Consider the following 69,341-nt stretch of genomic DNA (forward strand, 5'->3'; position numbering starts at 1 on the left):
TAAACCACTAATTTTAAGATTTATTAAAAATGATAGTCTAAAATATAATAAAATGTTATTTTGATATCTATACCTATGGATGTTTTTCAACCCTTTAGTTTCCTTGGTTTAAAAATAATAATTTAATCTAATGTTTTCATTTTTAAATTCAATCTTTTGATAAATTTTTAGAGTCAAATTATTTTGATAATTTATTAGGGTTGTGTTGTGAGATACCACATTGATTAGATAGAAGAACGAGTGTGAGCGACTATACTAGACCTCAAAGGTGGTGGACTGTGAGATCTCATGTCAGTTGGAGAAAATAACAAAGTCTAAACTTATTCATACTAGATACGTTTTAAAAACAGAAAAATATTAATTCTCACTCCCGAACTATTATAATTCAATTAAAAATAAATAAAAGAAGCAAAAATATTATTTTGGTATATTTAATAAAATATGTAATTAATTTTTATAAATATAACAAAAACATAAATAATTTGTTTTACACGAAAAAAAGAAAACTGTGATTCATAAAAAGAAAAATCAACGTAGTTTGGAGAGTTTGAGGTTCTAAGCACAGACCGTTGGTTTGAACGACAAGCTCTTCTTCTCCAAATCATATCCGATCAAGAAATTCGCCTGAGCTATATTCCCCCAAATCCCAACGTCGTTGATCTCCATCAACGACCTGAACATCAAGCAACTCACACCATCCGCCACCGTCATAAACATATTCTCCTTCGACAACTCCACGTCAGCGCCGCCGGCGAAATGGGCGGTAACGGTCGGAATATTCACGTCGTCGCCATCAGAAGAATAGCACAGAGCAAAAACGTTACCGGGATCCTTCACCCGCTTCGATCCAATGATCTTGGCCATCGACGAAACGACGCCGTCGTGTATCACCTTGGGAATGTAAGTCAATGTGGTCCCGGAGTCAACGATCATGTTGTCTGTTGCAAGAGAAATGTCGGCCGCGTGACGTTCGTTACCAACGGAAATGGCTTCCAGACTTATCTGATACATCATGCTGGGGTCCAGTGGGGTTGAAACGACACCAGGACCTGAAACGACGGCGTTTTCGCCGAAGTTGATTTTGCCCTTCCCTTGACTCGATACGGACGGTAAGCAATAGGAGAATTTCCAGCTCACGGCGCTTTTTTTTCTCATTTGAGTAACTATAGACAGGTCGCCGCCGCCGAGTCCGATGATACCGGAGGTATTGCCGAACCCGCCGCCGCTCTCGTGGCCACATCCAAACAGCATGTTGACAGACGTTGACCCAATGGTGATTGTATCAGTTCCAAACTCTCCCTTCGAGTAGGTATGATCTGCGTACGCGAAACTGTAATCGCAAGACCCTTGGTCCCCACAGAACCCGTCGTCCTTGACTGACTTACATGTATCGGACGTGCAAGGCACGTGACGGAAGGATGAGGATTTTTTGGGGTCAAAAATGGGTTCTGATTGGTGGTAACATTGCTTACATGGCATGCATTGAATCCACGCTGGATCGCTGACCGTATCAGCTATGGCCACGTAAGGCACCGGGGGGGTTCCAAGGGACACAGACATTACATACTCACCGCCGCCGGGGGAGATCGGAGCTTCGATGGAGTTGTCGGTGAGAGCGGCGGCGCGTTGGAAGAGGGCGTCGGCACGGGAGATAGAACGGCGGATGGCGTTATTTAGGCGGTCATAGTGATAGAGAGATTGGTTACGGATAGGTGAAAGTGGAGAATCGCGGTGGATGAGAGTGGTGGAGAAGCCACTGGCGCCGCCATAGACGGTGGTGAAGGCAACGGAGATGAGGAGGAGAGAGAAGAAGATAGATATGGCAGGCATGGATATAGAGATGAATATTTTAGTAACCATGGCCTCCCTTATTTATACGTAAAGGGATTTGGAGAGAGAGAGAGAGTTTGCATGGGAGTTTCATATGCATTAAACCAAACGGTTATAAAAAATAACAAATTAAAATAATTTAATTTTAAATACGTTGTATGCGTCTTGATTGAATTTTCATACTATTTTTCAAGGTCTATTTCTATAACAATCGTTACTATAATCATTATTATTAAACTATATAATATAAATTAAGAATAAAGTTTTATTAATAAGTAGGGTTTCTAAATTTTAGCCGATTATTTGGCCGTTTCATCTAAAATATAAAAGGCATGGGTTGAAATTTAGAACCCTATATAGAAATACATTAAATTTGCCAAAAGAAGAAAAAAAAATTACCATTTTTTCTACCCATTGATTTGACTTTTGAAAATATAAAATAAATTATTTTAAAGTATTTATAAATTTTGTAATTTGTAAAATAAAAATAATTCTAAACTAAAAAGTTTCAAAACTGTCATTGAATTTTAAAAAATTCTATTAATATATCAATGATGGTAATTTTTAAAATTAACATTAATCTTCAAACTTTTTATTGCTAATATATAGATAAAAACTGTCTTCATAGACCATTTTCTCCCGAATATTAAAGGTAAAAAAAATTTTAATTTTAATTTTTTTTATAGTTAAACGATATTAATATTATTTTTTAAAAATGGTACAGTTCCGTCCCTATATTAAGATATATATATATTTTTCTATTTTTTTTTAATTTAAATATTTTTTAAATATATTTTAAAATTTAACCATTAAGATATTATATCTTTGACTTTGGATGTGTCATATATAGAAACGAATCGATTCACAATTTCACAATCACATACAGAAATGTATTAAATTTGCTTGATTTTCTTTTAAATTGATTTTTAGTTTTTAGTTTTGGAAATTTGAGGTTTGTTTTCGCAAATTTTCTATAATTGAAAACAAAAATTTTTAAATTAATTTTTTAAAAATAATTTATTTACAATCATTTTCATTTTTTCTAAACAAACATTATTTTATTATTATTATTTTTTAAATGAACTTGTGAATTGAATTGACAGTTTAATACAAAGTTATATAATCATAAGGGGAGTGATGTCATGTCTCGACTATACTATGTTGACCCATGTTGATCGAGACAAATCTATTGTTAGAGATTAGTTGGCGAACCCGTGGGAGTCCTCACTCAATGACTCCATCAGCCGTATTATCAACTTTATTACGTTGCCTGATATTTATTAATCAATCAAATTCAAGCATTTATGCACAATTTCATTCATATTATCAACTTTTAACACGAGATGGGTAGAAACGACTTTTCGCCGTAAAACAACGGCCTTTTTGCTGAAGCTTATTTTGTCTGTAAGAAGAAGGTCGGCAAGCAATACGAGAACTGTCGTTTCGCGGCGGCGATTTTGCTCATTTGAGATACCAAAGAGAGAGCGGTGCCATTGAGTCTGATAATTCTTTAGGTATCTCCGCCGAAACTACCGTCATTCACCATGCCACATCCAATAACTGTCATGTTGAGTTTGAAGGATCCAATAGTAATTTTCTCAATTGCCAAGTCACCCGAGAATTCAACTCGACAACCCGAGAATTCGGACCAATCGAACCCGAATTATAAGGGTTGGATGATCTGTTCGGGTTGGTTTTGGTTCATTTTTCTGAACACGAACTTTCTCTATTCAATTTCGGGTTCATGGGACAAAATCCTTAAATAGACCAGAGTCAAATAAAAATATATAAAATATACTAAAATTTCTACATTAATGATGAGTTTGCGAGGGTGGTACAAACAAGTAGTGCACTACACGATTTGAATCCACACAAACCGTTGAGACAAATTCACTCCTGACTATAATTCAATTTAAAAAAATAAATAAATGAAGCAAACCATTATTTTGGTATATTTAGCAAAAGATGTGATTAATTTTTATAAATATAACAAAAACATCCATAATCTGTTTTAGACGAAAAGGACAAAAGTGCGGTTCATAAAAAGAAAAACAACGTAGTTGGAGGGTTTCATGTTCTAAGCACACACGGTTGGTTTGAACGACAAGCTCTTCTGCTCCAAATCATATCCGATCAAGAAATTCGCCTGAGCTATATTCCCCCAAATCCCAAACGGGTCGCTCTCCGTCATCGCTGTGAACATCAAGCAACTCACACCATCCGCCACCGTGATAAACATGTTCTCCTTCGGCAACTCCACGTCAGCGCCGCCGGCGAAATGGGCGGTAACGGACGGAATATTCACGTCGCCGCCATCTGGAGAATAGCACAGAGCAAAAAAGTTACCGGGATCGTTCACCCGCTTCGATCCAATGATCTTCGCCATCGACGAAACGACGCCGTCGTGCATATCCTTGGGAATGTAACTCAATGTGGTCCCGGAGTCTATAATCATGTTGTTTTCTGCGACAGCCTTTCCGACCGCGTGACGTTCGTTACCAACGGAAATTGCTTCCAGAGTTATCTGATACATTGTGCTGGGGCCCAGTGGAGTTGAAACGACACCAGAGCCGGAAACGACGGCGTTTTCGCCAAAGTTGATTTTGCCACTTCCTTGACTCGATACGGGCGGTAAGCAATAGGAGAATTTCCGGCTCACGGAGCTTTTTTTGCTCATTTGAGTAACTATAGACATATCGCCGCCGGCGAGTCCGATGACACCGGAGGTAGTGCCGAACCCGCCGCCGCTCTCGTGGCCACATCCAATCACCATGTTGACAGACGTTGACCCAATGGTGATCGTATCAGTTGCCAACTCACCCTTCGAGTAGGTTTGATCTCCGTACACGAAACTGTAATCGCAAGACTGCTGGTCCCCACATGTGGTGCCGCCGACTGACTTACACGTATCGGACGTGCAAGGCACGGGACTGAAGGATGAGGATTTTTTTGGGTCAAAAACGGGTTCTGATTGGGGGTAACATTTCTTACATGGCATGCATTGAGTCCACGCTGGATCGCTGCCAGTATCAGCTATGGCCACGTAAGGCACCGGGGGGGTCCCAAGGGACACAGACATTACATACTCACCGCCGCCGGGGGAGATCGGAGATTCGATGCTGTTGCCGGTGAGAGCGGCGGCGCGTTGGAAGAGGGCGTCGGCACGGGAGATAGAACGGTGGATGGCATTATTTAGGCGGTCGTAGTGAGAGAGAGATTGGTTGCGGATAGGTGAAAGCGGAGAATCGCGGTGGATAAGAGTGGTGGAGAAGCCAATGCCGCCGCCATAGACGGTGGTGAAGCCGACGGAGATGAGGAGGAGAGAGAAGAAGATTGAAATGGCAGCCATGGATATAGAGATGAATATTTTAGTAACAATGGCCTCCCTTATTTATACGTAAATGGATTTAGAGAGAGAGTTTGCATGGGAGTTTCATATGCATTAAACCAAACGGTTATAAAATAACAAATTAAAATAATTTAATTTTAAATACGTTATATGCTTTATGATAAAATTTTCATAAATAATTCTTATGAGAAAGACTATTTTTCAAGATAAAAATTGTTACTATAATAATAATTATTATTAAACTATATAATATAAATTAAGAATAAAGTTTTATTAATGAGTAGGGTTTCTAAATTTTAGCCAATTACTTGGCCGTTTCATCTAAATATAAAAGGTATGGAACTGAAAACGTTGAAATTTAAAACCCTATATAGAAATACATTAAATTTGCCAAAAGAAGAAAAAAAAAGAAAGTTACCATTTCTACCCATTGATTTGACTTTTGAAAATATCAAATAAAAGACTTTCCAATTTGAGCTTAATTTAATTAATTAAGATAGAATAAATTAATAAAGTTATTTATAAATTTTGTAATTTGTCCAAAAATAAATAAATAAATTTAAACTTTAAAAAATTCAATAATTTTTAAAATTTCTAAACAAAATTGAAAAATTAAATACACCTATTATCGGTGTATCTTAAATTTCAAAAAAGTTTTAAAATTGTCATTAAATTTTAGAAAGTTCTATTAATATATTAATGTTGGTAATTTTTAACAGATCATCTTCTTCAATTTCAAGGATACTAAGGGTAAAATAATTTTAATTTTTTTTAATTTTTTTAATTTTTAGATATAGTTGAACTATATTAATATTATTTTTGAGAATTTATAGATATTTTCTAAAAATGGAACAGTTTTCATCCAATATATTAAGTTATATATTTTTCTATTTAAAAAAAAATTAAATATTTATTAATAAACTTTTTTATTAAATTTTATTAATAAAAATGGTACACTACTGTAATTTTTTATTAATTTAACCATTAATATTTTCACTTTGGATGTGTCGTGTATAGAAACGAATCAATTCACAATCATATACAGAAATATATTAAATTTGCTTCATTTTCTTTGTTTCATATAAATTGATTTTTACTTTTTTATTTTGGAAATTTGAGATTTGTTTTCACAAATTTTCTATAATTGAAAACAAAAAATTTTAAATTAATTTTTTTAAAAAATAATTTATTTACAATCATTTTCATTTTTCTGAAGAAACATTAAAAAAAAATTTTTAAATGAAATTGTGAATTGAATTCATTGTTGAAAGTTCACTAGCGATCCTTTCACGGTTAATACACGTTGTATAATCGTAAGGGGAGTGATGTCATGTCTCGACCATGTTATGTTGACCTTTACTGATCGAGACAATTCATTATTAAAAGTTTAACACACGATATACAAACATAACGGGAGTGGTGTCATGTCTCGACCATACTATGTTGGCCTTTGCTGATCGAGACAAATCTATTGTTAGAGATTAGTTGGCGAACCCCTACGAATCCTCACTCGATAACTCCATCATTCATGTTATCAATTTTATTACGTCACATGATATTTCGATCATATTCGTCTTTAGCAATCAATACTAATTCATATCTAAAGTTTTTAAACGAGGTTTCCTTAATTTTTGCAAAAAATAACTTTCACTTTCTCAATATCTCCTAATTGGATCATAAAATCTTATTCAATATTAGTATGATTGAAATTGACCAAAAAATAGATTGAATAGATCGAATTGGACCTGAATGATTCAACTAGACCGAATTAGTCTAATCCACTCGAGTCGGGTTGGACAGGCCCAACTAAACTAGTCAAGTGCTTCCGACAAATCGAACCATCAATTTCTAAAATATTAATTGATGTGTAATAAAAAAAAAAAACTATAATAAAAATTTAAATACCAAAAATGTGTTAATTTAACCATTTTATTTATTGGATAGATACATTGAATTTGGGTTAAATATGGTAAGATTTTTATATCCATACTTGGCATGTATGCGTTAATTTAAAGATTCTCATTTCGAGATAAAATTTTATTTTAATAGGATAAATTATAAAACAATATTTATAAATTTGACTTTTATTTAAAAAATACTCGGGAAATAGAAATCTGTTAGAAATGTTATTATAATTTTTGTTTGGATTAAACACGACATTCATGCACATTAATTTTTCCTTCCATATTTATAAAAGGTAGAACATAATATTACAATTTTTTATTTATTTTTTAACGAATTTCAATATTTTTTTTTAATATATAATTTAACCGTTATTATTTAAATTTTTTAGTTCATAATTTTGTACTTTTGTGCACTTTTTTTTTTTTAAAAAGAAGTAAAAAACAAAAAAGAAAAGAAAAACAGCAAGAAACAAAATTAACAAGCTGGGATTAATAATTAATTAATAATAATTATACCCAAGAAATTAATATTAAAAACAAAATTTGTTGAGAAATAACTGTAATTAAAAGACAAGACAATGGAGAAACGACATGTCGTCTTTAAGCACAAACGTTGTATTTGAACGATAATCTCTTGCGCTCGAGATCGTATCCGACCAAAAAGTTCACCTGTGCTAAGTTTCCAAAAATGGCAAAGTTCGCCGACGGCACGAAAGCCAAACAAGCCACATTATCAGCCACCATTGCAAATGTATTCAACGGTAACAACTTCACGTCGGCACCGCCAGCAAAATGTGCCGTAATGACCGGAATATTCAAACGATCAACGCTGCATGCGGCGAAGCAGAGATCCAAAACTCCAGTCGGATCATTCACTCGCTTCGCTTTAACAACATGCGCCAATGTGGAAGCAACACCTTTGTACAAATTCGGGGGTAGAATCGTCAATGTCGTACCAGAATCGATAAGGATATTCCCTCGTTCTACGGCCGCTGACATGTTGTTCGCAGCCTTAAACCGCTTGTTTGCAACGGACATTGCTTCGAGAGTTACGTAATAGAAGGTATTGGGTTCTTTTAATACGAGAGGGGTAGAAATGACTTTTTGCCCTGAAACAATGGCTTTTTTGCCGAAACTTATTTTGCCTGTTACATTTTTGTCACTGAAGAATGTCGGCAAGCAATACGAGAACCGCCGTTTGACGGCGGCGATTTTTCTCATTTGAGAGATCAAAGAGAGAGGGCCGCCGCCGAGTCCGATAATTCCTGAGGTATCTCCGTTGAAAGTGCCGCCGTTCACATGGCCACATCCAATAACTGTCTTGTAGAGTTTGAAGGATCCAACAGTAATTTTCTCAGATGCTAGGTCGCCGTACGTAAAGGATTGGTCTCCGTAGCTATAACCGTAGCTGCAGGTTCGGTTGTCGGGTCCACAGCGATAGTCATCGAGAGAGCGGCAAGCATTGGAAGTGCAAGACACGTGGCGGTAGGAGAAGGATCGACGTGGATTAAAAATGGGAAATGATTGGTTGAAGCATTTGTGACATGGCATGCACTGGGTCCACGTCAGGTCGCTGCCGGTATCAGCGATGGCCATGATTTTGACCCGCGGGGTTCCGATGGAGATGGACATTAGGAACTCGCCGTCGTCGGGGATGATCCGGGAATGGATGCCAGTGGTGGAGACGGCGGAAGCGCGGTTGAGGAGGGTGTCGGAGCGGGAGAAGGAGCGGCGGAAGGCGTTGGTGAGTCGGTCATAGTGGGAGAGAGATGGGTTATAGAGAGGGGAGAGAAAAGAATCGCGGTGGAAGAGAGAGGTGGTGAAGCCATGGCCGCCGTCGCCAACGCCGCCATGAACGGTTGCTTGGGAGAAGGAAATGAGGAAGAAACAGAAGAAAATTGAAATGGCAGCCATGGATTCCAGTGGGAAAGGTTTAGAGGGATGGGAGTTTATTGAGTGCCCAAATTTCGTATTTTATATATGATAATTTAGAGAGAGAATATAAATAAATATTATGATTTTTTGACAGAGGAGAGAGAGAATTTGCATGAGATTATATGACGTGGATTTTCTTATATTTCCTTAAATTATAGAAAATATGTCTCTTTTTCATTGTCCATAAATAATAATAATAATAATAATAATAATAATAATAATAATAATGGACTCAAATGACACAATTAAATGGTGTAGATTTTCTTGATTTTTTTAAAATATTTTTTAGGTAAATAATAATTATAATAATAAAGTCCGATGGACCATAAATTATGGAAGACATGTTTAATATTTAAGTATAATTAATTCAATTTTTCTAAGATAAAATATTTATTAATGCAATTTTTACTCTAAGTTTGTATTTAAAACAACTTCCTATTTGGATTTTTGTTTTAAAAAAGAAAACTTTTTTTTGAAGTTTTGTACATTAATTCATGAAATTCAAGTTATCATAATTTGTTATAAAAAACAGAAAGCGGTCGAGATGTAATATGTATCATAATTCAATAAATAAGGTATTCACACATTTTTTTTAAAATAATTTAAAAATGATTCAAATAGGTAAAAATTCAGACACAGATCAGAAATAAGAGATAAGAGACAAAAATAAAGGCATTATTTTCTATGTTTGCATAACGAATTTATATGAAAAATTGCAATTTTTAATGCAAATCATAGGGTTGTTTTTCCCTTTTAGGATGGTTGAAATTTAAATTAATTGAGATTCTATACCTTTCTAAAATATATATATTTATTTATTTATGTATTTATTATTTCTATTATTTAGATAAATTTGAACTCAATTAATTAATCTTTTCGAAATAGGCAAAAGATTACTTTTTATAAATACGTCGTTTAATTCTTAATTAAATTGAGTCCGACATAATCTTCATTTTTTTCCTTGGAGATGTCACACCAACAAATTCATGTGAGATTTTTTTCATTTTTATTCGAATTTCAACATTATTATACTATAAATTAAGGAGAATTTTTATAAATGAGTTGGGTTTCTAAACTTTAACAAATTATTTGAAGGTAAAATTACTTTGTAACTAATACAAAATAATTAAAAGTCAAAATCTTTGAAATATAAATGGTAAGTGAAACTTAAAAGGTGACATGCATTACAGATAAGAAATTCATATATAGAAATATATTAAATTTATCAAAATTAAAAAAAAAAAAGAAAAAAGAAAAAAAAAAAGATGTCGCTTCTCCACCGACTATGAAAAAAACTCATGATTTAATTTTGTTTAAAAAAAATTAGATAATTAGTGATGATGCATGTATGCTATTTTTCAGGTGATACTTGACTTTGTATGATTCACGGTGATGATGTCTTAGTGTTGATTTCGTGGCTAAACGTATTAATATTTTATCTATGTTTTTTTATCAAAATCTATAAACTTTGAGACTTTGATATTTTTCATCATTCATCATTGACATTCAAAATTTCGACTATCAATAGGTTAATAGAAATAATATATATATCATACGATAATAAACAACCGACTTCATTTAAAATTCGTTAGAACTTGAAATCACTTAAAATCCTTCTTATAAAATATATATATAATATGATGAATAACAATCATTTACATTGAACACCAAACATTGCTGTACATAGTGAAATACATATGCCACCTAATGTCCATCAAGGCACTTGACAACGAAAAGTGACGTATATAATTTCAAGGTGCTACTTTCAACCTTCGGTAAGAAATGCAACGGATGATCCAGGAGAAAAGAATGACCAAAACCTTGTGGATTGGGCAAAGCCACAACTCGTAACTCTCACAGATCATCATGCATAATGTTAGATATGACCCACGATTGAAATATATTGAAACAAATAAATTATGTAGAAAGAACAAATTAAGGGAAGAGATCATTTGAAAGAAAGAATCTTAAACATTCAATTATCATGGTTATTGTGAATAGAACCTACATGTGACCGTATTTATACGGGAGAAAGTACTAGCAAATGTCCTAAACTTTCACGACAAGTTAGCCACGATTAACAATTTTTCTAAACTTACTTGAGTTAATAACTGCCAACAATTATCCTAAGATTGTTTCAAGTTAATAACTTCTTTTGCTAAGTCAAACTTATTAACACACAATGTCCTCTAGGCTTTTGTAGACGGATTTAAGGAAAGAGACAAGTCAAGCTTATTCACTCACACATAATCCGGCCTTGGCTTTGTGGGAAAACGAGAAAAGTGAATGACCAGTCTTGGCCTCCAATGCAGGGCACCAGCTTGAATCCTAAAGACAGACCCAGAATGGCAGCCATTGTTAATTCTGGCCACTAGTTCTGCCTCTGCCTCACCCAAAAAATGCCAGAAATGGGGACTCTGCTAAGGCCAAAATGGAGAACAGGGTGCGGAAATCTTCCGCAATCATCTCTGGCTACTGTGAGCCACAGATGATTTGTGTGTGCATCTATTTTGGCAAAAACCTGCCAAGGTTCTATGTGAATATATTTGTGAATCTTGAATGCTACAATATGTAAATGAAGAGTTTCTCCCCTTTGATGGGATTGTCCTCACCTTTCTAAGAGTCTAATAATAAATGTTAGAAGTTAAAACAAGACTCGGAATTGAACTCAAGAACAAACAGAACTATGAATGATGGATGAATCAGATCTACTAAAGCACAATTCCCAAGATTGTTTTGAAGAACAGAGTAGCAAAACATTCAGCTTATCAAAGCAACAACTTAGAGAGAAAAAATTTCAAGTTTCAAGGACAGATTACCAATAAGAATAATAAATACCTCTTTTCTTCAAGAAGAAGCCACAGCATGTGAACTGCATGGATCCGCATCAAATACTTGCAATACAAATTTCCCCAAAATCTGCCTCATTACAGTGCAGCTTTGTCTCCTACCCTTCTGGGGTTGACTTCCTAAGCTTCTCTTCCATATCACACTCAAAAGTCTCTGGCCGTAACCGCTCAAGTCCATTTCTAACAGATATTGCCCTCTTTAAGGTAGACTTAGGCTTTTACAAATGGTATTAGAGCCAAACACCGAACGTTGAACCACCAAGGAGGGTGAATGGTGTGGATTGTGAGACCTCACATTGGCTAACAGATATTGTCCCCTTTAACATTAGGCTTAGACTGTTACAAATGGTATTAGAGTCAGACACCAAAAGCTGAACCACCAAGGAGGGTGGATTGTGAGACCTCACATCGGCTAATAGATATTATCCTCTTTGATGGTAGGCTTAGTTGTTACAAATGGTATTAGAGCTAGACACCTAACGCTGGACCACCAAGGAGGGTGGATTGTGAGACCTCACATCGGTTAGAGTAGAGAACGAAACAATTGTTATAAGGATATCAAAATCTCTCCCTAATAGCTCTGTTTTAAAAACCTTAAAAAGAAGTTCAAGAGAAAAAATCCAATGAAGACACTATTTGCCACCCAATGAAGACACCGAAAGACTGCCGTTCAAGAAGTTCAAGAGAAAAAATTCAATGAAGACAGTATCTGCAACCTAATCAAGACAATATCAATAAGCAGTAGGCTTCACCAGACCAACGGCAACGGCCATATCAGGCCGTTTTTAACACCATTTGTTAATGAGGAGAGAGAGGCAGAGACGTATTGCGTTTCATGTGGTAGAGAGCAGCCTTGAACTGGAAGAAGCAAAAACGGTGGAAAATATTCAACCTTTTTCAATGGGAAAGGCCGCGAGAAGCGCACTTTGAGACCAAAATAAACCAAAAAAAAAAACTCACAAAACTCCTTTCCACTTTGCTTCAGTGCGTACCCAACTCCCCCACTTTCCCCTCCAAAACTTTTCTTCCAAAAACAATTTCCATGGAATTCAACCCCAAAAAAGACACTCCATCTTCTTCATTTCCCATATCCCTTTCTTCTTCTCCATCCCCAACAATGGCTTTCAACTCCAAATTCCAAAAGAAATCCACTGTTTCCCTCTCCCACTGCAATCTCTGTACCACCCTTTTCTTCATCGTTCTCTTCACAGTCCCCACTCTGTTTCTCCTCCACACTTCCACCATCTCTGTCTGCTCCCTTTCTACCTCCACCGCCCGCCTGAACTCATGGTTTGGAGACCTTCGCGATGCTCAATTTTCGTGGAATCGCCTAGCTTTCTCTGAAGATCTTCCCCCACCTGTTGCTCTCAAAATTGCTGTCTTCTCAAGAAAATGGCCGATCGGAACAACCCCAGGTGGAATGGAGCGCCATGCTTATACGCTTCACACGGCTCTGTCTCGCCGTGGCCATCGCGTTCATGTTTTCACCTCACCACTGCCCGATTATGGCGTTGTTCAAAACCTCTCGTCTGCAACTTCAGCGCCGTACATCCATTGGCACGACGGTGAACCAGGCCGGTGGCGCTACAACAAAGCTTGGGAGCAATACGAAGAAGAAAACCGCCGAGAACCGTTCGACGTTGTTCACACAGAAAGCGTTGCACTTCCTCACGGAGTAGCCAAAAAGCTCTCGAATCTCGCAGTTTCTTGGCATGGGATTGCCCTAGAGAGCTTGCAATCGGACTTATTCCAGGACCTAGCACGCCGGCCGAACGAGCCGATGTCGCCGGCCTTCAACATGAATATTCAAGGCGATGTCCCGAAGGTACTGAACGAGATTCGATTCTTCAAAAATTACGCTCACCACGTCGCGATTAGCGACAGTTGCGGAGAGATGCTCCGAGATGTGTACCAAATTCCAAGCAGAAGAGTCCATGTGATCGTCAATGGCGTCGACGAGGACGATTTCGGCGAGGATTTCAAATTAGGTCAAGAATTTAGGGCTCGAATCGGAATACCTGGAAACGCAAGTCTAGTCCTCGGAGTCGCCGGAAGATTAGTGAAAGACAAAGGCCATCCGCTACTTCACGAAGCTTTCTCCATCATCACAGAGCAGCATCCGAACATCTACCTGATCGTCGCCGGAGCAGGACCATGGGAACAGCGGTACAGGGATCTAGGTCCTCGAGTTCTGGTTTTAGGATCGATGAGTCCGTCAGAACTTAGGGCTTTCTACAATTCGATCGACATCTTCGTGAATCCAACGCTACGGCCACAGGGATTGGACCTGACTCTGATGGAGGCTATGGCAAGCGGGAAACCTGTAATGGCGTCAAGGTTTCCGAGCATAAAGGGCACCATTGTTGTTGATGATGAGTACGGATTCCTCTTCGCTCCAAATGTGGAATCATTGGTGGAGACGCTGGAAGTGGTAGCTAAAGAGGGTTCCGATCGGTTGAGGCGCCGGGGAAAGGCCTGCCGGCGATATGCGGCGTCCATGTTTACCGCTCGGAAGATGGCTCTGGCTTATGAGAGGCTATTTCTCTGCATCAGATATGAAGCTTTTTGTAATTATCCTTAAAAAGGGAAGGTTAATTTTGTTCAAATTTGAATGTTGGGATCAACCATTTCTTTTCATAAATTTGAAATTTTTACTCATTAAAAGTTAATAAAAAGTTGGTGCATAGAATTTCTAGCTCTGCCTCTAGTAACAAAAATTCTCACAATCATTGGCTTAGCGTGAGTGCAAAGTCCATAATGCCCAATTCCAGAGGAATTTTGAAGGTTCGTTTTCACAAACCAACTCCAAGGAGTGGGGGTATAAAGAGTAAAATGACAAATTCACCTCATTGGGATGAAGGAAATGGGTAGCATCTATTTTCAGCTATAAATACAAAACAAGCCCATCTTCACTTACCTTATTTGGAGAAGATATGGCTTGGCCACTGCATTTGTGAGAGAGGCTCAGACAATGAACTCCATGTTCTTCACGTAAGACCCTTCAACTCTCACCCCCATGATCTAATTTCTCCTGTTTGATGAATCTGTTTTTCTACAAGAACAAATAATTTTAAGAACATCAGAAATTTGTTTATCATTCATATTTTTCATCATGATCTTGTCCTTGATCTGCAACAAGAATTCTGCAGACCAAAACTAAGGAGAGCAATTGAACCAACTCAACTAGGTCCATTTGAAGTAGAAATCGAAAAATAATCCATTAGTTCGGCTTCGATAAATTTCATAGTGTCCAATAGGTTCAGTCGGGCAGTTAGTTCGATTACAGGGGGCAGTGAGATGTATACAAAAATACATAAGATATATCGGTATAGTACATTACCTTGTTTTACTGACTTCGTTGCATTGTTTGGCACCCCCATTGGGAGAAAGGGCTCCCTCTTCTTTCTCCAGATATGATGAGGGAGAGAGTTGAAACAGAAAGCAAGGAACTGAAGAGCAATGAGAGCAATTTGTATAACGGCCCAAGGCCATCGGTAGCCGATATTGTCCTCTTTGGGCTTTCACTTTCAAGCTTCACCTCAAGGTTTTTAAAAGCTAGGAATAGATTTTTACATGCTTATAAAGAATACTTTGTTTCCCTCCCCAACCGATATGGGATCTCACAATGTGTAGGGTGAGGTAGCCACATGGATGCTCGACAGACGAACCGGAGTTTATTATCCAAAAGGCCACGAGAAGGTCCTCGAGAGCATTCCTGATGGAGGTGGGGCTGCAGTTAACACCCAGGTCAATTGGTTTAGTGATGAGAACAGTTAAAAGGGATGTTTAACAAGGGCCTGTAGCTCCATCCAGACTACCTTATTGCTTCTGAATTCACAAAAGGCAAATAGAGCTAGGCCCTTTTAAAGTCAACAACAAGCACAGACAACTCAAGAACAAATGTGCAACCCATGCACCAAATCCAATCCTGTTCAAGTAAGGTGGTCGTATATGTTTTTCCTTCGAGCCAAAAAATTCTTTGTATGTGAGTGTCCGTGCCTACTTACACGCACCTTGACTAACCGGACCATATTACATTTAGTTGACAAAGAAATTGATCAAAAGATGGAGTAGATGAACTTACACGTTCATGCAGGTGAGAGCCATTTCTGCTTCCCATTCCAATCTCCATAGAAGCAGTTCTTATGAACAACTCTCAAATACGACATTTTCCCCTGCGAACAGCCACGTATATATTAAAGCCTGCAAAATTTACATCAACACAATAAATACTCAGTTAAAAGTTATGGAAAATCTAGATATAAACAAGAAAATTACATACGAGATCTAATATGTTAACCAATTTTCATCACTGGTTTTGGGTCGGAGATGCTATGACACTCTATCATTAAACAAACTGCCATCTTTTTCTATCGGTGAGGATCTCAACTGATCGCCTTATGTTATCGACGCACTATTTCAATAGGCAGCTAAGCATTTCCTGATCTGTTAAAAAACAATATCAAATTTTCAGAACATATGCTTCACCGGTAGCCGACGTATAAACTAATGACATTATATACAAAGTGGAAATAGAACACGCTATAAAACAAAGCCTACCAACCTGCAGACACTAAAGACGTCTCTTCCATTTTTGGCTATTTCGTTTGGACGAGAGAGGGCGGATAGCCTCCGATATTTCCGAATGAATAAAGAAAACGATACCGATGGATCTTGTCACAGATGAAATAAAAAACGATGATAGAACAGAGGTAGAAATTTCAGATCAGTTGAACGTGAAGCAATAATCACATTATCAACAGAATTTAATGAAGTAATGAGAAACCTCTGTAGAAATTTAATCAGTCTTGGCTAGCAATTGTAGGTCGATTCCAACCGTGTACGAGAGTAGTGTAAGTAATTTCGTCTAAAGATAATCGAGCCGTGGACATTTGATCACAGATTTTATAAGCTTCATCCATGTCCTTCCCCTTGTATAATCCATTAGTCAAGGTATTGTAAGTAACAACATCTGGGACGATTCCACTTTCTTTCATCTTGCTCAGAAGCTTATTAGCTTCTTCCATATTCCCTAATTTACAGTACCCGTCAATCATGACCGTGTACGTAAATTTATTAGGTCGTATGTTAAAAGAGATCATTTCAAGCAAAGTAGCTTCAGCAATATCCGTTCGCCCTAGCTTACAATAACCGCCAATTAACGCAGTATAACAAACAACATTCGTCAACAATCCCTCCCCTCTCATTTCATCGATAAGCTGTTTCGCTTCTTCAACACGGCCAACGTTGCACATACCGTGTATTAGAGATGAATACGTGGAACAAGTTGGAAACATTCCCTTACTTTTCATATCATCACGAACTTGCAAAGCTGCAGCAACATTTCCGCTATGACAGTTTGCTCTGATTAATATATTATAGACAATGGTATTTAGCTCCATTTTCTTAGTGACCAGCTCATTGAATAATTCTTCAACATCTTCCATTCTGTTAGCTTTACAATAACCATCCATCATTACCCCATAAGTGTAAACATTAGAAACCAATCCATTAGCTTTGAATTCATCCCAAAGCTTAATAGCACCATCCAATTTTCCTGCATTACACAGTCCATGCAATAGCAAATTGCAAGTGTAGATGTCTGGTTCAATGCCTAGCTTAGTCATCTCGTCTTTAAGTCTAAAGCATTCCTCGACTTTTCCCGCTTTGCAATAACCTAAAATGAGTGTATTGTATGTGATCCGATCCAATGGAAAACCCCTCTCCAACATCTCCTTGAGTATTCTCACAGCCTCTTGCAAATTACCAGCTCCACAAAGTCCATGTATTAGAGCGTTAGAGGTCGCTGTATTCGCTGGAGAGCCTTTCTCCAATAACCTAAACCAAAGCTCAGTTGCGTCTAAATGTTTACCATCCTTACAGAGTCCACATACCAATATGGTCAACAGATGATCACTAGGCCTGAAGTTCTTTGATAACATCACCATGGTAAATCGCAATGCAGAATCAAATCTCGACTTTGTACATAACCAGTGGATAACCGAATAACAAGTAACACGGTTTATAGATAGCCCTTGAGATAATATCTCCTCTAGAGAATTCTCCGCTCGCTCGATTTGATTACTCTTGCAAAACCCTATCATGAGAGAATATAAAGTAACTGAAGTATGAGTTATATTTTTGGATATCATCACATCTCTAATCTTAAGAGCTTCATTGATATTGCCCATTTTGCAGTATCCATCAATTAAAGTATTGTACACAACTGCATTCGGAACAAAACCCGTGTCTACCATTTCATTTAAAACGTGATTTGCTTCGTCAAATTTTTCGAGTTTTGTCAAACCATTAATAAGCACACTATAAGTTATAAGACTTGGCTTTACCCCTTCTATGATCATCTTCTCCTTGAGCTTGAAGGCATCATCTAATCTCCCATTCTGGCAAAAACCATGAATAATACTATTATAAGTAACAACATTAGGAGAAATACCTGACTTCTCCATTTTCAAGAATAACTCAATGGCATTTTCCATCTTCCCTCCCTTGCACAGAGCGTTTATTACATTCGTAAACAAGAAAACATCTGGACGAACACCACGGGACATCACTTCAAATACTTCACAACATTTTTCAAGTTCGTTAGCCTTCACCAAAGAGCTCAATAAAAAATTGCAAGTTTTCAATGACGGAAAAATTCCCTTCCGAGCAAACAAATAAAACGCATCAACAGCGCAACCAAATCCAAGATTCCTGAATTGTGTGCTGTATACATGTATCAACAAATCAAAAGCCTGTGTCCATTCAAACCGCCCAACAACTGAAGTTAATCCTAACAATGCATTAGCTATCTCAATGTGAAGCTTACTCAAATCGAAATTCAACACCGGGAGCTTCCCATCTATCAAACGAATCAGAAGCAATCTCGCAGGGGGTAAAAATTTGGAATTAATAAGCAAAAGAATCAATATACAATAAGAACGAGTGGTAAATCGAAATTTGAAAGAGTCAGAAGCAAAGTAGAAGAAGTTAAGACAAGTTTTGGGATTGGCTTTCAATCCAACGGAGAAGAACATCCGATCAAACTCAAGAGGAGACAAATGAGGGAACAGAGCTCTACATTTAGAAGAGTCCAGAGACGAATTAGAGAGAATAGAAGATACCGAATATAACAACTGATCCTGGAGCTGCCATGGCGGCTCCTGGTGGTGTTCTTTATGCGGTTGGGTCGATAACACACAAGCCAACCGGCGCGAGAAGGGAAACAACACAGGAACTGTCTTATTGATTTTAAATCTAGTCAAATGCATTGAAGAACAAAGGTTACAAATTAGAAGTTAACGAAGAATGGATTGAAAAGCTTAAATCAATCAAGAAAGTTGAACAGGATTGTTAAGGATGGAGGAAAAAGCTATGAGATCGGAGGCAGAGAGGGAGGAGAGGGCGGGCGGGCGGGGAAGAACGTGGAGGCCCCGGCGTTGGGCCACGAGAGAAGAAATTGAGCGGCTGATCTTGGTAGAAGTCGAAGTTTTCAAGTGCTGGAATGTAAAAATGGCGGGTTGGACGATTCCTGATTGTCAAATGGGCTTCAGCCCATATTCCTTGGACTGTTATTGGGCTTTTTGTGATGACTCGGCCCATATTCTTTGGACTATTGTTGGGCTTTCTGGCAAAAAAATCAGCCGAAAATAAAAATTATTAAAAAATAATTTTCTTTTAATTATTGTTCATGAAATTTCTAGATAATAATCAATATATAGCTCAAGAAAAAAATAAAAAATTCAAATTATTTTGATATTATCCTATGAATAAAGTTTTTTTTTTTTTTTTTTTTTTTTTTAATGATGAATTATTAATAGAGATAGATATATCTCTTCCACAAAATTGAGATAAGGATTATATTAATATCCACTTGAATTTGATTGTGACTGATAATTAGACCAACCATTACCATACAATAAAATATAAAAATGTCTCTTTATTTCTTGATTTTTTAATTATTTTTTTAATTACACATAAATAAATAAATCAAATTTTTTAATTACACTTCGTAAGCTGGAGAGCCCAACATATTCATTACTTTTCTTGTATTATTAAAAGATTATTATTTTAATATTTTAAAATATTAATTATGGCGACCATGGTCGTCACGAATAATGTCACATGGATTGGTATAAATTATTTTTAAGAAAAGTTATGAAATATTTATTTGATTGATAGGTCCTATATGTAATTGCATGCACATCCCCCATATATTAATACATAATACTAATAAATAACTTAAAAATTAAAATATTAAATTGCAATATTTTATTAAGAGTTGGAGTTTATTTATTAAGAAAAAAAAATGCATTCAATATCAAGAAATTATAAATAAACTTTTCTAGTAATTATAAAGTTTTTTTTTTTTTTAATAGTTAAAATGTATTTTTAAAATTATCGAGAAAAATCACAATTTTATTATTATAAGCTTTTATGACTTTACTTTAAGCTTTCTCAAAAAACCTCATATTAACAAATAGAGTGTTTCATGATTATAAACTCAGGATTATTCCCTAAATTAATCGATTTGGGACAACATTTTAATAGATTTGGTTAAAATTTATATTAATATTAGGATTTTATATATACTTTATTTGTTCCACCCCCATACTACTTTACTGCAAGATGCATGAGACCTTATCCATCCACCCCGCTGTCATTCATTTCAATTCCTTCCCACTTTAATTTCACTTTTTGGTATATTCTCACTTTTATTCTTACAATTAAATTATTTACGTATTTAATAATTTTAATTTATTTACACGAAGAAGCGAGAAACATTTTTTTCTATCAGCTAAATGAGAACGAGAAGACAGTTACTATTGTTGTTATTTTAAAATTACATTGTAATATTAAAATTTAAATTTCTAAAAAATTATATCCTAATATTTAAATTAAAGTTTTTATTATGATATTTTATATTTTTTCATTATTTTTATAAATAAATTCTCAAAAAATAAATAAGAAATTTTGGAGATAATAATCAAAATAAGTATCTATTAATTTATATAATATAATTGTTTAGTTAATTTAATAATTATTTTATTTGCCATTTAGGTATAGATTTCACATGTGATGTGTTTCCCATTTTAATATAATTTAGAAAGAAAAATGGTTTGAAAAATTGAGGAAAAAAGTTAGCCAATTTGCGGTGAACTTTGTAGCTGGATTGAGTCCATCGCCGTCCAATTCGTGTGAACCAAAGAGCTCTGCCTTTCCTTTTCCTCTCTCCACTACACATTTTTAAACCAACTTTTTCTTCTAATTTAATTTTGCCCATTTTTTTTTTTCCAGAATATTCATTTATATCTGCATTAAATTCTTTTAATTTTTCAACAAATTCCCTAAATAATTATTGGATGAATTTTATAAATTACATTTAGTCAGTTACTGCTTGACTTTTTATTTTTATTTTTATAATTAAATTTATTTTTCTTCCAATTTCTCCCGTATGGGTTTTATCTTTATTAAGAAAAAATATTTAATTTTTTGTTACATTTTTTAAACAAAAACAAAATTTATTGACTTATTTTTAAGTAAGGAATCTCATACTTTAAATACCATAATTATTGATATTTCAATTTATGCTCGCCGTTGACATTTTCTTAATGAGTTCTTTCAGTATGTTTTGTGTTCACTCACAGAAAAATTTATAAGAGGTCACCCAACATAGAATTCTCGCTCCTTAAGAGTGAAGACGTTCACTCACATGCATTCTAAATTTTTTTTTAAAAGGTCGCCCGACATAAAATTATTCTAAATAAAATACATTTAATCACAGAGAATCAAAATGAAAATGAATTAAACTTACAAATAAATATGCATATCAGAAGATTGAAAAATTAAACACATTAATATTGCTAACTCTCATTTAATTAAGCATTGACTACTTGATTAATTCAAAATACTTAATTAGTGATCCAAAAAATGCATTATTTTTCTTAATTATCATTATATTTTCATAATTTTTTTTGGTAAGGACATTTTTTTGGTAAGGCTATTTGCATAAAACCCCATCATTTTCATTTATTAACTTACTTTTCAGATCTTATATTTAAAATTTTGAATTTACATATTTTATCGGAACTATTCATCAATAATTTACATGTATTATTTTATTTGAAATTTCGTATTTAAATTTTCATATCTCAACGTAAAAAATTCAGGAGTTGACACATATTTCAATATTTAATTTTTTACGTTTTGATATAAAAAAATTAAACAATAATTGACATGCTGTGAGATTTCATAAGATAATAACGAAACATAACAGACTAAAGCTGACCATTCATGTTTTTTAAAGTTTAATATTAAATTTTTTAAAATAATAAGAGAGAAGGGAGAAATTAAAAAGTCAATTATTTAATTTGGGAGAATAAAATTAGTAAAAAAAAAAAAAAAAAAAAAAATACAAAGAAAGGCATGTTACTTTGTTAACCAAAACCATGTCGGTGGGATACATGTCCTAATCGCTCACTGTCCATTGGACCATAAATGGGAGCTTTCCTTTTGACTTCCACTTGCAGACAAACAACACAACCCAATGGATACTTTTGTATTATAATACTAATTATATATAAATTATTATTACTTTTCAATTTCTTTAATTTTTTATTTTTTATTTATTTATGATTCGATTCATTTATATACTTTTATTTACTTAAACGTCATATTTATTTAAATACCGTATTCGATAGAATATTAAAAGTTTGAGTAAAATAATATTTTAGGTAAAAAATCCCTTTAAACTGGAGGATAAAAGTCAATATATTTTCCATAAAATAAAGGTGAGAATAAAAATTTTAATACGACGGTAATATAAAAAGTAAATAAATCCAAAAAAAGACTTGGGAGAATTTATTCTTAACCAATAAAGTTGTGCATAGCGTATACGGTGGGCATCCATCCACCGAATAATATTTCCGAGTCATTTTTAACTTGACCTATATTTAAGCAGGTCGTTGCAGAAGGAGGGCGTGGGGCCCACAACGACAAGATTCGTCATTCGTGTCCGATGAAATCCGGGTCGGGTCGGGTGAACCAAAAAAAAAAAAAAAAAAAAAAAAAACAGAACACGGCGAAGTTTTTACTATTATCTTTGAATTCGTTTGGCTTTGGTTGGACTTGGAAATTGGAATGAGTTGTCGGTTCTTGGGTTCGACGCTCTATATCTGTAACAACACATTCTAAATATGAACATAAATCTTCAATCATTATTCATTAGTCTCTTTATAATTCTGTATATAAACAAACCCACATTTCGATTTCCAGAACCAACAAACAGAACTCCAACCCATTTCATTCCGCCATTGCTGACTTTTCCTGTTCCAGGTATTTTTATCAATCTTTTCCTCTTCTGTTCTTCATGTTCTTGATAAATCCTTGTGGGTTTCTTGTTTTTGTTAGATTATTTCAGATATAAATCATTTTTGAAGTTGTTTTTTCCAGAAGATTTGTTGTTTATTGTGTTTTTTAATCATTTGGGTTGTTTGTTAATCAAGAAAACAAGATTAATCCATTTTTGGATTCTTATTTTGACCCAAAAACGAATTTATTTGAATGGATTTTGTTTATCTATGCAGGAAGAAGATGGGCAGTGAAAATTTTGGTTTATGGCTATTTTTTATTGCATCTCTTCAGTTTTTTATTAGAACACAGTGTACTATTGTGGGGATTACTTATGTTCGTGAACCTAGTGTCAAAGGAGCTGGTAAGAAACCCGACCCACTCGACCAACTCGACCAACTCGACCAACTTGATCAACTCGATCAACTCGATGGACTCAAGTGTTTAATTTAGTTTTTTTTATTGAACCACTGTAGTTTGTTTGGATGGAAGCCCTCCAGCTTATCACTTGAGTGAAGGGTTAGGCGCTGGTGTTAACAATTGGTTGATTCAGCTAGAGGTTTGTTCTTTCACTTTGAGCTGAAAAATTCATTCAAGAATATGCATTTTTGTTGATTATTTGTTGAACTAATTTCATTCTTAGGGAGGAGGATGGTGCAGCGATGTCAAGACTTGCGTCCTGCGTCGGGATACTCGTTTAGGTTCGTCTAAGGCCATGGCTACCGAGCTTGCGTTTTCTGGGCTTTTGAGTAACCAACGAGAATTCAATCCAGGTATAGTGTGAGATCCCACGTTAGTTGGGGAGGAGAACGAGACATTCTTTACATATGGCCCTGGATGAACCGTTCGAATCTATTATCTCTGCTATAACAACAATACTTCTATGCTATAGATTTTTATAACTGGAATAGAATCAAAATTCGATACTGCGATGGATCTTCGTTCACCGGAGACGTCGAAGCCGTTGATCCCGTAAGTAGCAATGGTTTCGAAAACTCCTTTACTGATCAACATTGTGAGAATGAATGATATTTACCCCTCCTTGGCATTTCTGAACTAGTGATGATACCTTGGATCAGGCAACCAATCTGCATTTCAGAGGAAAAAGAATTTTTCGGGCCGTGATCGATGATCTACTCGCCAAGGGAATGAAGAACGCGAAGAACGTATGAACTGAACCGAACCAAACTGAACTGAACTGAACTTGCTTGTTTGTTACTACACATTATGATCTATATAAGTACACCTCTCGCATCGATCTTATGTCGTTAACGCAGGCTATTCTCTCGGGATGTTCGGCCGGTGGATTAGGTTCCATTTTGCATTGTGATATCTTCAAATCTTTACTTCCTCCTACTACCAAAGTAAAGTGTGTCTCAGATGCAGGATACTTCGTCAACGTGTAAGCTCGTATTACTTCTCGTATCTCGGCTTTCGTCGTTCGTCGTTCGTGTTGATCTAATGTCATAATGTTGAATACCAGGAAAGATGTCTCTGGAGCACAGCATATCGAGGAGTTCTTTAGCGATATAGTCGCCACTCATGTATGTTCCTCTCTATCATTCTCGACTTTCTTTGGCGTCGATGATCGATCCATTTATCATTGGAATGTTCTTCTTGCATCTTATGAACTTAACAGGGTTCAGCTAGGAATTTGCCTGTACAATGCACTTCAAAAATGAAACCCGAGTTGGTAAGTTTTCGATCGAGGAAACATGTCGTGTTCTTCGTTTCGATGAATCCTATGTTTCTCATCCAAACTTCTGCAGTGTTTCTTCCCCCAAAATGTGATTCAGCTCGTTCGGACTCCAATCTTTATTGTAAATGCAGCTTATGATTCATGGCAGGTAAAGATCATACCGTCTAAACGTGTAAATAACCCGACTTTCGAGCTCGAGTTTGTTGCTTAACTGTTTGCTGAATGAATATTCAGGTAAGGAACATTCTGGTGCCCGGTGTTGCCGATCCACGCCATATTTGGAATAACTGCAAGAACGACATCAAAAACTGCTCGTCTATTCAGCTTGAAACCTTACAAGGTAGCTCTCTCGCTGACACTCGTTTCTTTCTCCATTCGATGTGGGACCCCCACCAAATCCACCCTTTCGAGGTCCAGTATCCTTACTGGCACATCGCCTCGTGTCTACCCACTTCAGGGAACAGTCTCCTTGCTGGCACATTGTCCGGAGTCTGGCTCTGATACCCACATCGGAGGAGAACGAAGCACCCTTTATAAAGGTGTGGAAACCTCTCCCTACGAGACGCGTTTTAAAAACCTTGAAGGGAAGCCTAAAAAGAAAAGCCCAAAGAGAACAATATCTGCTAGCGATGGGCTTGGGCCATTACATCAAAAGTGTTTGTTTTGATCTTTCTGGTTTTGATTTAGATTTCAGGGATAAGTTTTTGAATGCATTGAATGGCTTTGGACACCCTTCATCAAGAGGATTGTTCATAGATTCTTGCTATGCGCATTGCCAAACTGAAATGCAGGAGACATGGCTAAGAGCAGACTCTCCCAAGATCAGTAACACGGTAAATTGATATCGATATCGACATCGACATCGAAAGTTATTACTCGAACGTAAACGTCGTTTTCTTTGTTCTTGAAAGTACCAACTCTTTTATCAAATTTTAAAATGCAGCCCATTGCAAAGGCGATTGGAGACTGGTTTTTCGACAGGAGTGTGTTCCAGAAGATCGATTGTCCATACCCGTGTAACCCGACATGCCATAACCGCATTTTTTAAACGAAATACGACCCCTAATGACGGGTTTATTAACACAGATTACGTTATTGTTTATAACAGAGAAAAAAAAAGAAAAAAAACACAAGTATACAGTTTGAATACAATGAAGCATCATTCATCAAGAGCTCGAAAATAAGAACGAAGGCCGTCGCTGCACCGAACTCGGGGTGTGTCGTCGTTGTCGTCGTCGTCGTCTTCGATTGTTTGAATTGTGTATTAGCTTAGCATTTTCATATTGTTTGAGCCTTTGTATTCTATAAAACTGAATATCACATAATATATTATATTCTCTCTATTTATTGTTTGAGCTTTTAATATTCAGCTGATATAATCTTTAAAAGATTTGAATAGGCAACTATAAGCCAAGAACACATCCAATGAACGCACTCATTGAACCTATAAGCCATGTTATGAGCGCTTGATCGTCAATACGAGCTCGAGTTGACTATAAGTTTTCTTAGGAACGCTTGATCAACCATGCACCGTTCCCCCGCGCTGATTTTAAGTCATCCTAGATGTACCATTCCTCTCGAGTTGACTACGGTTTTGAGCATCATGGTTGAGTATGTGCTTTGTTGACTATAAGTCTTCTTAGGAACGCTCGATCAACAATGCACCATTTCCCCCATGCTGATTTTAAGGCATCCTAGATGTACCATTTCTCTCGAGCTGACTATGAGTTTGAACGTTCATGGTTGAGTATGTACTTGGTTGACTATAAGTCTTCTTAGGAACGCTCGATTAACAATGCACCGTTTCCCCCATGCTGATTTTAAGTCATCCTAGATGTACCATTTCTCTCGAGCTGACTACGAGTTTGAACGTTCATGGTTGAGTATGTACTTTGTCGACTATAAGTCTTCTTAGGAACGCTCGATCACCAATGCACCGTTTCCCCCATGTTGATTTTAAGTCATCCTAGATGTTGCTCTCGAGTTGACTACGGGATTGAACATTCATGGTTGAGTATGTACTTTGTTGACTATAAGTCTTCTTAGGAATGCTTGGTCAACAATGCACCGTTTCCCCGCACTGATTTTAAATCATCCTAGATGTACCATTCCTCTCGAGTTGACTACGGTTTTGAACGTTCATGATTGAGTATGTATTTTTAAATAAATAGTAATAATAATTAACTCGTACTTACTATTTTTGTGATCCCATATTGATTGGAGAAGGGAACGATGTCTTGTTTTATAAGGGTGTGGAAACCTCTTCTTAGCAGACACGTATTAGAACCGTGAGGCTAATAGGGATACGTAATGGGTTATAGCAGACAATATCTGCTAACGATGGGTTTAGACTGTTACAAATGATATTAGAGCCAGACACCAAGTGGTGTGCCAGTGAGTACGCGAGCTCGACACTGGACGGTGTGCCAATGTGGACGTTGTGCTCCAAAGGGGGTGGACACTGTGCCAACGAAGACGCTAGATCCTGAAGATGGTGGATTGTGAGATCCCACATCACTTGGAGAGGGGGACTAGTGATAGGGAGGACGTTGGGACCACGAAGCGGTTGGATTATGATAAATATGCATTTTAAAAACTTTAAGGAGAAATTTGAAACGAGAAGCCCAAAAAGTAAAGTTAGTCCAAATGTCGTCTACTAGCTGTGAGGTTGAGTTTCGTGTGAATAAATATGTAACCTAATTTGCAAGCTTTTATAAATTGAAAAATAAATAAACAATACCCTCCTAGGAGACCTAAATTCAATCATTTATAATTTAATACAGCGTGAGAAAAATTTAGTCGTCCCGGGAAATGTCTTCAACCAATTCGGACGAACGAGATATTTACTAGAGCTCACTGGTTCATTTCCATGGAAGCTTAAGACGTCCGGAGGGTTTCGCGTAAATGGAAGCTTGGAACAAATGGGCATCCGGCAGCAATGGCACCATCGGTAACCAACGCCCAACACCATGTTGAATCTATGTGCTCGGATACGTTTTTAATGGATGTTTGTTTGTTTATTGTAGGCCAGGCATCGAAGGCTGCTGTCTCGATCAATTATGATCCAACTAGACCTTCCCGCTTGCCGTCGACTATGTAAGTCGTCTGGATTTCCGCTTTTGAATGTGCTCGTAACTTGCAATTTCGTTTGTTCGTTGTTGTCTAGGGTTCTTGGTGATTGATTTCTTATGCACTTCACTTTGTTGATTGACAACTTGCAATTTTTTATGCACATGTGGCTTAATTTAACATCTCATATCTTTTGTTTGCTTTTTTGGTCTCTTCTCGAGTTTTGTCTGAAGGATAAAATTTAGTATTTAATTGTGATTTTATTGAAGTTTGAGCATTGAGCTGAAGCATTAGGATGGATCCCACGCATCCCTTTGTACAATGATGCAGTCTTTGGGCATTAGACATGTTTATTTGTCTAAGCTTTTGCTTTCAATCATTATTCTATATGTTCTTTCATGATTCGTTTGTTTATTTAAAACATCCTAATCTTTGCGTGGTTATTGTCCAAACTCATTGCTAATAGATATTATCCTCTTTGAGCTTCCCCTTTCGAGTTTCCCTTCAAGATTATATTTTCGCCCACTGTCAGCAGATATTGTCTTGTTTGAGTTTTCCCTGGCTTCCCCCTCAAAATTATATAGTCCTCTTTGGATTTTCACTTTCGAGCTTCCCCTCAAGATTATATTATTCTCTTTAAGCTTTCCCTTTCGGGCTTCTCTTCAAGGCTTTTAAAACGCGTCTGTTAGTGAAAGGTTTCCACACCCTTATAAAAAACGTTTCGTTCTTCTCTCCAGCCAATGTGTGATCTCACAATCCACTCCCCTTCGGTGCTCAACGTCCTCTCTAGCACACCACTCGGTACCTAGTTCTAATACCATTTGTAACGGCCCAAGTCCATCGATAATAGATATTGTCTGCTTTGGCCAGTTACATATTGCCGCCCGCTTCACGATTTTAAAACGCATCTATTAGGAAGATGTTTCCACAACTTTCGTTTCACTTTCCAATCGATGTTGGATCTCACAAGTAATATATCTAAAAGTAAAAGTACTAGGGGCAGGATAAGATATTCTCTGTGGAAAAAGAAAACCTCCCAATGCCATTGGATTACAGCAGAATAATGCTTATGGAACAGTTGAAACTGTAGAGATAATTATGTAGAAACCAAGAACACACTAGAACAGTTCTGATATCAACTAGCCTTTTCTATCTTTACCTTGAAACTTGGGATGTCTACTTTTAATCCAATATTCTCGGGCGATAGCAACCACCAAATGGACCAAAGGGCTTTTAGCTTTTTTCCACAACTCGTGAGTTGTGACATAAAGAGACTGTATTAATAAAAAAAACTAGCAACAATATTAGCAATTGCTTCTCTGCCATTCATGCTGTATTAGTTACAACATAAATATGTAGTTTGGTTTTTATCGAAACAAATCTAACATCGATGGAACTTTATTTTTCTGAGGTCCCATCGATTGGAGAGAGGGACAAAATATTCCTTACAAGGGTGTGGAAGCTTCTCCGTAGTAGACGTGTTTTAAAACCGTAAGGGTTACGATAATACGTAATGAGTCAAAACAAACAATATTTGCTAGTGATGAGCTTGGATTGTTACAAATGATATAAGTATCAGACACCAGGCAGTGTGTCAATGAGGACATTGAGCTCCCAAGATAGGTGGATTGTGAAGTCCCACATCGATGGGAGGAGAGAACGAAACATTCATTATAGAAAAGAACACTCTTTAGTTGCCTTGAAGTAAAAACCTTGTATGAATGACAAATCTAACTAATAGAAAAGAACGACAAATCCTTGACTCATTATCTAACTGATGTGGAATTTTAGCTGGTTCTTCCGTGTTTCATTACAATGATCTACTATTTCATCACTAGAATTCTTTCAACCATGAATTGACGGATGGAGAAAAATGCAAATATTTTTTCTTCAAGCAACTTTTGACTGTTACAAAGCTATAAAACAGATGTTATTTGATATCGGTTAATATAGGCCTAAATTTATAGTATGCCTTGTTTTTTTTTTTTTAATGATATGAACATAACTCAAATCGACTATAAAGTTAACTAAAAAAAGTGTAAATAATGTTCTTTTTGGAGCTTGCTTCACTAAATTCTTGTTTGTTCGGTTCCTTCGACTTGTTTCTTGTTTGTTCGGTTACTTCGACTTGTGGTCAGGTTTTAAATTTGAAAGTGTTGGGGGGCTTCCTGTGCAAAATTTGTGGAAGTTTTGCATTAAAAAAGAAATAAAAGTGAAATAAAAGTGAATTAATTTTTTTTAGTTGCCCGCCACAATTTCAATAAAGAAAAAGAAAATGATGGGAAGATGAGAACTGGAAGACAAAGGAAGGCCCAAGAAGAAAGTACACAGAACTGAGCCCGGTGGCCCAGGGGGTGCAATTTTCGAAGGGTCGGGTGTTTGAATTTTTCCCTCAAACGGAGGCAGAGAAAACGGCATGTTCTTCGTCTTTTCGATCTGAAAATCAATCAACATCGCTCAACTTTAATTTATGTATTGCTATTAAATCCTCACTCAAAATTACGCTACATGGGTTCCTTATCATTTGCTTTGCTTCGCTTAGCATTTGGATAATCAAGAAAGGGACCCCATTTCCGTTCCACATCTCTGCTCTGCGAGTTACTTTGTCTCTTTCTCTCATCTACTCGCCACAATATGCTTCCAATCCCATGCTTTCCTTTCTTTTTTACTTTCCCAATTCTCCTTCCTTCCTTTTAATCTCTCATTAATTTGAAATCGGTGTTTATGGAGTCTTTCTAGATCTGGATTGTTCGAATCTTTGCCACTTTTTGGATTTTTCCATGGAGTAGGATCGGCGTTGGTTTCGAGGGATGGGATCCAGCGGGAGTAAACCGTCGAGCAGTTCGCTGCCGTCGCCGCCGCCGTCTTCATCGTCGTTGGCGGCGACTCTGTCGAGTTCCGGGAGAATCCAGAGGAGGAGATCCAAAGGCCGGAGAGTTTTCCAGTGTTCTTGCCTTGGGACGCTCTCTGGATCGCACCATAGCGACAATGACGATAATGTACGGGATTTTCTTCCCCTTTTTTTTCAAGATGGATTGAGATTCGAATTTCTGCATCTTTGTTGGTGTTTTTTTTATTGTTTTGGCATTCGATTTCTGGAGAATGGACTTCATATTTGCACAAAACTTAGTAGTGTTTTAACTTTGCGTTGTCTGTTGTCTTTCGATTCATGTTAATTTTCTTGTTTATATTTCTATAGAACTCCAGCATGTTCTGCCCATGCAATTTGGATTATTGTATAAATGGTTCTTGTATTTGATTTATTGGCAGTTTTAATTTCTAATGATCTCTATGAACAAAATTAGAGGTTGATTGACGATGTTCATTATGTTCACTTGGGTTATGTGTTCTTCTGCAGGATTGTGAAAGTGATAACAAAAAGAATGCTCATTATTGTTCATCTGCAAATCATACTGCTCAAGCATTAGATCAGAAGAAAATTGAGGGTTACAGAAGGGTCAAAGCTGAGGAGTCTGTTGAAGCACCTTGCGTAACGTCGAATGTTGAACTTGATGGATGGGATCAAACCGGTGGTGCTGTTACCACCCCTAGAGCTGGTAGTACTTCTTCCCATGCAACCTCCCTCGAACCGTTGAAGTCTTCGAGTAACTTCCTTTCTCGCTTTAGTTTTGTTCCCGGTAATGTAAGCTTCAGACTGAGTAGAGCAAGCAGGTTAGGATCATCTAGATCTTATCCTTTGTCTTCAACTAGTCTCTCAATGTTGAATGACGAAGATGGGCTTCGTTTGTCGAATGGACCTGTCGGAGGCTTGGATGATCGAGATGAAATGCAGCAAGGTAGGGACTCGCTTCCTGCGTCCTTAGCTAGTGCAACTCATACTCAGTATCATGGAGATGGTCCTGCTAATTTTAGGCTGAATACACTACCTTCTGATCTTTCTACTAACTTACAAGACAATCAGGCAGTTTCTTCTACCCACGATGTGGCTCATGATTGTGATAATGCCCGAGTAGAGCCTGATGGAAACGTTTCCCATCCTCGAAATCTACCTGAAAATGAAAGCAGTGAGATTAGACAATCTGATAGACAGACTGGATCTAGGGAACCAGTTGAACAGAATTTTTGTTTCAGTCGGACCCTTAGCGTTGGAAGACTCCGAGATAGGGTTCTTCGTAGATCATCGTTATCTGACTTCACATTGTGTCCTCAGCAACAAGAGGGAGAGGAGAGAGATGCTAGTCAGAGTGGCGATGACCGACATGTTCGGACTGCTGAGACAAGGGCTTCATCATCTGAAGATAATGCTATGACCTCTCCAACAACGTCAGGTTATCCAGCTCCTAGTCTATCTAGTTCCCTGTTTAGCACCCAAGATAATGAAATGGAAACCACTCGGCCTCGAGAAGCTAGATATCACGATTTGCTCGAACACCGGTCAAATTTCCTTGAACGGAGAAGACGAATACGTTCCCAGGTTTGTAATTATTCTTGATGGAGTTCATTTTTATGCTATGGTAGAGATGAAATAGTATAAAAATGTTGTAATGTTGGTCTTTTTTTCTCTCTTGAATCCACTCATTCAGGTTCGTGCCCTACAGCGGTTGGGAAGTCGCTTTGAGAACCTATCTGGGCACGAGAGATCGTGTATATTATCTGGTCAACATAGGACGGGTCATTGTACTTGTCGTATCAATAATCGTGACACAAATGTAAATGATAACACTGATGCTAGAGCTAGTATATCAAGAATTGTAATGTTAGCTGAAGCCTTATTTGAGGTAAGTCAATGTTCTGTCATCTTCTCTGCTTACTTTCCTCGCATTTTATCTATACTATTGAATCTCTGTACTTAATTTAATTAGGTTCTGGATGAAATTCACCAGCAATCTGTAGTCTTATCGTCCCGTCCTGCATCTTTGATTGGCTCTCTGCCTGCTCCGAACGATATTGTAGATTCTATGCCCGTTAAATTTTATTCCAAGTTGCAAAAGCATCAAAACGAGGAAGCTGCCCAGTAAGCATATGCTCTTTCTTGTTTAAGACATTCATTCCACATATTCTTTCGCACGCATAGCTCTTTTCGTGTTTAGTCGAACATTTGTCTGATGTGTCCCACCTTTTATACTATAAATCCACAGATGCTACATATGCCTGGTCGAGTACGATGAAGGAGACAGCATGAGAGTGTTGCCTTGCCATCATGAGTTTCACACAGCATGTGTCGATAAGTGGCTGAAGGAAATCCACAGGTATTAACTGGTTCACATACCGATTTCTGCATCTCGAACTGTATACAGGATGAATGCCTCATTTTCTGGTATTTTTGGAACATCATACACTGGCTTTCACAGACATCATTCATGGGGTGGGCCTGACTTGATAATACTCATATTAGATACATTGTGCCTCAACCAACGACTCGTTGAACAGTCGAACAAATGAATCCTACTTTTGACTCGATCGATGTGTATAGTTTTCACGCTACTGAAGTTCAACCAACCTGACTTGCTCGTCTGTGTTATTATGCAGGGTATGTCCACTCTGTCGAGGTGACATATGCAGCAGATCAGATGCGTTACCAGACGATGTCACGTGAAGGCAATTCATTTCGAAAACCCGCTGTCTGTGATTCTTTTTGGTTGGCTGGTGAGAATATTGTAAGGGAAAAGATGATGAATGGGTATGAAAATGATGCTGAAATTCTGGTTTTTGTTCTATGATTTGTGGTGTCCTTTTATAAGTATTGACTTGCTAGAGTGTTGTAATGAAAATGGACCCAAAAGAGAATCTCACGAGCCTTCTTCTCCTGTCCAAGATTGTGAATAAGATAATGAAAGTCTTTTCTCTACACTTCCTGTCTTTTTCCCCACTTTTTCCCATAAATTTTGTTTTTTTTTTATTGCTTAATTAACCTTTTCATTTAATTTAAGAAATAAACCAAAATTTCCCATAAATTATTTTTTAATTATAAATATTTATAAGTTTATCTAGCTTAATCTAAATTCTGATATTAAGGTAATTTTTATATTAAATTTAACGTAAGAAGTAAATAAAAAATTTTATTCTAACTTATTTGAAATTTTTATTTTACTTTATATATATATATTTATATCATAAATCCAAACATTCTTAATTAAGCAATATATTTAATAAATACAAATTTAAATTTCTGCGCAATATAAGTGGAGGAAATATATTGATGAATAAAAGAAAAAAGAGAAATAAAGAGAGCGAGAAAAAAAAAAAGGATCAATTAATTGAGATTTTTTATAATTATTGATTTTTTTAATAATATATATATATATATATAGTTGTCTGTTCTTTAATTTTCTGTATCGGGAAGAGAGATTTGTTTGTTTGCTTAATCAGCTATGAGCGCGAGGCAAAGGCGCGTCGTCTGGCCGGAGGGAATGGGCGGGAAGGATAGCTGCAATCGGAATTCTTAAGAGCTACTGGTTCGAACGAATCAATGTAATTCGATATTGTCTGTAAGTAAGTTGCAAGAATTCGACGAAGATGAGCGGCAGCTTGAACGACGATAGTTTCCATCAAGATCTTCAACCCCGAGCCAATAATGTTTCCGACTATTTATCCCACCAGCTTCAACCTCCGCCGCCGCCGCCTCGTCGTCCTCGTGGTTTTGCCGCCACCGCTGCTGCTATAGGACAGACAACTTCCACGGCTTCTGCTACTGGCGGCAAGGCAAAGAGAGAGAGAGAGAAGGAAAAAGAGCGGACGAAGCTTCGTGAGCGCCATCGCCGAGCCATTACTAGTCGAATACTGGCGGGACTCCGCCAGTATGGTAACTTCCCCCTTCCTGCTCGCGCTGATATGAATGATTTGCTGGCCGCGCTTGCTAGGGAGGCTGGTTGGGTTGTCGAGGTCGATGGCACCACATACAGGCACTCCACTCCGCCTTCTCAGTCCCAAGAGGTTGGTACTTTTGGTTAAACTTTTCGCGCTTTTTTCAAGAGTCATTGTCACGCTAATTTTTTCGTACTTAGTTTATCTCTATGAATTCTTTAAAACAATCATGGATTGATCTCTGATGCCACTAAAAGAATCGAAAATGACGAACGTGATTTAAAGGAACACGACAAGAGCATTACTCTGAAATTGCTAATGATGAACGCTGCGAAAGGAAATATGGAACGTAAATGAAGTGTCAACGACAGGTGATAGTAACACAGGCTCAACAATCAACTCATTGCTTATTTTCGCAGTTTTATCGATACTTTTAGAGCAAATGGTAATTTAAGACTTGTGCTATAATTTAGGTATGGATATCTGGCAATGCTTCATAAGTTTCTACTGTCGTTGGAAAACCTTCGTGCATCTGTCGTATATGGTTGCCTTTATTCTAGCAAACAACGTAGATTGTGTTAAGAGTTTAAACTTGAGGAAGATGATATAGATCGAACGCTTCGCACTCTACCTGTCTTTCCAATTAGGATTATAAGATATAAAATATGTCATCATACAAAACGTATGCTCTAATTTGGTTGTCCTAGTTTCTATGCTGCTGCTTAAATCCACTGTATTATCCGTTCTTTCTAAAGCCTTGGTAACTGTTGATTGTAAATACTTCACAGGCAGCATTTCCTGTAAGGTCAGGTGAAAGCCCTATCTCATCCGTTTCTTTTAAGAGTTGCTCTATTAAAGCAGCTTTAGATTGTCAGCCATCTGTTCATAGAATTGATGAGAGCTTATCTCCAGCATCTTTAGATTCGGTTGTTATCACGGAAAGAGATGCAAAGAATGAGAAGTATGCAGCTTTGAGCCCTCTTAACTCAGCTCACTGCCTGGAAGATCAGGTAAAGTTTTTCACTAACTAGCTCCTTTTCTCCCATCCAACTTTATTGTGCTGTGCTAATTTCTTAGAAAAGTAACGTCGTATTATTTAAATAACTTTAAGTTAAACCTTTTGTTTCCTTTCACACGTGTAAGTGATGTTTTATTGTACATCAGGCATTCCTAATGCCTTTAAGGACATGAAAGTCCTCTACTTCATTTTACAAAGATGGACCAGTTAGGACATTGACAATGTAAAGCATACATACGTAGTGTTAATATAGAGATTTGTCTATTTTGAATGGAACAAAGAGGTCTAAGTAATGAATTAGATTCCATTCATCCTGTATATGTCTCTCTCAAGTGACGCATGATGCTATGTCCTAAAAAAGGCTGAAGTCTTCCATTGTAGTTGAGAAATAAAATGATGGGTTTCCCCTTCTGCATAGGAAATTAAGAAACTGTTGATATTGTCAAAATTTATTGGTTCATTTTCACTTTAATTGTGATTCTAAGCTATAATTTATTTTATTTTAAATTTTGGGAAGTATTACTGTAGATGTCTGATCCGTATCAAAACTCTGTGATGTATCAAGCACGTTCCTTTATATCTGCCTGCTTCCCTGATTTTTTTTTCTTTTAAAGATTTTGAGTTTGAAAAATCAAACTTTTGGTCAACTGATGCACAGCTTATACAAGATATTCGTCCTAGGGAGAATGAGAGTCAATTCAGAGGCACTCCTTATATCCCTGTTTATGTGATGCTTTCAGTAAGTGGTTTTTTTTTTTTTTTTTTTCTTCAGATTTACCTTCTATGTCGCTTTCACTTCGTCAAAATTTTAATTGCTAATGTATCCCAAACTTTCATGCCAGACTGGTTTTATAAACAACTTCTGTCTATTGATTGATCCTGATGGCGTTAGACAGGAGTTAAGTCATTTGAAAGCACTAAATGTTGATGGTGTTATTGTCGATTGTTGGTGGGGTATCATAGAAGCTTGGAACCCACAGAAGTATGTGTGGTCTGGCTATAGAGACCTTTTTAACATCATACGAGAATTCAAGCTGAAATTGCAGGTATTTCCCAATGATGAGCTGCACGTATGGCTCCATTTGTATGTAGGTCAAATCATGTGAAATCTAAATGAAAGTAGAAGTAGAAGAAACCCATCGGTATATATGCTATAGATAAGTCCTTAAGGAGTTTCCCTTTGTTTATTTTATCACCAACATAAATTGTTTATGTTATCTACTTCGTCATGATTTTTACATTTCCAGAGAACCCAATTTATTGATTGGCCAATTAGTTGCAAAAGGCTATATCATTGCATTGATCTTGATGGGAACAAACTCTTGTCATATTTAGGATCGTTTTGAGTATTCTAATATGACCTTTACTTGCTGCTTATGCACCCATCTGGATTGTTGTCACATTTAGTCTCTTTTTTGTTTTACCGGTCCTCAAATTGCTGTTATGTATTTTGGATTTAAAATAAGAATCACCGTTAACCTTGGGTTTCAGAGGTATTTCTCTGAGATGCGATCATGGTCATGAAAATTCCTAGCCTGCTTTAGGAGCATTGTGATTAATGATTATTGTCTAAAGCTCATGAAACAACCATGGTTAATTGTCTTTATTTCCTAACCATTGTCGAGTCACTTTTGGAAATGTTTTTTCGAAAGGTTGTGATGGCATTCCATGCATGTGAGAGAACTGAATCTGGTGATGCATTTATCAACCTCCCACAATGGGTTTTGGAGATAGGGAAGGAAAACCCCGATATATTCTTTACAGATCGTGAAGGAAGGAGGAATGAGGATTGTCTATCTTGGGGCATTGACAAAGAGAGAGTTTTAAGAGGAAGAACTGGCATGGAGGTGATGAAGCATTTTGTGTGCTATAACACTGCAACTTACAGGATGTCAAACTGTGATAACCTTATATATCTAATGTTTTATTTTACTTTGATGAATTCTATATGCCTACGATGTAATTTTCTTTCCAGTTCTGGCCATGAGATACTTTTATATTATCACCCCTATTATAACCTGGATTTATGTACCTAACGGAATCTTAAATATTTATAGGTCTATTTTGACTTCATGCGAAGCTTTCATACTGAGTTCAATGATTTGTTTGCTGAGGGTTTTGTCTCTGCGATTGAAGTAGGACTGGGGGCATCTGGAGAGCTAAAATATCCTTCTTTCTCAAAAAGAATGGGATGGAGCTATCCTGGTATTGGTGAGTTTCAGGTATCTCTTAAACATTCTCTTCATCATATTGATAATCTCCCATTCTTAGTATTCATTGAGTATTGTGTTTCATATATCAGGAGGGTTCTATCAGCATGTAGTATAGACAACAATTGTCATGCTATATGTGACCTTGAAAGCTCTACTTGAAAGCTCTACTTGAAAGTAATGAACCTACTCATAAAAATGGACCATAATGGCCCATCACCTTGTAAGACCAAGTGGAATAATTTGGGACCGTTGGATAGCTGATTGTTAACTTTGGCAAATTTGATGTGCAGTGTTATGATAAGTATCTACAACAGAGTCTGCGCAAAGCTGCTGGGCTTCGTGGTCACTCATTCTGGGCTAGAGGACCTGATAATTCTGGACAATACAATTCTAGACCACATGAATCAGGGTTCTTCTGTGAACGAGGTGATTATGATAGTTACTATGGGCGCTTTTTCCTCCAATGGTATGCGCAGATGCTGATATATCATGTAGATAATGTCTTGTCTCTTGCAAGCCGTGTCTTTGAGGAAACAAAATTTATCGTTAAGGTATGAGAGTGTTCATCTCACTGGTCAACCTTAGCTTTGTGCAAGTTTTTTCCGTTGCTAGTGACTTATCGTAATGATTGCCTTTTCATGAATTTGTCCCTTGCTCTTTGGGTGATTAATTCTTCTTGAAATTTTCCACCATCAGGCCATTGACAAGTCACCTTCTCATTGAGAACTTATTTTTAATTAGCATTATGACCAGATGTGCTTCTTGGAGCACATTATTTTATTCGGGATTTGTTTGAATGTAGGTTTTTCTTTGTTAGTGGGACTTGCATTAAATTGTCTTCCTTCTCATGGGTACACTTTGATGCCTCATGCCTGAATCTGGATTCCGAATCCTAAACATGGTGCATTACAAATGGTATCAAAGCGGTACCTTTCCTAGTGAGATGTGGTTTGGGGACAAACCAACGTGGCAGTTGGTGGACATGTGACACTTGAATAAAAGAGGGGTACATGAACGAACTGAAGACCACATCCGAATGAGAGTGATTCTTAGAATATGATAGTTAAGAAAAGCTTAAAAGAATTAAAAGTCATTACCTATATCAACAAAGTGCACTTTCCTTTTTGGTGGATCAATCATAGGAACTCCATAATCAAACATGTTTTGCTTGGAGCAATTCTACGATGGGTGATCTTTTGAGAATTTTCTTAAAATGCATGTTAGTGAGGACAAAACATGTTGGAAGGACTTCTTTGGTCTGTAGGGATAGTTTTTACTCTTACAAGTGAGGAGTAAGTAACGTGACCATGTCGCAAAGGATACATGGGAATGTTGGGGCCATTAAGTGCCGAATCCGGATTACAAATTTTGTTTATGGGGCGTGACATACACAATACCTGGTTGTAAATTGTAAGACATGTTAGGAGCCTAGGACTCAACCCTTGTAAGTTACATATACTTTATGTGAGAAGGGAAGTGTAGAGTGTTATATTCTAACGGCATTATGGGTATAAGACACTGAGCTAACAGAGAGAATAATGGGTGCCTATATCGGAAGTGGCAAAGAGGATTTGGGTGTAATAAATATTCCGCTATGAAAACGAGGGAAGTAAAGAGTCTATTAGTGTTCAGAATTTTCCAACTGGGGAAACGAGTCTATTAGTATCTTGGAGCTTTTGAGGTTCGAGAGTTGAATCTAGAGGGTCACACTATGATAAAACCCCCATATCTCTCGTCCTGTCTCTCCTCTATTGTCTTCTCCATTATTCGCCCACCTATCCAAGTTTGTTGCATTCCATTTGATGAAGCCTAGGTCAATATATTGAGCAAGCATGAGTATGTAATCATGTCTCTCAACTATCATTGTATGTTTTATAGGGATGAAAATTCCAGTAGAACAACGGCTGTATTTTCGATTCCCATGCATACTTTTTTTTTCTCGGTACAACCATCGTATCTGTACTCCCTACTTGCATAGTTAATCTTCAATCATGGGTACAACTTCTTTAAGACAATCAGCATCCTGTTACTCATTTTCCAACTTTGGTCCTCGCTTCATGAGTTCAACTTCTGATATGTTTCATGTCTCTATCAATCAATCGTAAGGCATCCGGTCATGGACTTATTGCGGAATCAGTTAAATGCATGTTTTTGTTAACACAGATTCCTGCAGTTTATTGGTGGTACAAAACTTCTAGTCATGCGGCGGAGCTCACAGCTGGGTTTTATAACCCCTCTAACCAAGATGGTTACTCCCCTGTTTTAGATGTTCTGAAGAAACACTCTGTTATAGTCAAACTCGTATGCTCTGGCATGCCAGTTACTGGTCAGGAAGTGGATGATGCATTGGCTGATCCAGAAAGTTTGAGTTGGCAGGTGATGAACTTTTGTAGTATCTTTTGCCTTTTTCTTTGCACCATTGAGCTTCTATGGGTGCCTTCGCTATGATTTTTCTGGCCATTGATTAATGCCTTGATAAAGGTTAATGTGCCGTTTTCCAATGTTATTGAAAGCAACAAAACGTAGGGGAAGACGTGGCTGCAATGGTTACTATAGGGCATATATTCTCTTTAGTTACCATTTTAAAAAAATAAAAAACATTTATACCTTTCAAAATCTCAAATTTGTAAACTGTGATATGAGTTCAGTATGATCAATAATATTAAGTGTACCTGTCGTTTGTTCAAAATTTTCTAGCACCAGATTTGAAAGCACTGACAGAGAACTGGTCTCAAAACAATTTCTTTATTTCTCGACATCTGTGTGTAGTAGTAACCATTATCATGTTGAAATTTAACTGTTTCTGTTCTCTATTATTGTGTTCCTTCTCCCTTATGAATGCCTTTAAAGGGAAATTTCCATGCCTCGTCTACAGATTTTAAATTCTGCTTGGGATCGAGGCTTAGCTGTAGCTGGTGAAAATTCCCTTTCGGCTATGACAGAGAAGGACATATGAGAATTATTGATATGGCAAAACCGAGGAATGACCCTGATCGCCATCATTTCTCTTTCTTTGCATATCGTCAGCAGCCTGCTGCTTTGATTCAAGGAGCGGTTTGCTTTCCGGAGTTGGACTACTTCATTAAGTGCATGCATGGTAAGTATTTAATTTGTTTGTCCTTATCTTAGGGTAATGGGTTGATGCATCAGGAAATTATAAATGGATACCTATATCTATCGATATATATAACTATCTCTCTCTCTCTCTCTCTCTCCCTCTCTCTCTCTATATATATATATCATAATGCATAATTCTTTATAGTACAATTCAAACAGGGTTTTTGAAGAATAGAAGTTATTTGCTTAACCTTGAAGATATATGGCACTTGGATTCATAATATTTGTTTGGCTGTTACCATTTTAACAATCTTTTGCAGGCGAGATAGTAGACGATTTGGTGCCCTGTTGAAGTGCGAGATAGTAGACGATTTGGTGCCCTGTTGAAGTGCAAAATTCTCACTCATACATGGATTGCAAACTGCAGCTACCGTTCTAGACATGTTCAGGTAAATTATTGTCATCTCAAACCTCGTAAAAGAGCATAGTGATTGTAAATTTCATCTTCTATGCGTCGTTTTTTAAGTTGCTGCCTTTGAATGATGAACCCATTAGAGTTTGTTAGTGACCGTTCAGCTGGGAAAATTTAGTTGGTTTAAAATATATATCATGGCTTCAAACTTCAACCCCATTTATATCTGTCCAGAAAAAAAGGAAAAAAAATCCCTTAGCTTTGTGGTTGATGTCTTCAACTTCTCTCTCTAGAAGTTTTGGTTAACCTTCAAGCTCATGGATGAGAGTCGATGTTTAAGGTAGAGAGAGCTATGAAATATAAGATCATTTTTCTTTCATGAGGGTTTTCAAGAATAGGTAATGACTTTGGAGTCAACGTGGACTAAAATCTTGCCTTCCTTTCCTTTGTCTCCCAGATTTGTACACTTTTAGTTCTTAGACTCTTAGGTTAGTGAGTAATATATCTTTAAATGATCTAATAAGCCTTAAGCTTACTATACAGAAAAAGACTTTCAACATTTTTTAAAGTTTTAAGAGAAAAAACAGGAAGAAAAATCTAGTGGTTGGGGTAAAGAACTCTTTATCTTCTCTCTTTAGAAATCTTGGACACTCTCACTCACTACTACAATGGAGAGAATCAGTTTTTTTAGAGTTAAAATTGCCATTGGTGTTTACCGATTCTTTTAGGCATAAACTATAACATTATGTACCAATCCTGGGGAGAGAGCTGTTATTGAACGGCCGAAGGGCTCTAAGTTCTCTCCCTAACATTTTTATCATTTTGTTAAATGGTATTTTTTTTTCCCAGTTAATTAATTAAAGACAACACATTTTGATTTCTTAGCTTATAGAAAATAATGAAATGAAATCATGTTTGGTAATGTTTATTTATTTATTTTTAATGTTTGCAGCAGTTAGAGAAATATTTTTAAGAGAAATGCTCCATGGAAAGGGAAACAAAAGATAAGAGGGAAATTTATGGGGTATAAACATTGGTAGAAATTTATGCTTCGTAGAGATATAAATGCAGTAAAAAGTAATTAAAGAGAGAAAGTTACAGGGATGAAATGTTAGGAAGAAAGAAAATCTTAGAGAGAAAGCAAAGGGAAAAGATAAGAGAGGGGAAAAGTACTATTAATATATTCATGAGGAGTAATTGTGGAACAACCCATCGCTAGTAGATATTGTCTTTTTCGGGCTTTCTCTTTCGGGTTTCTCCTCAAGGCTTTCAAACGCATCTTCTAGAGGAAAGTCTCCACACCTTGATGTTTTGTTTTCCTCCCCAACTAATGTGAGACATCACAAATGGACAACTCCGAGGAAAAGAAGAGGAAGGAGGGGATAACTCCGAGGAAAAGAAGAGGGAGGAGGGGCAGGAACCTTTTCAAATTTCAGTATCAAAAGTGTTTATTTTAAATTTTCTAAAATCAAATTGACGCTACCTGCTCTGCTACCTTCAAACTTCAAGAATCAAAAATCTATTTGGCCCTAAAAACAAACAAACTACTACAACAACAATCAAGTCAAATTAATGGAATCACAGATCATTAGATGTTCTAGAATTATAATTATAATGTTTTTGCATTGCTAAGATGTTTTAGAAACAAATCATGCTTCTGCTATTAATGATTTTAAGAATAAACTTCATCAAAATATCAAATAAGTCTATATTTTAAAATTAAAAAATCGTCTCAATATAAGATTAAAGTGTATATTTAAAAAGGAAAAAAAATGAATTTTATGTTTAATAAAACTGTAAATTAAAAAAAAAATCAAATAGGTTAGAAAAAAAAAATCAAGGAGACAAATTTAAGAAATTTAGTGAACACAACTTAAATTTAGAGATTAAATAACATTTTTTAAAGTTTAAAAATTGATTAGACACCATGCAAAATCCATCTTAGACACATTTAGATGGATACATTTTAAAATTCAAAGATTGCAAATTAAATTAAAAATAATTAGATAAATAATGCCGAACATGCTAACTATGACCCATACCAAAAATAAATGAAAGCCAATTACAAAACCTAATGAATTTATGGATCTCATTAATGTTACAAAGAAACCAAAAGTCCAAATCCAGCTCCTATAAGCTACGTGGTAGCTAGTTAAAAGCTGGGAGAGGAGAAAAGGCAACATTGACAATTAGGCAAAGATGCTCGGAAAAGTATATTATCTAGACATAAGTAACACAATAGTTAGGTCTTCTTTTCACAAGATAAGCTTTTATATAAGTGACAATGGTTTGTTTTTTCCATAATGACCAGCAACATATGCCTAAAGTTGAAAATTAAAAATATTTATTAAATTTGTGCTATCCAAAATAGCTTCAACTTTGAAGTCCAATGTTTGATTTAATAGGAAAATTGAGTTTAAATCTATTAAAATTTATCTCATCCCTATGTTGAGTTCACGTAGAAGGAGCACTTAACTAATTGAACTATCATTTTAATAATATACCTAAAAAAAGCAAAAAAACACAAGAACAAAAAGTTACATATGCCTGAATGGTTTCTTAGTAAAAATGAGACGAAGAACAATTTAAAAAAGGTAATACAATTTTAAAAAATAATTTTATAACAAACAATTTTAGCTTTTATGGTGAACCACCTACCAACCACAAAACCTACTGGCTATTTCCTTTTACAATGAAACACAATCAGTTCACTTCTACTTAATTTCCGAACGGAAGGAATCGGAATGTCTCCATTTACATAGGCTATTATCATGGCATGATGGAGCCAGACGGCCCATGAACCGACAAATGAAAACAAATCCCCTCTTTTCCGGAATACTAGTTTCATTATTCTAGTTCTACTCTGCACTATGCAAACGAAGGGCACAAAATTTCAGGAAACCTGGTTTGGCGGGGAATTCTACAGTCATACAAGAATTACCAGAAGAATACAACTTACAAACTGGTCGCCTTTTTGTCAAACTCATCATTCGCGAACAGATCAATTAATTGGACCAAACACTATTACAAGGTAAACAGCAGTTCAAAGATTATTGTCATCTCTCTCTCTCTCTCTCTCTTTTCTTTGACCTTAGATTTTTTAGCAGGAGCAGAATATGAAGTATAATGTTCTAACAGTTCCGTTATTCTATACGGATTCGAATCGAAGTTTTATGTCAAAATTAGAAGTAGCATCTCTCATTGTGTTCCATGGATGGAAGCAATAAACTGAAACCAAATACCTTCAACGATAATAAATCTGGCTCTATGATACACAAAGTTCTAACAGTTCCGTTATTCCATAAGGACTTGAATCGGAGTTTTATGTTGAAAATTAGAGGTAACATCTGTCATTGTGTTTCATAGATGGAAGCAATAAACAGAAACCAAATAACTTCAACGACAATAAATCTGGCTCTATGATATACAAACATTAGCCTCAATTCGAAACACAGCTAAAGCTCTTCAGTAATCAACTCCGAAAGCGGACGAAAAAGGAAGAAAGATAATTAAACAAGATTCAGAGCACAGACCAGATCTATTAAGTAATTTTCAAACCGGTTATTAATTTCAGTCATGGAGAGAAATCGAAACTAGCAACAAAGTTCTACAACTCCAATCATGAAAAATGCGAACAATTAAATTAACTCGTTCTCTCTCGAAAGTAAGAGAAACTCCGTACCTGAGATCTGTAGGAAGGTAAGAATCCAAGCAATCTTCACCACGGTTTCCGATTCAGTTGATGCAAGGCGGGATCCAATTCGCCCAAACATTTCCCGAACAAGCTAAACCACACGGCGGCAAAGAAATGAAGCAAAAAGTAAAAGAAATAGAAGCAGAGAAAAACAGAAAAAGAAGATGAGGAGATGCCGGCCGTCGGCAAACGCAAACCGGAGCGAAGCAGTTCCCGACCTGCACCAAGCGAATTAGAGACCGACGGTGTATAACTGAGAAGAAACAACGCCGAGAAATTGCCCGCGAAAGATTAAGACGACGGAAAGAAGAGGCAAACAGAGAGAGAGGACGGAGATTAAACCCTACGCAGAGCGAGAAGATCCATGGCCGGTTCAGGGGCCTTTATAGCAACCAGAATCGAAGACGATGAAGACACGTGTCTACCGCCAACTGAGAAGCCGCGTCAATCTAACGGCTCTGATAGGCTGAAACATTGGGGGGTCCACCCGCACTCAATGATCGTCGCTACACTATATTATGGAACAGAGGAGAGCCACTGTGACCTTATTTCTTCCCGGCTCCAAAATCTTCTAGCAAATCTTACCTTTCAAATTATTGGTTGAATTATAAATTTAATATTTAAATTATTTTAAAATTTCAATTAAAAAGATTTTTTAAATTAAAAAAAAAAAGAGTACTTAAATAATAATCGTCTAAATTATTATTAAATTTATATTAAATATATATTTAAAAAAATACACATGATTAATATAAGTAATGACTTTAAATTCAAGACTTTTTCAGTCATATACTGACGATTACTCTCATTCGAATATAGTCTTTAGTTTATTCATATATCCCTCGTTTACTCTGAGTATCACATAATTATTTAAGACGTACGTCCTCAATCAATAAAAAGTATTTAAACTATGAATATAATTTAAAAAACAAGGGTTAGGGAATATAATAAAACTAGATTTTGATGTAAACTTTTTATCCTTTCCGATATTAGGGGACCGCATTTGTTCGTTGGTTTAGGGGCAATGGCCGCTGCTCTAATTTGCCTTTTTAGCCTAGCGGCAAAACATATTTGACCTCCTTTAATATATATATATGACGTGAAGATAAAATTACGGACTTTTGAGATAGTAATGTCCTATCTCGAGCATGCTCGAATTAGCTTTATGTCATTCTAATATTTTATTCTCGATACCATGTCAAAATCAAATCTTTTAAACATATCAACAAAATCGCCCACAAAACTACCCCATATCAACTAAAGTTAAATTCATCGAACTATTTTTCAAATTTATATTCAAGAAAATCGAGCCAATATAAAAATCAAGTTTGAACCGAATGCATTGTCAATTTGTTCCATTCACGCCTTTATGCCATCAATGAATATATTGTAAATTATTTATTTTATTAATCTAGTAAATAATTAAAGATTTAAAGGGTAAAATTGAAAATTTTAAAGTACAAGAATAACTAGTGCTATATAATTTACCCTACAAATTAAAACTTTTGACAGCATATTTTACCCATTTTTTTAATGCTAACTATAGGTCCTGAAAATCAATAATTTTTTTAAAAAATTATTTTACAAAAAGTTTCCATTAATTATTCAATAATGGCATTAAAATTGAATAAAATCATTATGAATTTCCAGTCTGTAGCATCCAATCGTAGGCAACAAAATCAAGCTGGGATTTTTTATTTATTTATTATTTCATTAATAAAATCATCTCAATTATTCTTTGTAAATTTAATTATTGGGTCTATTAATAATTATACTCGATTATTATTTTTTCTTTAATACAACAAAATTACTATATTCAACGGATTAAAATATTATAATTTCGATAAATATTAACTAAATTCAAATTTGAGATAACTAATATTTTAACTTTACAAATTATATAACTCAATTTCGGTAATCTAAATCTAACAAGAATTCTCAATACGCACTACGAATCGTCTAATTTCCCAAGAAATGGAACGGAAATTGTTCCGTACTAGAATTATCCCAAGAACGGAGAAATCATTTCGCTCGAGAACTACAAGGCGAAATCAAGTACGTTCCGTTGGAATGATGAAACTTAAGCCCGCAATGAATTTGGCATACGAATTTCACGGATCCAAACAATCCAACTCGCCATTGAACTCTCGTGTTCCCGTTCAAATCAAACTGGATCAGATCCGTCTTCAATGCGAAATCGACTTCCTCCATTTGCTCTGGATTCAAAGGAATCTTAACCGAATTCACGGCGTAATGGAACTGGACAGAGCTGTTCTTCCTCACATCGAATGGATCGGCTACAAGCTCAGCGATGTTTAGCCCTAGAAAACTCAGGAACAATCTCGTATCGGAGAAACTCGCGTGCGCTTTCGCGTTATCATTCTCCGCCTCGACGAGGATCGTTAACTGAACCTCGAGGCGGCCAGCGATGTCGTTCTGGAAGTTATCGAGATGAGCGCCGATGACACGGATCATCGGAATCCTAGGGTGGATCACTAGGTAGCCAATGAAGACGCCGACACCGGCGATTATGACGGCGATCGAAACCAGAGTACAGAGAACGGCAGCGAACCAAATGAGCGGATGAGTGCGGCGCTTTGCGTTGGAGATCAGTTTCGGGGGCATTTGGTGGTCGGAGATCGCCGATTTGATGAAGCGGCCGGCAACATCCGGCGGCGAATTTCTTGAAATTACGAGGTAATTTGACTCCGCTTTTGTATTGAGATATTTAATTATTGTTTTTATTTATCTTTTTGGCAGAATTCGAATTTTAATTTGGAGGGAAAGGTTTTAGTATTTCTACTTTTCCTGGTTGCAAGGCATTTAAATTCTGAAAAAAAAAATAAAAAATTGTTTGGATGAGCTTAATATTGTTGTAAAGTTAAATACCAATCTTGCACCGCTAATTCCCTTACTATTAATGGAATTCTTTCCTCACTACTCACAAATTTGGGTGGTTACAACATTGTTTAAAGTACAGAGACTAAATAGAATAATTCGATTCCAAAGTTGGAGACTGGTTCATTAGAATTTTATTGTTCCTGGGTCATTAGGGACTGGGTCATTAGGAACCAGGTTCAAGTACACCGGTATGTTAGGATGCCTTAACTGCATACATGACTGCACTTTCACTCAACACCTATCGTGATGATAAAACGGCTCCTCTCACTGTGACCTTCTCTTGAATTCTCAAAACTTCTGTCGCTCTATCACCGCAAGGGCAGAGAACCCATCGCTGTCTCGACTGTACTACTGGAGGCTCTGGAGAAGTCGGAATAGGAGAGCACTCATCTTAGTGTTCTTTACTCAACAATAATAGAGAGCAGCATCTATGGAGCTATTGTCTAATGAATTTGAGGGAAGAGATTCAGACTCATTATATCACTTGAGTGATGGATACGTGTATAAGAAAAGGTCGGAGTAAGAATCTCTCTTTTGTCTAATCTCTAATTCTTCACGTATTTGACGTCTCATTTGTTAGAAAGTGTGTAATAAAAGGTATTGATTTCTGATTGGTTCAAAAATTAAGATTTGAATTAAACATTAAAAGTGACATAGACCAAATTTTTTTACACGATATCAAATATCCACAACTTTACACGAACTTTTTTGCTATAAACGAGCAATAGATCAAGATTTTTAGGTACCATTTTGATTGAATTAGAAGTTGGAGCACTTCAAGAATTATCAGAGAGAACTTTAAATTTTTTTTCATATATCTAGCTAAGAATCTGGGTGAGATCTCACATTGGTTGGAGAGAAAAATAAAACATTACCTCATCTCCAACAAGGAAACCTTCAAAGAAGGCAATACTAGTGATGACACAATCCGAACTAATCTAACCCACATTATTTAATAAGGTTTTCTTAGATTAAAAATTTAACGGCTCAAATAATTAAAACGAATCGAAAAAATGTTTAATCCCGACCCAACTTAATCACTCATGCTGCCATAAATTAGTTTACAAATTCCATGTAAAACTTGGAATTTTCCTCCATTCATTCACATGCAAATATCCCCAATCCTAATTGGAAATAGCCTGCCATTATTGAATATAATATAACTAAATTGAACTCTAAGTCAAATTAATTCCCAAAAAAGAAATTATTAAAGAAAATTAAATACAATTCTTTCAAATTTTCCATACAGGTTGTTCTCAAATAAACTGGTAACTCTCATTCCAAGCAACTAAAAAAAAAAAAGCCTCTTGAAAGAACAATTTCAACAACTAACACAAAAGCAACAAGCAATCCCACACACACACACAAAAAATAGAAAAGCCCCTTAAGAGCTCCCAATTTCCTCTTTAGTCACATCGAAGCTACGCCTTTTCCTGTGTTTTATATTCATTCTCCTCGTAACACCACTCCCCGCCATGGAAAAACGCCGTTTCGTCTACGCCTTAAGCCTCTCGATCGTCGTCTCCTTCGCACTCGTCGCCATTGTGTCGTGTATAGCTGCAGAATTACACAGAACAAAGGTATAGAATTCATCGCACAAGTGTATTTGTTCATTAAGAATTTGGTTTTTGGCTAACTTTTCCCTCTTTTTTTGTAGACCAAAGACCTCAGATTGGATGGGAAACTGTGCTATTTGCCAGAAAGTCAAGCATTTAGATATGGAGTTGCAGCATTGGCGTGTTTGGTTATTGCTCAAGTTATTGGAAATGTTTTGTTCTGCACAAGTTGCAGTTTGAACTCAAGAGGGAAGAAAAGCAATGATCAACAACCTCCTAGAAGATCAATTTTGGCCATAATTCTTCTTGTTATTTCTTGGTAGGTTTGGTTCATTTCTCTTGTTTTAACTGTTTGATCAGCCTTACAAAAGTCATTCAAATCACCAATCAAGAGTCATAAATCTTCAATTTCAAGAACTCATCATCTGGTCTCATTCATGTTTATGTTCAATTTCTTGAGAATTTGCTAATAATTCATTCTTCTGATTCAGAATCTTCAAAGAAATTTGTAAGAATTTGCTAATAGTTGATTATTCATGAAACGAAATAATCAATTCAAATCGAAAATGTAATTCAAGAGGAGATTTGATGTTCTAGGGCAAGCTTTACCGTGGTGATATTGCTACTGAGCGCGGCGACGAGTATGAGCAGACAGCAACAATACGGTGCGGGCTGGTTGAGCGGCGAGTGTTATTTGGTGAAGAGCGGCGTATACATCGCCGCAGCAATTCTGATCCTCGTTTCGACATGTTCGATCGTCTGCTCCGCCGTAGCAGTCTTGAGGAAGAGCCTTCAGATCGACGAATCCAGAAAAACTAGTACACTGCCAAAATAATAAAAAGAAAGAAAAGCGTCGCAACGGGAACGGCAACGGCAACGGCGGCGATCGGAAGAAGGCGGCGAAGCGCCATTGACGAGAGCTCCACGGATGCCATGTGTCCTGTGGATGGCGCCTTCACTGGAAGAAGGGCCTCTTGGATCTCCAGCTAACAGCCTTATTTTTTATAATTGTAAATTGGGGAAAATACACACGAATTTGATAGTTTTTTTTTTTTTTTTTTTTTTTTTGGTATAATAATTGAACAATTTTTTTTAATTAAATTAAATATAACAGTTTCTTATATATATATATATATATATATGAATAAAAGCATAGCAGCACAAAAAGAATCCGTACGGAGCTCGGGTCGGCCCATCTGGCAATTAGTACTGGGCCACTTGGGCCGTTAATAACAAATTTGGGATTCAATTTTGTTATATTTACAATATTGACCCTCTATGTTTGAAATATTACATAATTACCAAGTTTCAACGCCAAAAACCTCCCGCCTTCGAATTCAACCTCTTCGTCTGTTCGTCTTTTTTTGTCGTTGAAGCCGTGACTGGCCGGCACTGACCGGAGTCATCAGCAACTCGCTCACTTGCTGCCGTTTTCTAATTTCTGTTTTATGTTGTTATCGCGCCATTTTCGCAGAGTTATATGTTGGCGTGGAATTTAGCGAGGTAGGGTTGGGGATTGAAGTGTATAAACGTTTTGAAAATGGAGAAGAAGCACGAGATTGGTACTCCGCTTAGCTCCAGCCTGATTGATCTGAAAAAGTCGTTCAAGCTCGCCGTTCGTTCTCTCCTGACTTCCTGTTCCAGGGAGGTAAGCACGAAAGTTGCTATAATGTGTATAATGTTCTATACTTTAGTAACCTTTTGTTCATATTTGTTTCTGGAAATGGTGTGGAATTGATGCTTTGGAATAAAAATTTCCTTATCAAGTGGCAATTTGGTTATGAGAGATATCTATAGGTTACTTTTCTTTTGAAAGAGTAAATTTTGTATAGTTGTGCTTTTTTGTTTCGTAAAGGAGTTTCGGGAATGCTTTTCGGGATTTACGACCGCGGAGCAAGAAAATCTTTATCGTCTATTCGTTCAGGTACTACTGTGCTGCTCTTTTATGTCTTCCCCCATCCTCACAGGAAAGATGTGGTGAAAGAAAGTTAATATCCTGTGGACACAGATGCTATAATTTAAATTGGAGATCTTGTGTTTCTTCTAATATGATTCTTGGACGTTTTCTTGCGTGGATCATTCTTAGTTTTGTGAATGTGCAAATCATGCGTTGTCTTCATGGTTAGCAGCATGTTATTTGCTTTACATGTTAAGAATTTACATATATTCTTATTGCTTTTAGTCTCTTTGGACATTGGAATAATGCATTTTGGTGTTCATCGAACTTTCAGGTTATAACTTCTTTGCATGGAAACATAGAGGTATATTTCCATTCAAGATTTTGCTTCGGAGTCCATCCTGACGATTCCATTTCGGGATCTCTTGTTTAGCAATATGATTATGTTGTTTCTTTCTTTTTCTCAACGTTAAGGCACTTAGAACATGTATGAGAGTAATATTGAAATTGCCAAATCACTTTTGTCATGTTCAAGTTACATGCCTTTAATCCTTCAAAATCATCATTCAAGAGCATCTTAGTATTAATTTTACAGTTTTAAATGTAATTTTAAATTCATCAAAATGGTTTTTGAATAATTAAAATCATGTTTGGGACTGATTTGAATACGACTAAAGCGATTTTAACCATTTCAAAATTGCTCCCGAACATCTTTAATGGCATAATGTGCTTATTCTATGCTTACGCTTACTGTTGTTCCAATTGGATGTTCTCTTTAGTTATTAATCATGTCATAGAATAATCATAACTCTTTATAGTCTTTGGATTTTCTTCTCTAATTATTGTATACAAATTTTTAGCATGGAAGTTCTCATTTCTGCGCTGCAACGAGACACATGATTTAGAATAGAAAGAATATACTTATATATTGTTAATAGAAGATAACAAGCCATGATAACACAAAATTTGATTGCTTCTGTCTCTAAGAGATAGGAAATGGAAAAAAGAAAAGTTTCTCAAAAACACGCAATAATTGTCTATCAGTAGCATGCAAATTGCCTTCGCCTTTTGCAAAAAGTAACCCATGCAATCACCCGAACCTAGGCGTTTGCCATAGTCTAGTGCGGTTTTCCTCGTCCATTGCTGTTGGCTATTCACCTAACCCTGTCTTGAAATAAATCCTACAATAGGCTTCTCATCTTTTACATTTATGTGGTTATCGACAACATTTCATTTTAATTCTCTTTTTACATATTGCACTTCTGTTCAATAACACTGCCATTTCTGAAATATACAGGACGAGTTTGAATCATTATGTATTGAAACCCAGGTAATTCTCCTGTCTGTTAACTTGTTTTGGTTATTTACAATTGGCTCTTGCTCGTTGGATGTGTCAGATTTGTTGGGATGGGGGGGGGGGGGGGGGGGGGGGGGGGGGGGTTATATTATGACATAATATTACTTTGCAGTTGATTTTTTCGATCTGATCCAATTCAATGATTTTCTGTCTCCTTTTCATTTTTGTCCCTTCATGTGTATATATGTGTATATATAATTTTAAGGCATAAGTTCAATAGGATTACAGTGAGGGCCTTCATTGAAATTATTGATGTATTAGTTCTAAAAATCTCAACCAGTTGCACAGTCTTGAATGTGTCAGATGCCTTTGTCCAAATAGGTGATGGTGGGTAAGAATTAGCGAAAATATGTGAGATTGATCGTGATGGTTCACATGATAGGATTACAGGAAAAGTAATCAACATTCTCTATTATTTCATTTCTTTAATGATAATTTTTCTTCTCAATTTCTAACTTTGTGTCACTTGTGCTTTGTCGTGAGTAATTGTAATTTGTTGGGGTTTTGTTTGAAGTGATGATGCATTGTTAATCATTTGTATCTATGTCAGGTGATTTTTCCTCTTCCATTGTGTGATTGTTTGCCTCATTGTAATAGTTTTGATTTATGCAGGTAGGACGTGTACTTGATAACGTTGAACAACTTTTGGAAGAACAAGATCTAGATCCATTGTACTCCAAGAAGTAGGTATCTTCTGCTGGGAGGTTACTTTCTCAATTAGTGGTCCAAATAAGTTGGGTTCTCTGATAGTTAAATCAATGATTTGATGTATAATTATATATAATGTTTGGATGAAAATTTGAAATGTGATTGGAAGTATAACAACTCATGGTGGTTTATGCAATTTTCCCTTGTTTTTCGTTACGCAAAGGCATGGGAAGTGATCTATTAAAGTCGGGCTTCCTTGGGCGGCCTTTACAGATTGAATTTCTCAGATGGAGTTAACAAATAACAATATCTAATGCAGGACTGATATAATGGATATTGCTAATTATCTGTCCATGACAAGGAAGAATGAGATCCAACACTTGAAGGACATGCTGAAAACGGTATGCAACTCTTGTAACAGTAGCGAACTTCTCTATCTAAAAACAAACCAGCTTAACTGACATTGTTACTCTTGTTTTATAATTATTTATTTCTGTGGGTGAGAGGGAGGCGGAGGGGGTCATTCTTAATTGATTCAAGTATAATGGAAGAATTTAGGCCTTTCTTCATTGGTAAATCTTAGCATATCACCGCATTTCCCTTTAGAAGAACTGAATTCTTAGTCACAACATTACTGGTAGTTTTGTGTCCAATGGATCTTTTTTCTGTGATTGAAAATTGAAACAAATGAGTATGCTCTGATCCATCTGTAAGCACGCATCTTAGCTTTTAGGTAAAAAAGGCTCAATAATGCATTTGCTTTTGTTTGCTTGTATTTCTTGGGCGTGTCTCCCTGTGGTACTCTTTCTACTTTGTATTTTATGCATCTTCCTGTACCGTCCTTTCCACTTTAGTTCCCAAAAACAATCTGTGCTGTCTTTTCTTTTATGGTCCTTGCCAGCTGCCAATTAATGCTGTGTGGCTTCTCAAAGAATCATAGCAGATACTATCAATCAATTCCTTCACTAGATTTTTATGGTATACGTGGCAATTTCTTGACAAATTAAGTTTACAAGTTTTCTTATGATTTAAACTTTTTCTAGTCTGAGGAACAGAACCGGCATATTCAAGCCCGTATCGATGTCCTTAAGAAAGGAGTGGAAGATGCCTCGGGCATGGCTGATGCTGTTGAGAAGGTGCAACTTTTATTTGCTTTCCAATGACCCAATGACCCAATTGGTATTTTTTAAGACAGTTTAATCTTAAAAAATGTGTTCATTAATGGCAAAGTCTGAAAATATTGATTGTTTTCTGATGAAAGTTCCAAGAATTTAAACCAATCTTGAAGAGAAAATAAAATTCAAGAACTAGTTTCTAAGCCCTATATCTAATCCGCAAATGCTCACAGCTAAGAATCAGATGCAGAGCTTCTCCAACTGATGGTGATAACGGGACCTGCGACACATAACTCGCTGCTGCCTGTTGCCATCCTATTTGATTTCGTCCTGTTAAATGCCCTCTGGGATTGGCGTTGAATAATGAGGTCAGTATGTAATTCAGTAGATTTCTTTATGTGTAAATTTCTTCAGCTTAGCTCAAGCTTAATATGTTTTATGTTGTGGATCATGTGTTCTTCTGTCAATTCAACCGCTTTGTCTTTCTATAAGAGAAATCTCTATATGGCTTTTGTTTTTCCTCTTCCACTCTCTGTGAAATCTCTATATGGCTTTTTTCTTTAGCTTAGTCCAATTTTATTTAGGTATATATGATCAGTCAGAATATTTATGGGCAACATTTCACAGAAATTTCTTGGTGATGCAAATATTCCACTCAATATTTGAATTTCATATCTCATAATTTCATTTGTCAATATATATTATAATCTTTATAAGAAAAGTAAGTGATTTACTTTTATGGGTGGGTGAATTATTTCCATGAAATGACTTTTGTTAACCAAATTAAGCGATTGACATTTGAATATCTCTAAATTTATGGTATTTGTCACTATTAAATTGTGATTTAGCATGACAACCGAATCTCAAATTCATTGAATTTTGGTTGATTAGATCATTCTAAGTAATGAGGAAATGTATTTAAATAATTGGACAAGAAAAGTAAAATATTAATATTAATACATAGATATAGAGTGTGGTTTTCTTTTTTTTTTTTTTTTTTTTTTTTTGCTCAGAGTAACTGTTGTAATGAATTGATGTGATGATAACATGAAATGACGGACTTCAATACTCGAATATTTATTTGGATTAATCATTAAAATACAATACTTAATATGTCAATTTTTCATTCGCATTACTATCAGGATAATTTTAAATATTTTTTAAAAAATTAAAATATAATAATGTAGCTTTTCAAACATCATTTTAAAAACAATATTATAGTCTTGTCCAAATAAATATAATATGCAATCTTTTTTGTCTTCTTATTAAAAATTGCAGCCACGAATGCAAGAAGACCAACTTCAGCTCTTTTTGTTGCACCACGTGTCCCTCTCTCTCTCTCTCTCACATACATCATTTGATGATAATTTTGCTCTCTCTCTCTCTCTCCCATAATATCTTTACAGCTAATATATCATTTGTTTTTCTTTTAAGAATATACGTTTTTTTGTCTTGTCTCTCTTTTTTTTTTTTATGCAATAATTGTAATTTTCGACCTTGAAAAATAAATAAAGTTAATGTTGACAAATAAATACTAATGTAAATTACAAATTATTATTTAGTTCTTAAATTTTAAAATTTATAAATTTAATTCCTTAAAATAAGATATTTATTGTCTTTTTCAATATTTTTTCCCTTTTTATATGTCTTGCCTTAACTTAAATAAGAATAATAAGTGAGCACAATATTTTTATTTTTATTTTTATTTGTAAGATAACTTTCTCTCATTATTTTAATATTTTCTCTCACTTATTATTTTAATATGATTTAATTTATAGGCGTTGGAAAAACAAAAGTCAACGAAGGCAGCAGTCAGTACTTGCACAGAAGTCCAAACCATGAATCCCCCACATGATGGGGATGTCATTATTAGCCTTAAATTATTTAACTATCAAATATCAACAAAAACACTTTATAATATAATTTTTAAAGTGAAAATATCTGTTCTGGCCAATGTTTTAAAATCCAATGAATGGATAATTACAATGAAAAATTGCAAATTTCGAGCTAAATAAAAGAATAGATATTATCGTTCATTTTTGTATCATTTAACCTAAAAAATACATAATTAAGATAAACGTCAGTCAACGTAGACTTAATTAGTTAAGATATTAAAAACATTTGAACTAAATCAAGCATATTTTAAAATATCCATAATGGAAAGAGCTTGATCTATTCGGATATGTAAATATCTTGGATCAAAGTCTAAAATAGAGATTCCAAGCATATTCTATGTACGTGAATGAAAGCGAACTTGATTGAGCATGCTTCGTGATAGGAAGAAGGCACCTAAAAGTGATCCACTTTTCATGTGGGGTATGTCTAATGAGACATTTAAACAAAAGTTGTTCAATTTTTTATAGCTCAATCGTTTACCAATCAGCTCAGTAACGAGCTATCGAGCAAAAATAAAGGAATATAACAAATAGTAAGCTTTTTGTTACAGTCATAACAATGGCTCAATAATTAACATTGCTAAATAGTATAACTATTCAAAAAATATTCATTCTTAAATTGAGTTTGGATTAACCTATGGCATTAAATCGTTCAATAGTATCTAAATTATATATATTTTTTTAAATATTAAAATAAATTATTTTTTTAACATACAAAAATATTATATAAGCAAGTACATATAGTCCATTAGACCGACTTGAGGAAATTATTTAAATCGATTTAAATGATCGGGTCTATAAGTTAGTCCAATCTTCAAAATGCATGTATTTAATAAACAAACGAGGTGAATTTGATTAGGACGAACCCATCAAACTTTAACTTTGAACTAAGTTTTAGATCGAATTTTGATTCCACTTGAATCATCGTTCGAGTTTCGAGCCCCTTGATAAGTGTGAGGAAAGAATTAAATTTTGTGATAAATGTAATTTTATATTCTCTCATTAAAAGTTAAATATTCAAAATGGTTAAACATGGATGGAGACGATTTATTATTTCTAAAATATTAAGTTTGATATATAATAAAACGATTTTAGTTTAGTTTAAATTATATTTTAATTTCTTAATTAATCCAATTTTAGTAATCGGCCTTTACATAGAAATTAAGTTGGGATAAGCTTTTCATAAATTATTTTCTTAGTAATTTTCATAAAATATATAACATAACATCTTTTTTTTAATTTCAAGTTGAATAATTAAAGCAATAAAAAAATGGGAAGAAAATGAAATTAATGTGATCATCAAATAACTGAAAAATAAGATTTATTATATGATATTTAATAGCCTTGCGGCGGCAATTCTTGGTTACAACAAAAAAGAAAATTAAAAAAGAAAAAAATGGTATTTAAAAGTAAATAATGAAAATTATATAAAAAAAAAAATTAAATTTTACAAAAAATGAGGACCGTTGATATTTTGGAGTATTTGTGGGTTGGGTGTTTAGAGTGTATCCATCTATGATTAATAATGACTCTGTTTTGAGTCAGAGACTGTCCCCTTTCCCCCAGAAAACAACGTCCTTTCTTTTTTTTTCTTTTTTTTGATTCCAAATTTATTATTTTTTTTTTCTTTTTTTATTTCTTGAGAGATATTCTAATGGGCAATCCGTTGTGGGGAAGAGCAAATGGACCATATTGAATCTCCCACTACATTCCACCTGCAATTTTTTACACCAAATCAATCAATTCACCCATAATTTTCATTCAAACTCGATCTAGATTGCTTTTCGTTTTCGAAAAGAAGTATTATAATGCCAGTTTTGAAGCTCGATTTAGGTTATTTATTGTTTTTTATAAGACTTGCTAAATTGTTCGTTTTGAAACTCGATCTGGGTTGTTTTTGTTTTTGAAAAAACTTGCTAAAATGCCCGTTTCTAAACCTTATTTGGGTTGTTTTAGAAAAATCTTGCTAAAATGCACGTTTTGAAACTCCATTTGGGTTGTTTTTTTTTTTTTTTTCCAAAAAAACCTGCTAGAATGCTCGTTGTGAAACGCGATCTGGGTTTTTTTCTCGTTTTTGTACAAATTTACTAATACGCTCATTTTGAAACTCGACTTGGGTTATTTTTTGTTTTAAAAAAAACCGACTAAAATGTCTGTTTTAAACTCGATCTGGTGTAAAAACACTCATTTTCAAACTCGATTTGAGTTATTTTTTGGTGGTAGAATGTGAAAATTTAGTGATTTAAACAAGGAAAGTGTAAAAAGTAAAAAGTAGTAGTTTGTGGTAAAAGAAACTTAGATTAAACTTGATCATAGTAAAAATTTAGGCATAGGCACCTGTAGTTCGTGGTTAAATGATGGAGTAAAACCAACATCTCCAGCTTGGCCAATTCATTTCCCGGACAGGAGTGGGTCCCATTGCCAAATGGCATATACGTATTGGGTTTCTGAGCCACCTGTTCCAATCATCATATCAAACACAAATCATTCATTTTTAGCCTTAGATTCACACTCCTCTGTTTTACTAAATGAAGTAAGTAAAAACAACAAAACATTTTTACCTCAAATCTCGAAGGATCAAACTTGTCAGGCTGAGCAAAATTCTCAGAGCTACGATGAATGTTCCTGAACAGAGGCAAAACTTTCCATCCCTTTGGAATCAAATACCCTGAAACACAAATGAAATGAGGGTTTTTAGACACAGAAAAACAGAGGAACTCTGTTTTTAATCCAAAACTCACCGTCAAATTCAACATCTTCCACTGCTTCTCTGAAAGTAAATGACAAAACCGAAGCAACTCTTAGAGTTTCTTGAATCACCCTTGAAGTAATCGGCATGTTTTTCGTGTCACCCCAGGTGAGATTATTATCTTCTCTACTCTGTTTTTCATTCATTATTGCTTCTTGTTCATCCTGTAAACCCAAAAACAGAGGAGATTTTTCAGTTTCCAAGCTCGACCCAATTCAAATTACACATATTTCTTGGTTTTGGGAAATGGGTCGTACGGTAACAGCTTGAAGAACACTTGGGTTTTCTCCTAGGAACTTCAAGATCCATGTTAGAACACTCGCTGTCGTGTCGCGAGCTGCGAAGATGATGCCGATGACATTGTCGGCTATCTGTTCGTCGGTGAGGCCTTCCTTTTCGCTCATGAATGATCCGAGGAGGTCGTTGTAATCCCGCTTCGTTTCCCTCCTGGTTGTGAGGATCTTGTTTAAGATACGCGCTAGATCCTTCCTAGCTTTCATGGCCTCGTGGAAGAGTGTTCTTGGCAAGTTTATGGGCATCGAATTGTACCCTTTTTCAAGAATGTAATAGCATCGTTTAAGATCTTCGAAGTAAAGAGCTTCATCTTTTCCAAATATTGATAGCAACGAAACCTCGAATGCGAACTAAAGAAAACATAAAGATTAAAGAATCAGCTAAGAAAAACACCAATAATTCAAAAACAGAGCAAAACAAAAACAGAGCTCCTCTGTTTGTTTTTTACCATTTTCATTTCTTGGAAGGTGTTGATCAATTGTCCATTCCATGATTGTAGGGTGTTCTTAGCGATGGATTCGATGGTGGGTACGATGTTTTTGATGGACTCAGGCATGAATGTTCGGAGGACGAGGCGTCTCAATTTGGCATGATACTCACCTTGGTGAAAAAAGATGCCATTTTTTCCCAACATTCTTTCTTTACTAGCTGGGAATGTCGGCTTAAAGAGATGGGCTTTAGTAACCAACACAAATTTCACAGCTTCGGGACTTGAAAGCATCACACAAGGATAACCCAATATGTGGGACTTGAAAATTGGACCATATCTGAATAAAAAAAAAACAGAGTTCATCAAAACCCCATTTGAAAAAAAACACCCAAAAAAACAAGATAGAGAAAAGAAACGGCCACCTCTTCTTCTTGGAGGCAAAGAAGACGTTGGGATCTTGAGAGTAGAGTTGGAGGGTTTCACCGATGTAAGGCCAGCCCATTGAGCCCGGTGGAAGAGGTGGTTTCCGGCGAACAGGGGCGGAGAATTTGAAAAGAGAATGGAAGAAGAAGAAGAAGATGGCGGCGGCGGCGGCGAGGATGAAAGGGAAGAACATGGTTGTGATATGGTTTGGTGAAGAAAGGAGGGAATACGAAAGGGGTATATATATATAGGGAAGAAGGAAATAGGGAAGGGGAGTTTTCTCTCTCCTCTTCTCTCTCTACTGGTAATTTTTTTTAATTTAAAAAATAAAAAAGATGTAATTTTAGGACAAGGATCGAAGGGAAGAAGGAAAGGGACTCACTCCGCACGTGTCCCAACCCAACAAAAAAGCGTGCGGCGGATCCTCCTTCGGCTAAGGCAAAAAGGGGATTTTTTTTTTTAATATTTTTTTTGGTATTATTTTTTGAAATAAATATAGAAATTCGAGTTCATCAGTATCTGGTTCGAGTGAATGATTAGCTAGCTACATTGGGACCGAGATTCAAACACGTTGACTAAACACAAAAGTCATAACCCAAATGAGAAATCCAACGACATATATTCATCTCGATATGAGGTTTTTTCAATTTTTTTTTTTTTTGTTAAATTATAATTTTGATCCCTTCGAGAAAGTTAGATCTTCCGTTCTTATAGCTTGAGACTAATTTAAAGATAATATTATTAAATTTTTTAAGATTTTCACAAAAATGTGGAAAAAGAGAGTTAGCTCGGGTGTAGAAATCAGTCTTTTTTGTGTGATATTATTTTAATTTTCTCACCATTTCCTCGTGAATAATTAATTTTTTTTCCTTTCCCATATAAACATAATTCTTTCGAAATTCCGATAAGAATTTGCTAACAATAAGAAGAAAGACGAGAGATTAAATTGATACATTAATATAAAATAATTATATAGTTTTTAAAAGTTTACTCAAAATACATTAAATTAATATTATTTTTAACACGTTTATCAAATAAGTCAACTTTTATTTTGATGTCAAATCTTTCGATCATTAAATCAATACGATTCGAAAAATTGATCGCTATGATCGTAAACAAACCCCCAACAACTCAATTTTGAAAAAATTAATAATAATAATTACGATCAAACCCTATCCAAATAGCATGCATGCACAACTAACCGATGTAGTTGACTTTCGCTTCCTCAATAATGGAAATTATTTATATTTATACACATAGGATTCATATATTATATTAATTTTAAATAATTTTTCTCCATCAAACTCATAAAATAATCCTCATTATTATACATCAAATCTCAATCATTTCGTCACACTTAAAGTCTTAACATTTTACATTAAAGTTTAAATTTTCAAATATTTTGGACTATCGATAAAGTCTTATATCAATTTCTTTTATTTATAAGTATAAATTGTCAAACCATTTGACAATTTATACTTAACAAACCAAGTTGAGTATAACTCAATTGATAAACGTATATATATAAGTCCAAAATTATTAATATTTTAAATTAATAAAAAAATATTAATTCGATGCAATATTTCTAAGATGTAATCATTACACGATGATGATAATTTTTTTTGTTATATGTATATATATTTTAAGCCTTTGACTTTTATTAAATTAATTGAAGAAAATTAGAAATGTTTACTGGTAAATTATACTTCCTTGACCATGGTTAGCATGCATGTCTCTCTCTCACTTTATCTTCTATTTTCTCAAAATTAATTTTTAAATATTCTACGTTACTTAATTATATTAAACTAGATCATAAGTATTTAATAAACGCGTTTAAGCTTTTAAAAACATCTATTGTATATTTATTTTTAAAATGTCTAATAAATTTTTAAACCACTTAAGTTTGGTTCTATTTGATACAACTGATATTTAATTTAATTTCATTCCTTATTTTAAGAGTAATTTCATTAATTATAAATCTAAATTATACCCAATTAATGAGTGAAGACAAAACACATACAGACTTGAATTAGTTTGTGGGAGATAATTTTCAGTCTTGGAAGTAAGAAGGTAATGTGATCGTGTCGCCGGATGTAAGGAAATGCCAAATCATTAGGTGTTGAATCTAAATTTCAAATCTTGATTCTAATACTGGACATAGGTCATATTACAGTGTCGGTGTACTTCGATCGAGGGTCCCTTCTCCCCTCTCTGACAACATCTTCTTTTTCTTTTCTTTGAAGCATCAAAGACGGGTGACAATGGAGTCAAAGGACAGCGTAAAGAAAGAAGAATTGAGGTTGGTCGGAAATGGAGTCGTCCTGTTTGTAAGTTAAAAGGATGGTCTTGACGTTGAGCCATAGAATTGACGCAGGTGGGTTCCATGCCGCCGGCGAGGGGAGGTTGGTGCAGAAATATAGAGCTCAATCATTAGAATTTCATACAACAAAACTAAGCTAATCTGTACAAACTTCAACACAACTTTTCCATGGTTGTTCAGTGACCTCTGCATGTGTCATTTATGTTGTTATGATATTAGGATGTATTATAATGATGCTATGATGATATTATTTGATACGATATTATGATATGTTACGATAATGATGACATGAGATGTATGATAATGATATGACATGATATAATGATATCTCATGTTACAATAATGTACATGTACGAGATATCATGCTGCATTATGATGAGGTTTTTAATACACAACTCCTAAATGATGTTATAAATGATGAATGTGTGAAAATTTATGTAAGCATGTTACTCAGAGTAATATGCGAATGATGTATGAAATTGTATGATATGAATGATTTTAGAACGAAAAGTGTATGGATCTCATGCATATTATATGTTCATTTACATCGTGATACTTCCCTTTTATGATTATGAATACAGACACATATATTATGATGACGATGGGCCTAAAGGATGTGCAAACCGCATAGTGGGCTCACGCTTGCACATGTGGGCGTGTAGGGAAATACAAATGAGGCAATCTCTATAATGATTTTAAATATTAGGTTTCTAATCATGATTGCATGTGTTTACATTCTCTAACCTCAGAAGTGGAATCACGAGTATTTCTCAAAATACTCAAGTCATTTTCTACTTTTATATTTCAGGTAGAGTCAAGACACCCTGTACAATTGACGATGGTATCACAATTTAAAGACTATAAAACTTACATAAGATAGTTACATTTAATTTCGTAGATCTTAAGTTAATATAGCTATCATTTAAAATATGGTTTAAAACAATTGAAAAGACAAAGAACAAAGCTGTACCAAGTACCAACCATGTTTTTTCCTTCTTCAAATGACAACAAAAAAGACCTAAACCTTCCTATGAACAAACCCAAATCAAATTCTCGATCTTTTCTAATCTTACAAATCATTTTGATTAACTTTCTTATACCTAAGTTTTAAATGAAATTTTACGAAAATATATACGTGTTGCGCCGTAACGTGACGCATATAATATGGTATATTATATGATAAATAAAATTTTATAACCAACAACATAGTATATTATTAAAACATCTCAAAATAAAATAAATAAAAAATCATTTCCGTAATTATGTCAGCAAAGTTCGTGAATTGGACAAGTGGCGATGAAATTGTCTGAAATTTGGTCGAAGAGATTTTGTAACCTTATTTTATTTATTATTAATTTATTAAATGTGAAATATTGTTGGGTTCCAGCTATTATTTTGTTTTATATATTTTATAGTGAAACGAGAAAGAGATGGAGATCTTCCACTCCCAACAATTTTAATAAAAAAAAATCTCACTCCCATAACCAAATCATATAAAATATATATATATATATATTTTTTTTCTCGATATCCACAAATATTTTTGTAAATAAAAATATACTAGAGAGAAAAGAGCGTCAGCGAGGACGCTCGACCTCGAAGGATAGTAAAATGTGAGATCCCACATCCTTTATAAAAGTATGAAAACCTCTCCCTAACAGACGGTTACCTATAATCTTTTTAAAATATAAAAAATATTGATTAATTTTTAATATTCGTATGAAACTCTTATATACTTTTTTTTCGTGTAATTTGTCTATATTATTTTATAAAATTTTAACATGTGAATTATTGAATGGATTGATTTGAAAATGACATACGTAAAGATTTGAATGTGATGTACCTACTTTTTTTTCCGGCCTAACTTTAAATTTATCACTTCGGTCGTAGATTTTTTTTATATATATATTTATTTATCTCATAAATAAAACATTATTATTTTTTAGGATATGGAAAAAAAAAATTAAACTCAAAAGTCTTCTATTATGATGTTAAATTTATCACTCATTTAATTTTCGTTATTTCATATTTTATCTTATTTTAATTAAAATTTCCACCTAAGTATAAAACGGGGGAGAGACCAAAAAGGTCAACTTTTTATTTTTAATTTTTTAATTTTTTTTATTTTCAATAATAATTGCCCCTTCTTAATTTTCACATAAATACATTGAATTTGTGGATAAATTTCTAATCAAAACTATATAGTTATTTGTAATAATTATGTGACGTGACACTCATTAATTCAAAGAATATGATCCACATTTGGGCTTCATCAAATAAATTTAAGCATATGAGTAATTTAACGGTAAGAAATTATGTGCATGGGAATAAGACAAAATTAAATAATTAAATATATATATATAAAGACAAATAAAATATATTGTAAACCCCACAATATTTATAATATTGGAGTGTCTAGGAGGGTGTACGGAATTTTAAAATTAATGGATTTTTAATCACTTTTTTGCATCTCATTTTCTAACCTCTTTAGGGATTTAATCATTATTTTGAAAAAAAATATATATTTTCGATAATTTATTCATTTAAATAAATAAAAAAATCAAGTTTGCGATAAATTCAAATAAATTATTAAATAATGAGATATTATTTTGTGACAAAAATCATATAATAATTTTTTAACGGATCGTTAATACATTATTTCAATGATAAAAAAAAGATTATATATAAATACGTGTCAATAGCATATTTAAGTATATTTTTTTAATTTTATTTTTAACACATAAATTGATAAGTGTAGTCGTGTCTATAACATTTTATCGTTAAGATCCAAACTATAATTTTAGACGTTATTTAATATTTAAATATCTAATAATATTAGATGACAGTTGTCAAGTAAATTTATATTAATTTTTAATAATTTAAAATATATTATAAGATGTATATTTCTCTATTTTCATTTTAGTCGTTTACTTTCCAGAGTCAACAAAGATACGTATCTATTTTCTCAATATATTTTATTATCTTATTTATTTTTGATACTTTTAAGAAAAAGACGTTCAATTGCCAACAAATTAAATGACACATTTTAAATATTATTGATTTTTTTTTCAACGCCATTAAAATTAATAACATTAGAAAAATCAAAATCAACGGTCGAGAAAATCAAGTCAATTCAATTATATGCTTACACGTGTATTAATATATGATTAAGATGTTAATGTAGTGAAGGACCCCTCAAATAATCTTCATAAAGAAATAATAGAGTCAAATAAAATGTCTTTTTCTTTTTTAAAATAAAAAAGAAATAAATAAATATAAATATAAGAAAGTCAATGTAGCTTAATCTACGTGGTACAATGAAAACGCGTTGTGTGGGGCATACTAAAATTACGAACGGGTGTGGAAATACATGCATTTTGGGACACGTGTTTACATATGATTTGAACTACACATGCACGTACATCTTGTGTACTGTGTAATTTTCAATAATTAAATTAAATTATGAATTAAAAAAACTTCTCGATTATTGTGTAATTTTGTTTATGCTCCTTAATTTTATTTTATTAAACTAATCTAATTCTCTTATATCATATTATTATATATTTTTATTTATAACTTTTTGGAAAAAAAAAACTCATTATTTTAATATTATTATGTATTTATTCACTAATGTTTTCTTTAAAAAATTAAATCTTGTGAAAATTGATTTATTTATTTATTGTAATAAGAAAAAAGTATTAATTAATTGATTACTGATTATTATTTTAATTAATTAGTTAATAATGTTAATAATTGAGATTAGAGTAAACCAGACAAAGCCAGTTGTTTTGTATTTCCTCCATTTGATTTTTTTTTTTCATTTTTGATAAAAAATCATTACTAAATTTCAGCTAACGTCATTTTCACGTCTTTATTTGTTTCAGTCTTTTGAAATGTTATATTTTTGTTGATTATTAATTGATTTGTGACATTAGTTTCTTTAAAAGAGCGTTTTTTTAAAATTGTATTCTTACTCTGAACACGAACAAAGCCTAAATTAGATATGAGTGATATTAATCCAACATAAAAGACAAAGTATACAAAGCCTGGCACGAAATAAGATGAGTAGCAACATGAAGGGAATCGGGCTACCAAACACGAGAGAAGTTCCTTAGTTGACTTCAGAGTGCGACCAAAGTTCATGATGTTTTGGTCTAACTCGATCCAGTTCACTTTTGACCTAATTGAAATTGTCTGTTTTGGTCTGTTACGTATCGTTGTCAGCCTTATGTTTTTAAAACGCGTCTGCTAGGAAGAGATTTTCACACCCTTATAAGAATTACTTTGCTCCCCTATCCCCTCGATGTGAAATCTCACTCCATCTCATTCAAAGATATGTCATTGACTCATGTAATTTACAATTAGCCTTATTGCTTTTTTGGGAATTCAAATAAAAGAACGGAAGAAACTAAAAGGAGAGATGAATGCAATAACATTGAAGTACTACACCAACGTGTAAGTTTCTTTTAGGTTGCCGGACATGTTCTCTCTTAAACAAAATTTACCATTACTATTACGCGAGGAACGAGTGCATTATCCTATTTAGACTTTGGCAACCACGAGTTTTATTTATTTTGATTTCTGAATTTTCAAACGTTAAAAATTATTTTAATTTCAGAAAAGAAAATTTTAATTTACAAATATTTTTTCTAAAAAGAACATAAGAAAATTTGTAGATGTTGAAATAGATTAAAAAATTTCAAAATGTTAAATTTCATTAATTCATAAAACATCTTTAAGTGACTGAGCAACTTTATAACCAAAATTTAATTACTTAATTAAAATATTTGATGAACTTCCCAAGGTGTTTGTTTGTGAAAAAATTTGATTTATATTGGCCAATATATATTTATTTAGAAAGGTGTTTGTTTGTGAAAAAATTTGATTTATATTGGCCAATATATATTTATTTAGAAAAATGATGTACTAAAGTTTTGGATCCAGTGCAGCACTACTTGTCCTACTCATTTTGAAATTATTGCATTAAAAAACCATATAGTTGACTTTTATAAATTTGAGGGGTTAAATTTATGTAAATTAGAGTTAAGAAGTCGAACTTACGTTTAGTATATGAAATATTTGTTTATCCCACTACATTAAAATTTAAAATTTGTGTTTTGTCTATAAGTCCGAGCTACTAACCTTTTCATTTAGAAAAACTATGACATTTAAGTATTTTTTAAATTCAATCATATGGGGTCGTGAGAGTTTGAACTTATGACTTATTAGTCGAGGCGTGGTTATATGGAGTGAATTCTCTATTTCCTAGTGGCATTCGATTAAAGGCACTAGCTACTCTTTCTTTGTCTGGATTTGTGATGTTTCGTGCGGGTTGGAACTTACTTGACAAGGCATTTTGCACACTCCTCAGGAGACCTACCACCTTCTTTTTATACGAAAACTTCCTGGTCCCGCTCGCACATAATTTCTAATGGATTAAAACATATTCAAAATACATGACCCAATACCCCAACCACGCAAGTGTTGGGCCCAAAATTCCCATTCTCTATATTTCGTTTCGACCCAGTTCTCATATCCAAAAAAAAAAAGGGAAATTGAAAGAAAGAGGTTGACAAGAAAACGAGAAAAGATCCAGATTATTGATGTCCAGAAGCAGAGTACAGAAGGCATTAAACAGCAGTTAAGATAACAAGAGTAAAATAACAACATCCAAAGTTCTCTGGGCATAACAGGGATTAGAGAAGAAGATGGTACCCTACCATCTGTACCGAGGCCTTTCTTGGAAGCCACTGAAGAAGAAGGGTCGGTGGTGAAATGTGATGGCAGAAAAATCACTTCCACTTCTTGAATTTGCCACCACCATGCTTCCCATGTTTGTGCTTCCCAAACTTCCCCTGCTTGAACTTTCCATGGTGCTTGAATTTTCCACCATGACCATGACCATAACCATGACCATGACCATATTGAGCAACGCCGTGGGGGTAATGACCAGCACCATGGGCGACATGGTGAGCTCCATATGCAGCTGCTGCAGCGGCAGCACCACCTGCCAGCATTCCTGCTACACCGTGACCTGCATTTAAGAATATTTGGAATCAGTAACTGTATAAAAGTTATGCAATATAACCATAAACAGGATTAGGATACTCCAATGTTCCTGGGAAATTTTACTGAAGTTTTGCTTCAAAACAATTCTGTTGCTTACAGCAGCTTTCGGTCGAGGTAATCGAAATTATAAACCTTACTTAATAAAAATAACGAACTAATGATCTAACAAGTTTTCCAGACGATTATATGTAAAAATAGGATAAATACCTGAATGGTGTGGAGCAGAGGGTCCAGGATATGCACCAGGAGGATAGCCAGCTGGGGGGTAACCTTGGGCGGGGGGATATCCTTGGGGTGGATAGCCATGAGATGGAGGATACCCTCCAGGTGGTGGATACCCTCCAGGCGGAGGATATCCCCCAGGAGGAGGATATCCAGCTCCATGAGCAACACCATGAGCCAGATGCGAGAATAAACCTTTGTCAGATTCATCATGTTTATCTTTTCCACCCCCCATGGTTTATCAGCTAATAATAACTGAGAAATTGACAACAAACAGTCATATATATGAATATATCAAATCTTTTTATGGATCTGAACATAG

The 69,341-nt window shown here is 35.1% G+C and overlaps 10 protein-coding genes, 2 long non-coding RNA genes and 3 pseudogenes across 21 annotated transcripts in view; 6 read left to right on the forward strand and 9 right to left on the reverse strand.

Annotated features, from left to right (window-relative positions):
• Positions 1-440: 440 nt before the first annotated feature.
• Positions 441-1,830, reverse strand: LOC147793771 (aspartic proteinase CDR1 pseudogene; annotated as a pseudogene).
• A 1,929-nt stretch (positions 1,831-3,759) lies between these two features.
• On the reverse strand, positions 3,760-5,179 carry LOC111803239 (aspartic proteinase CDR1 pseudogene; annotated as a pseudogene).
• Positions 5,180-7,613: 2,434 nt separating this feature from the next.
• On the reverse strand, positions 7,614-9,029 carry LOC111803387 (aspartic proteinase CDR1 pseudogene; annotated as a pseudogene).
• A 2,666-nt stretch (positions 9,030-11,695) lies between these two features.
• Positions 11,696-19,338, reverse strand: LOC111801979 (uncharacterized). Of its 6 annotated transcripts, XM_087126935.1 has the most exons (7): positions 16,432-19,338; positions 16,168-16,313; positions 15,952-16,042; positions 15,208-15,597; positions 14,785-14,919; positions 12,828-14,411; positions 11,696-12,725 (listed from the first exon to the last, which is right to left on the reverse strand). In XM_087126935.1, exon 1 carries the CDS (start codon positions 19,136-19,138, stop codon positions 16,670-16,672), a length of 2,469 nt encoding a protein of 822 aa, XP_086983061.1. In that variant the 5' UTR covers positions 19,139-19,338; the 3' UTR covers positions 11,696-12,725; positions 12,828-14,411; positions 14,785-14,919; positions 15,208-15,597; positions 15,952-16,042; positions 16,168-16,313; positions 16,432-16,669. The 6 variants fall into 6 exon arrangements, with proteins under 6 accessions (XP_086983061.1, XP_023542002.2, XP_086983057.1 ...); XM_023686234.2 differs by having other exon boundaries at positions 11,696-14,411; XM_087126931.1 differs by having other exon boundaries at positions 11,696-14,411; positions 15,952-16,070.
• On the forward strand, positions 12,910-14,562 carry LOC111801998 (UDP-Glycosyltransferase superfamily protein). The gene has a single exon (XM_023686261.2). The coding sequence runs from the start codon at positions 12,910-12,912 to the stop codon at positions 14,446-14,448; it is 1,539 nt and encodes a 512-aa protein (XP_023542029.1). The 3' UTR covers positions 14,449-14,562.
• Positions 19,339-22,977: 3,639 nt separating the features above from the next.
• Positions 22,978-26,258, forward strand: LOC111800679 (pectin acetylesterase 8). Its single transcript, XM_023684487.2, has 13 exons — positions 22,978-23,201; positions 23,453-23,580; positions 23,693-23,775; positions 23,860-23,989; positions 24,109-24,188; positions 24,296-24,382; positions 24,494-24,618; positions 24,700-24,760; positions 24,856-24,909; positions 24,986-25,063; positions 25,150-25,255; positions 25,603-25,748; positions 25,859-26,258. Exons 2-13 carry the CDS (start codon positions 23,460-23,462, stop codon positions 25,961-25,963), a joined length of 1,176 nt encoding a protein of 391 aa, XP_023540255.1. The 5' UTR covers positions 22,978-23,201; positions 23,453-23,459; the 3' UTR covers positions 25,964-26,258.
• Positions 26,259-30,340: 4,082 nt separating this feature from the next.
• On the forward strand, positions 30,341-33,795 carry LOC111800659 (uncharacterized). Of its 2 annotated transcripts, none has more exons than XM_023684476.2 (6): positions 30,341-30,983; positions 31,343-32,419; positions 32,529-32,723; positions 32,829-32,959; positions 33,084-33,194; positions 33,475-33,795. In XM_023684476.2, exons 1-6 carry the CDS (start codon positions 30,795-30,797, stop codon positions 33,539-33,541), a joined length of 1,770 nt encoding a protein of 589 aa, XP_023540244.2. In that variant the 5' UTR covers positions 30,341-30,794; the 3' UTR covers positions 33,542-33,795. The 2 variants fall into 2 exon arrangements, with proteins under 2 accessions (XP_023540244.2, XP_023540228.2); XM_023684460.2 differs by having other exon boundaries at positions 30,347-30,983; positions 32,808-32,959.
• A 474-nt stretch (positions 33,796-34,269) lies between these two features.
• LOC111803351 (beta-amylase 8) lies at positions 34,270-41,663 on the forward strand. Its single transcript, XM_087126474.1, is given in 12 exon segments — positions 34,270-34,878; positions 35,538-35,559; positions 35,671-35,759; positions 36,426-36,506; positions 36,610-36,813; positions 37,420-37,614; positions 37,825-37,989; positions 38,271-38,531; positions 40,144-40,356; positions 40,856-40,910; positions 40,913-41,077; positions 41,358-41,663. Coding segments are annotated over 12 exon segments (1,899 nt in total). The 5' UTR covers positions 34,270-34,461; the 3' UTR covers positions 41,390-41,663.
• An 802-nt stretch (positions 41,664-42,465) lies between these two features.
• LOC147793772 (uncharacterized) lies at positions 42,466-45,713 on the reverse strand. The gene is made up of 2 exons (XR_015422296.1): positions 45,132-45,713; positions 42,466-42,996 (listed from the first exon to the last, which is right to left on the reverse strand). It is a non-coding gene; the product is annotated as an uncharacterized LOC147793772 (long non-coding RNA).
• A 1,360-nt stretch (positions 45,714-47,073) lies between these two features.
• On the reverse strand, positions 47,074-48,635 carry LOC111790256 (uncharacterized). The gene has a single exon (XM_023671153.2). It carries the CDS (start codon positions 47,766-47,768, stop codon positions 47,166-47,168), a length of 603 nt encoding a protein of 200 aa, XP_023526921.2. The 5' UTR covers positions 47,769-48,635; the 3' UTR covers positions 47,074-47,165.
• A 598-nt stretch (positions 48,636-49,233) lies between these two features.
• On the reverse strand, positions 49,234-50,352 carry LOC147793773 (uncharacterized). Its single transcript, XR_015411992.1, has 2 exons — positions 50,210-50,352; positions 49,234-49,601 (listed from the first exon to the last, which is right to left on the reverse strand). It is a non-coding gene; the product is annotated as an uncharacterized LOC147793773 (long non-coding RNA).
• Positions 49,490-50,727, forward strand: LOC111803449 (protein MODIFYING WALL LIGNIN-2-like). Its single transcript, XM_023687851.2, has 3 exons — positions 49,490-49,624; positions 49,702-49,919; positions 50,198-50,727. Exons 1-3 carry the CDS (start codon positions 49,520-49,522, stop codon positions 50,433-50,435), a joined length of 561 nt encoding a protein of 186 aa, XP_023543619.1. The 5' UTR covers positions 49,490-49,519; the 3' UTR covers positions 50,436-50,727.
• A 218-nt stretch (positions 50,728-50,945) lies between these two features.
• Positions 50,946-55,133, forward strand: LOC111790708 (uncharacterized). 4 transcript variants are annotated; one of them, XM_087118225.1, is made up of 8 exons: positions 50,946-51,248; positions 51,456-51,524; positions 51,832-51,861; positions 52,795-52,827; positions 53,467-53,537; positions 53,822-53,903; positions 54,546-54,638; positions 54,862-55,133. In XM_087118225.1, exons 1-8 carry the CDS (start codon positions 51,141-51,143, stop codon positions 54,880-54,882), a joined length of 507 nt encoding a protein of 168 aa, XP_086974351.1. In that variant the 5' UTR covers positions 50,946-51,140; the 3' UTR covers positions 54,883-55,133. The 4 variants fall into 4 exon arrangements, with proteins under 4 accessions (XP_086974351.1, XP_086974353.1, XP_086974349.1 ...); XM_087118227.1 differs by having other exon boundaries at positions 54,868-55,133; XM_023671735.2 differs by having other exon boundaries at positions 50,949-51,248; positions 54,851-55,133.
• A 2,683-nt stretch (positions 55,134-57,816) lies between these two features.
• LOC111790974 (abscisic acid 8'-hydroxylase CYP707A2) lies at positions 57,817-60,685 on the reverse strand. Its single transcript, XM_023672127.2, is given in 8 exon segments — positions 57,817-58,211; positions 58,213-58,227; positions 58,850-58,968; positions 59,074-59,180; positions 59,254-59,425; positions 59,519-59,905; positions 60,004-60,322; positions 60,408-60,685. Coding segments are annotated over 8 exon segments (1,380 nt in total). The 5' UTR covers positions 60,602-60,685; the 3' UTR covers positions 57,817-58,144.
• Positions 60,686-68,297: 7,612 nt separating this feature from the next.
• The window catches only part of LOC111779303 (glycine-rich protein A3), a 2,034-nt gene continuing 990 nt past the window's right edge, over positions 68,298-69,341 (reverse strand). Inside the window, exons 2-3 of the mRNA XM_023659429.2 lie at positions 69,005-69,274; positions 68,298-68,762 (exon numbers count right to left, since the gene is read on the reverse strand). Of these exons, the coding sequence (XP_023515197.2) occupies positions 68,521-68,762; positions 69,005-69,254 (492 nt within the window). The 5' untranslated portion in view covers positions 69,255-69,274 and the 3' untranslated portion in view covers positions 68,298-68,520. The remainder of the gene's footprint in view (positions 68,763-69,004; positions 69,275-69,341) is intronic.

This window comes from Cucurbita pepo, chromosome 1 (genome assembly GCF_057944985.1).
Source record: "Cucurbita pepo subsp. pepo isolate OVF chromosome 1, ASM5794498v1, whole genome shotgun sequence".
Lineage (NCBI taxonomy): Eukaryota > Viridiplantae > Streptophyta > Magnoliopsida > Cucurbitales > Cucurbitaceae > Cucurbita > Cucurbita pepo.

What these genes read in the sequence shown, in the direction of transcription:
- LOC111800679 (XM_023684487.2), top strand. Translation starts at nt 23,460, where the DNA reads ATGGGCAGTGAAAATTTTGGTTTATGGCTATTTTTTATTGCATCTCTT. An exon ending in CCAACGAGAATTCAATCCAG is followed by an intron (nt 23,990 to 24,108) that starts GTATAGTGTGAG and finishes TCTATGCTATAG; the next exon opens with ATTTTTATAACTGGAATAGA. An exon ending in CAAAAATGAAACCCGAGTTG is followed by an intron (nt 24,910 to 24,985) that starts GTAAGTTTTCGA and finishes AAACTTCTGCAG; the next exon opens with TGTTTCTTCCCCCAAAATGT.
- LOC111803449 (XM_023687851.2), top strand. Translation starts at nt 49,520, where the DNA reads ATGGAAAAACGCCGTTTCGTCTACGCCTTAAGCCTCTCGATCGTCGTC. An exon ending in CAGAATTACACAGAACAAAG is followed by an intron (nt 49,625 to 49,701) that starts GTATAGAATTCA and finishes CTTTTTTTGTAG; the next exon opens with ACCAAAGACCTCAGATTGGA. An exon ending in ATTCTTCTTGTTATTTCTTG is followed by an intron (nt 49,920 to 50,197) that starts GTAGGTTTGGTT and finishes TTGATGTTCTAG; the next exon opens with GGCAAGCTTTACCGTGGTGA.
- LOC111790256 (XM_023671153.2), bottom strand. Translation starts at nt 47,768, where the DNA reads ATGCCCCCGAAACTGATCTCCAACGCAAAGCGCCGCACTCATCCGCTC.
- LOC111801979 (XM_087126935.1), bottom strand. Translation starts at nt 19,138, where the DNA reads ATGCATTTGACTAGATTTAAAATCAATAAGACAGTTCCTGTGTTGTTT.
- LOC111801998 (XM_023686261.2), top strand. Translation starts at nt 12,910, where the DNA reads ATGGAATTCAACCCCAAAAAAGACACTCCATCTTCTTCATTTCCCATA.
- LOC111790708 (XM_023671735.2), top strand. Translation starts at nt 51,141, where the DNA reads ATGGAGAAGAAGCACGAGATTGGTACTCCGCTTAGCTCCAGCCTGATT. An exon ending in TGACTTCCTGTTCCAGGGAG is followed by an intron (nt 51,249 to 51,455) that starts GTAAGCACGAAA and finishes TGTTTCGTAAAG; the next exon opens with GAGTTTCGGGAATGCTTTTC. An exon ending in CATTATGTATTGAAACCCAG is followed by an intron (nt 52,828 to 53,466) that starts GTAATTCTCCTG and finishes TGATTTATGCAG; the next exon opens with GTAGGACGTGTACTTGATAA.
- LOC111800659 (XM_023684460.2), top strand. Translation starts at nt 30,795, where the DNA reads ATGGGATCCAGCGGGAGTAAACCGTCGAGCAGTTCGCTGCCGTCGCCG. An exon ending in ATAGCGACAATGACGATAAT is followed by an intron (nt 30,984 to 31,342) that starts GTACGGGATTTT and finishes GTTCTTCTGCAG; the next exon opens with GATTGTGAAAGTGATAACAA. An exon ending in CAAAACGAGGAAGCTGCCCA is followed by an intron (nt 32,960 to 33,083) that starts GTAAGCATATGC and finishes ATAAATCCACAG; the next exon opens with ATGCTACATATGCCTGGTCG.